This window comes from Phalacrocorax carbo, chromosome 2, assembly GCF_963921805.1.
Source record: "Phalacrocorax carbo chromosome 2, bPhaCar2.1, whole genome shotgun sequence".
Lineage (NCBI taxonomy): Eukaryota > Metazoa > Chordata > Aves > Suliformes > Phalacrocoracidae > Phalacrocorax > Phalacrocorax carbo.
Window position 1 is genome coordinate 138,365,084 of NC_087514.1, and position 72,089 is coordinate 138,437,172.

Below are 72,089 nucleotides of genomic sequence, written 5' to 3' on the forward strand. Positions count from 1 at the left end.
AGAAAATATCCCACTCTGAGAAAGGAAAAACACCCTAAAACCCCTCTTTAAAAGGTAGAATATTTACATATGTTCTTCCAAAGACCGTTATTATCATTGTTCAGTCTGTTTTTGTTTTAACCTGGCAGATTTTCTAAAGAAAAGGAAGAGGACAAAATAAAAGTTGAGATTCACAACTGATTTTTCTTCCTTCCTAAAATCTGATGTAATGTGACCGTTACATGCAGTTTGTGTTAAAGGAAGATTCTATACGTGTGCCAAAATAAATGGTTATATCCGTTGAAAACACAGATTATAGAATGAGGGGAGGAACAGCTTTTCTGGTTAATTTAAAGGCAAAATCTAATTTCTACAGATACGTAGTACAGGCCAACATGGTTTAAACAAGCACAGCTGTATACACACAGCAATCAAATGCAGCTATGGGGACAATGCCTTATTGACAGCTAAAATTGACTATAGAAAGAACAGATAAAGCATGGATAGATCAATATTGAAATAAATAGTAAAAGGTCATCATTTTCCTTCATCACTACCTAGAACCAGTGCAACAATGTCTTGAAAGAGAATAACCAAATGCAATCTCTCTCCTTTTTATTTTTCCAATATTGATTTCAGTCATAAAGAAGGCAGGAGAAGAAGAATAATCTATTTTTCTATAAGATATCAAAAGCTGCCTGTAAGTAAATACTGGCACTTGGCAGATGTGTCAGTTTATTGCAAAACACTTTTCCTTTTTAATCACTGTAATTCTATAAATCTTCATCTGACATATTGGTGTGAGCTTTTTAGACCAGATGTTCTGCATTTCAGTGCAAGAAAACAAAACAGAAGCGAACCCAAATCTCTCAAAGACTGCTGTAGAAACCCCATTATTTTTAAAATGAAATATCACCATGTTATGCTGTGTAACTTAATAGGTGACAATTATCATTATCCTTGAACTGTAGTAACACACAGCCCCTCCTTTCCACCTTGATCACTGTTGCCTTTTAATTGAATCTGAATATTTTATGAGTAAGAGATAGTAGGAGCATAGCTTTTTGGCCTTGTTAGGTCTTCCTGTAGAAAACATCTTATGTGATCCTTACAGGAGCATAATTTAAAACTAAGGGATAATTTCAGAGCTCTTAGGAAAACTGTGGTTACTAAAAACCCCAAATGCACACTGTAAGAGCATGATATAACACAGTGGAAACGAGCAAGCTGTCTCTCAAATGAGATTCAAAATGCCACTCCAGCAGATCCAGAACTAGTGAGTTCCAACAAAGTTCAAAGGTAAGGAACTACCTAACAATGCGAAAATGAATTAAAAGACACAAGACCAAAATTAAGAAATCAATAGGAAATCATGTCACTCAGTGTCCAAATTCTCCTGTTACATCACACTTAAAACATCACTGTCAAGAAAGCAACCCTAAGTGGCATAAGTGGCATATTCTCTAATTATTTCAACGGGGGGTAACCATTTCTTTTAGAGTATGTGTTGGTTTTCTAGAGATTAGGAACTTGAGAAAACCACAGTGTATATTTTTGTGCATATAAGCTTGACATTTCATCCCAAATCTAGCCATTCCTGAACAGCAAGGGAATATCACTGTTTAAATGTAACTTTATAATCTATTTGACATTTCTGAGAAGGAAGTTATATATCAGGCTATGGACTGGGTGGAGCAAAGTAATACGGAGAGAGATTAATAGCCTCTAGAAGAGAGATAGGAATTAGTGCTCAGTGAGGCAATAGATATCATTCAGAATAGGATTAAAAGATGAAAAAGACTGAAGATAATCTTTTGACATTCAGCTCGCAACCTGATTCTTAGTTTACAAGTAGAAGGAAGGTAATTGCTAGATGATGAACAGGTCAGTATCTGTTCTCTAGGGTGTCTGAAGGGTATTCTAATTAATGGTTGTGTAACATCACCTCTAAATTGCTTTCTAAACAGAAACGTCTGTCTCTTCAGCTTCAGGGAAACAGCTTCAGGATTTCGGAGAGCTCATCCTCCTGCCAGCTCCTGCAGTTCTCCAATGGCACAGCAGTCTGTGGGAGGTGACAGCTAGCTGAGTGGGTACAGCGCCAAAGACACCTCAGAACCACAAGAAGTCATGTTTGTTTCCTTTAATCATTGTATACGAAGGGTTTGTGGTTATGAGGCATTAATAATGGAACCTAAAGCACATAAAACCTCAGAGATGTAGCTCCGTATTTGTGGTAATATTTATTTTTCCTGTCTAAACTCCAAAAGATAATTTTCTCTTAGTCAAGATGCAGAGATCTGAATTTACAATTAAGCATAAGCTGTGTTCCCAGTAAACCAGTGTTCCTAAGAATGGTTGAACAAACTGTGATTAAAACTTACTTATTTATTCTGGTTTTACATTGTTAGGTCAAGTAACTTGCTATATCAGTGCAATCTGGAGATGAAATAAAATCTGTGACAGAAGCAAGATGCCATTAACAAACATTAAAATAACTTTTTAAAAATTCTGCATTTAATTTTCTACCTTCAGGATAGGGGCTGACTGGTTGGAATGGATGCAGGAGGTTTAAAACATTGCCTGAGAAAGGCAATGAGAAACCTTGCCTTGATTGCGCCATGCACAGCAAGCATGGTTGCTATTCTATGTGTGCCTTTACGTACACAAACACTGACAAGATCAGACTGAGCCAGAACACTCAGAATATTTTCTGATTGCATCCAAAGTGTGTATTGACGTTCACTGTCAACTGACCTTCTTGCTGTCTTCTTCCAAATAATGCTTTGAATAACCTGTGGGAGGCTCTGCTTCCTTGCTGCTCCATTTCAAATTGCAGGATATTTCACAAGAAAAATAGAAATGAGGGAAAAGAAAAAAGAAAAAACCCTTCACTTTTCAGCATCAATAAGGAATGATTCCTTTTGTGCGAAAAGAAATTATGTTTCTTTGTTTGGGTTGTTTTCCCTGTTCAGTTCCCTCAGAAAAGATCAGCTAACAGGATTAAAACCAAAGATGGTAAAGACTTATGTGAACATCTTGATGCATGATTCCTGTCAAAGTATTTAAATGTCTTAGGCCATATAGATTTTATTTATTCCCAGGACCAGAGCAGAAAGACAACATCAAAAGGATACTTTTCATCAGATAACACTGATTTTTCAGAATTTCACTGCAGCTATTCCTACACATTTACACTTCAGGGTACAATTTCTGGTCAAAAGTAACATTGGAAGCCTGCTGCAGAACAGATCACTGATTATGAATGGTTATACTTTGTTATTCATAGTTATACTGAGGCTGGGACAATTTTTTTTCTGTTGCAACTGTAGTGCCCTTTGTACCTAATGGCATGTTGTTTTAGTGAAAGAACAAGCCAGCTCCATTGACTTGATGAGATAGTTATGGGTCTTGCTCTAAATTAGTCTTGCTCTAAATAAAGCAGTATTGTAACATAATCCGGTGTACGTCTTGTCTGTTGGAAAAGGTATAAATACTACACTCCTGCCATACATGGAAAATGAAGTTCTGCTCTTTTACCTCATTCCTTTCCTTCAGTACTCTGAAAATCAAGATCAGCTTAGGAATTTTTCACAAAATTGAAAAATACATTAAAGATTGAAAGCCCTATGAGTTTCATTGCTAAATACTCTACAGGCGCACTACATGATTTGCCATATATTTTCAAATGTTTACATAGGTGGCAAAATTGCCAGACTCAATAAAAGAGCAAGAAGGCACAGATCTGTTTGCATCAAGGGAATTATGTTTGCATAGGCTACATGTACTGTTCGGTTGCTCAAAAATGAGCTCATTTTCTACTCCTCCCATAACTATTTAAAAAATATTTGCTTAACTTATTTATAAATGGATTGTTGTAATGACCTCATTCTGTGCCAGAGAAAAGTGTATTTGTCCTTGTTGATGTCAGTGAAGTCAATGGAAGTGAAGGTGTCTTTGTACCTTATTAGCTACTGAGCCATGTCTGACCATTTAACATGTATCTTCACCAAAAGAATGTCGTGGCACAGATGAAATATCTTATAAATTCTGTGCAACCCTGTGCCAACTTGTCAAACTCAATATAAAAAATGCCATGTGTACTAACAAGTTTACTAATAAGCCATACTTATTGTCAGACAAGCCTGTGTTTTGCCACTGAAAACAAAACTTGAAGAACAGAATCTTTTGCTTTTTTAAACTTGTTATTTTTCTTATATAGAATACTGAATTAAGCACATTTGTATGCTTGTCAAGAAAAGAAGAAATAGCACATTATCAAGAAAAATCAACAGTAGAATAGCTACTTTTGCAAAACTGGCATGGGGTAGGAAGCATTGAAGGTTTTTCTAAAAGCTGAATTTAACAATGTTTTAAGTAGATTGGCACATGGCTTTCCAGAGTCCCATGGTATATAATAATGATGTTTTCTGCAGTAGGATTTTTACCAAATCTGTATAAGCTCTGAATGTTTGAATGAAGCACAGCAGCAGTGGGGAAACACAACAGGAGGCATATGAAGTCAACAAATAGACCCTGCCTTTGCAGAAATGAACTACACTTTTTTTCCCAGTCTGGTGCTGAAGGCGGGCAGCTCTGACACAAGCTATGTGAAAGAGTTCTTCCTGGTCAGCTGAGTTAGCTTCTTTCTGCTCCATAGCTCCTCTTGTAAATGCAAGTGCCACTCTGTTTGCCGCTCCTTTCAGATTATTCAGGGTAGTGTTAGCTGTTTTTGTGTGTTTGCTGTTCTTTCTACATATTCTTCCTAGCTTTGTCTTTGCTTTTATCCAGACCTTCTTCATTATCTAACCATTCTGCACCACTTCTGTTGTAAACTCTGCATATCTCTAATGTTGCTACATTTGTCCTTTCAATACAGCAGACTTACTCCCCAAAACAAATAAGCAAATAGGCTGCCGCCCCCACCTTTTCAAACATTCATGCAATTAAAGCACGTAGCAAACCAGCATGTAAAGTGCCACTAAAGATACATCAAGGTGACTCTTGCCCAGGTTTCTCCTTCTGTCTTGCCAAACAAACATCTGGTCTTAAATTTCCATATTAAGTGTCTGACTCAGCTGAATTCATGTGATAAGTTTTGGTTTCTTTTGTCCTTGCTGGTATAAACAACAATAATTAACTAATATAGCAGCAAAACTTTAAAGCCCTAAACTGAAACATTTCAATTGCATGGGATGAGTTCTGAGAAGGCACTTAGGTGAGAAGCTGGCTGTCTGGGTTTGTCACCCAGGTGCCTCCCTCATTTCTTACAGTCTCTATATGGAGAAATGCCTCTGGGTCCCTGTTTCAGGGCTGTTTGGATTGACTCCTATAATGGTACATGTTGGGCTGGTCGCGCTAAGACAGCAAGTCATACTTGTCCTGGATAATAATAAATTACTCTGGGTAATTTATTCCATTCTCCCTGTATTTCTTGTCTCTTCTCCAGCTTTGCTTTAAAAGGACATACTTCCTCTCTGACACTCAAACTGAGAGGCTGAAGAGGTAGAAACTGATTTGTTCAGAAGTAATCTTTGATGACTTCTGATCTGCCTGCACTGGCACAAACCATGTCCCCAGTTAATTACCTTAACTTCTGAGAACTGTCCATCAGAGAACCCAGGCTCAGGCAGAGCTGGGTGAACACAGCTGAACTAGCTCTTACTGAGCTGGATCAAGAACTAGAAATAACCCAGCTTGGTATAGTGCTACACTATGCTTCTCAGTTAGTACAGCCATATTGCCCCTGGAACTGGAAGTGCTGCTCCACAGTGCTATGCCATTTAGGCACACCAGATTACCTAGGTTTTCTACTAACTTTGTAAAATTAGGGTTCAGTTCATAACTTCAGGAAGAAAATCTAGCTCTACCTTCCCTGATCTTTTGAATTTTCTTTTCTTATTTTTATAAATGGCTGTTCAGTGATGTGAACAAATGCACAGTTTCAAGGCAAATGTAACCACCTTTCTTAATTCATTTTAGCAGTCTTTGCCAATCTGGGTTCTAAATCTGACCCACAAAGACTCTTGTAAACTGTACTGTAAACCATTACAATAAAGGATATCCATAAAATATTTACAAGAAAATTATTGAAGAAGCTCTTGAGAGCTTAGGCTTCCATTCTTCTTGGTTTATTGATTTCCAAGTAAAATTGTAGTTCTGAATTTTGACAAGGTGGTGACAGAAAGAGTCAAAATATTGGACATTTGAACTTTCTTCTTGACACTTATTCATGCCTAAAAGATGCGATTACTTGCTTTTACTTGCTAAATATTCAGGGTTTTTTATATATAAAGTATTAGAAGAATAATATGAGTAAAGTCAAATTTCTAGTAAGAGAAAGTAAAGAATGAACATCAGGAAAAAAAACCATATAGGAATCTGTGAATAAAACACTGGATAATGTGGTTTTTTTCTGGACTCCCCCATTATACAGCATATCACCTTGTGCAACTTATTTTTCTTTATCAGCTTTGCAACTGTTTTCTGTTCTATGGCCTTCCTGCAAATCTCTTCACAAAAGATAAACAAAATATGGGTTTACTGTGGCCTCTGAAGTGCAATAAGAGTTTTACTATTGACAAAGTCCATAGTCCTGTACTAGATAAATTTCAATTCACAAGAAAATATCAAAAATCAAAGGCAAGAAGTTAATTTGAACAATTTTGTTTTTATAACTTCCACATTTAGCCGTTTTATGGTATCACATTAACAAAATTAATTCTGTTATCCTTTGAGATTATGTAAAACTGATTCAGCATTTTCTCTTAAATTTGAAAGACCAAACATTAACAGATTAATTGGACCAGCTGCTGGAAATGAGCAGTAATATAACCGTAAAAGTTTTTCAGATTGCTATCTTTGATTTTATCGTGCTTTGTAGCTTGTTAGTTTTACAACTGCATATGAGCTAGAAGTACTTATTAAAATAAATTATTGTATGCTATTTATGACAACTGAACTGTTAGTAAAATTGCGTGAACACACATATTTCATACTTGGTAGTTATCCCTTACTTTTGAAGATATGTTTCTGCATAAAAATACTGTTAATAATTTGGGTGCTGTGTCTCAATTATAGGGGTTTTTAAGAGGAAGAGTAGTCATGGATGTCCCTGAATGGGTTTCTGATCATTAGATTACTGAGATTTCATCAGTTGAAGGGTTTTCTCTAGCAAGGAAAAAGAACTATGGCTGGAGTATAAAACATTTTCCAGACATAGAGGCAATTTTCAGTGACTAATTATAGCTAGAGGTAGCTAGCAAAAAACATCAGTGTAAAAAAACTCCATGAGTGAATTTAATTTGGAGCTGGTAGAAGTACAGTTTGAAAAGTGTTTGGCGAATGATCATAAACTTACTCGTTCCTCAAACAATCTCAGTGTAACTATCTGTAATAACAGTGGCTTGATTATGGATAAGATAAAAGGCACATTTTGCAAGGGTACTTTTTGCGTAGGTGTGTATCAAGGATGAGTGAACCAAATTTGTTCGGGGATGCTATAAGAAACTATTAACTATCAGAACTGTCAGGTCTGATGCTCAAAACATAATGTTGTAAATATATTCCTCCTAAGAAAAGTTTGGGTTTTTAATCTTCAAGTTTTTAAAATGAGGTTTGGCAAGGCAGGAGAACAAAATTAATTCTGTGGTAAAATATTTCGAATTGATGAATACTTTTGGATAATGGAGACCTCAGTTCAATTTCTTACTCCAAAGTTAGTGCAGGTCTCTTGGATTTGCAATGGAATACAAGTATTCCAACAACTATTTTTCTTCTGTCTCCTGAAACTCATTAATGAAAGGATTTAGTAGTCGCAGTATGTTTTCCTACATTTGTCTTTGAAATATGCAGTTCAGAGAGTAGAATTAACATTCTGCACCCCACTGTAAGGCTATGCAAATTAACCATTCCAAAATGAGAGTCATGGCTGCACATGGATGACCTGAAGGACACAATAGGGAAGAAATAGATTTATTTCAAATGCCACATCTTCCAGGCAAAAAAATGCCCAGTTTACCTGGAAAGTGGCCTTGATCTATGCTTGGGATGTACTGTCCTCACCTTTTTCTTGAACATTTCTATCAAAGGATGAAAAGGTTTCTAATTTCTGTTAAAAGATTGCTTCCTCTGCCCTTTCCACTTTGCACTTTGGAGGAGATTTTATTTCAGTATCTTCATCTGTTTAAGGCACTCCTACAACCCTCTTGTGAAAAGAGTTATCTTATTCAGCAAAGACTGGGTAAGAAAGGAAAAAACAGTCTTTAACAGAAGACTGTTGCATTAAAAAAGTTAAAAAGAAAAATATTCCTTGGCCCTCTGCTAAATAAGAACATCATCTACTGATTGAAACCTTCACTAAGGAACAAGGACAGTTCTTTTTCATCTCTGCCTTTCAAATGGGAGACCGAACCAATTGGCTGGAGAGTTAATATTTAATTCTTTGTGAAAACTGGTTATTTGAACAGATAGACATAGGAATATCAGGCTGCATCCAGAGCACTCAGTCCGGTTCTAGTCCCCACAGTTCAAAAAAGACATGGGCAGTCTGAAAAGGGTCCAAAGAAGGGTTACAAAGATGATCAAAGGGCACAGAACCTGCCCTATGAGGAAAGACTGAATGAGTTAGGTCATTTTACCCTGGAGAAGAGAAAGCTCAGGGGGGACTTCATCACAGTGTTCCAGTACTTCCAGTCCAGTCACAGAGAGAGGACAAGGGGCAACAGATACAAGTTGCACCAGGAGAGGTTTCATCTTGATATAAGAAAGAGATTTTTTTGCAGTGAGAACAATCAATCACTGTGACAGCCTTCCCCACAGATGTGGTAGAGTCCCTGTTGCTGGAGGTTTTCAAGACATGACTGGACAGGGTGTTAGATAATCTCATCTGGCCCCCTTTCCCAGAAAAGGTTGGACCAGACCACCTTCTGAGGTTCCTTCCAACCTGCGCTGTTCTGTTCTATGCCTTTAAACTCCAAAATATGTTATAATGATGCTTGATGAGGACAGATATCAGGGATGAAGAGCAGTATGTTTTAAATATCCCAAAGAAAAGGAAGTTAGCTGAGGACTTTCCTATCTTAAGTGAATACTTGAACAGCAGGATTATTGTGCAAAACATGCTCTGCTGCCTTCTCCTTTCTTCAGCATTGCCTTTTAGAACTGGGTTTGATCCTCAGCAAGTGGCTGCTGGTGTGAAACTTCATGTCAGACACATGCCCAAACACTACCCAGTAGCATATTGAAGACAGAGAGCAAGGCATCTCTAGAGGACACTCAGAGTTTTCCTTCAGGTACAGAGATGCAAATTTTTCTCTGTTGTCTGTAAGGAAACTAGGCATTTCTCTTACAATCTGTAAATGTAGACTCAGAGTGTTTAAAGACAAATATAGTCAAAATTATAAGCTTTTGAAAAGTGTAATTTATGATAGGCCAAACAAGGACAACCAACAGACATATGAGTTAAGGCCTGAAACACTGCAGGGAGAATGCCTTTTCGCCAAAGTGTTCACAACCCTATAGGAGGAATATGGTTGCCTAAGAATTTCTCATAGGTAAAGCAATCTTCCTTCAAGAATATTGCTGCTATAGTACTACTAAGATTATAAAATTTTTGGTCCACAATCTTTGTTAGAGAAAAGAGGAATAATTGTGATAAAACCTCGATTTTTATTCTCATTCACAACTAAGTACAGCAGGTTTTAATAACTGGATATTTGAGAAGCATTTCAAAGCTAGGTGCAAAATTTAAAATTACATTTGTATGTATCATACATTTCATACAGAAAGGGGTTTATATATTTTACACTCTGTCCTGTAATTCCTATTAAGTGTAATGAAAGTTATAAACAAAAGTGTGCATTATAATCACCATATACCCCAGAAATCTGACTTTTTAAACCTGTGTTCTTTTACATTTTTAAATAAAATTCATAAATCAACAGACTACAAAAGAAATGAAGCAGTACAAACACAGGGATCAGACTAAGAAGTTAAATAAGGCTACTACAGGAATATTAGTCTGTTTTCACTCTCATACTGTGAGTGTAATGCACTGGAATTATAACTGTATGACTATCTTCTCTACTTGCTTTTCTCATTTTCTATGGTCAACATTATATTGAAATTATTGTAAGGGCAAACACCATTGTACTGTTACAAGTACTTTCAATAGGTAAAGTATACAGTATAAAGTCTCTACTGTTGCTAAGTAAATGTCATCTTTCCCAAAACCCACCAGCAAATATTGATCAAGAATCTCAAGCTTTTCAATGAGCTCTTAAGACAGAGTGAATTAGTTTATGCAGTTTCAGAACACTTATAGCTCAGGTTACAACATCACTATACATTGTTAGGTTAACTAAGGATGCAGAATGGTTTTTATAATTTTCAAGAGTGTAGAAGGTCGTTACCTGACAGTCTGCATGAACAAGTTACTGTAAGGTAAGGTGGTTTGCATGTCCTTCATGGAAAAACATGAACAAAGCTAATTCATGAATACTGAGGGAGCTGGCTGAGGTAAATTTGTGGTTGCTCTCAATAATCTTTAAACAGTTGTGGTGACTAGCATAGGTGCCTCAGGACTGGAAGAAAGCAAATGTCACTCCTAGCTTTAAAAAGGGCAAGAAGGAAGACCTAGTGAACTATGAGCTGGTCAGCCTCACCTCAGTCCCTTGGAAGATGGTGGAACAACTAATCCTGGAAACCATTTCCAGGCACATGAAAGACAAGAAGGTGAATGGGAGTAGTCAACATGAATTCAAGGGGAAGTCATGTTTGACCAACCTGATAACCTTCTATGATTATATTATTCTCTGGATATCATAGGTTCACGTGTTAGGAGGTATTGTTAATAATTTTGAGACTTGACCAGTTACATAGCTCACATGATTACTTTCATGATTATTTCTCCATCTTTTCACTCTCTTTCCCTTTGCTTTCTAGCTGTTTTTAGTCCTGATGAACAGATATGGCCAAGAATGTCCCAGCTTTCATTGTTGCAATCACAGTCTTTCAAGATGTTTCTTTTGTGGGTCAATAGATGATTGGCCTACATATCACTTTGTGCAGTAAGCCAAACTGTTGGAGATTCCTCCACTAATTTTCTATAATCAGAATGATTACACTGCGAAAAAAGAAGACTCTGAGGAAATAACCTAGTATTCCTCTCTTCACTTTACTGATCTATGTCAAAATCTGTGATAACAGAGGGCAAATATCAGGAGCACAGTGAAGGGGTTGTTGGATGTATTAGCACTCCAGTTCTAAGTCATTACCTGTCCATCTGATCTGTCACGAGCTATAATGTACTTTGCACTAATGGCAAAAATTGAGTTCTTGCTGTGTAGGTGCCACATGACTGAAGATCAACCTTGTAAGGTTCCTAAAAGCTATCATTCTCTACCTAAAAGTCCTGTACCTCAAAGGTTTATCTAGTCAAGAATTATGTCTCCAAGAGGGACTAAGAAAGAGTATTTTAGAAAAGGTGTACAAACAGGGTAAGCATGCTTTATCATGAAACTCTCCTAGCCTCCACAACTTTGCTGATGTTTTGGGGTTATTTTTATAATTTTTTAGTGTCCCTTAGTAGATTTTTTATTGCATGAATTTAGTTGTTTTCTGAACACTCTGCTCACTTTAACATTCATATTGTTCTGTAGCAAGAGATTTCAAAGCCTCATTATGAAGTTGTGAAAAGCTTTTCTTCTGTGAAAAGCTTCCTTCTTTTTGTTTTGAACGTACCACCTGCCATTTTATGCTATCTAGTTCTTGAAATATTGAACAATCAATTCTTCTTTCCCCTTCCTATAACTGCTGTGATTTTACAGACTTCTATAATAGCATTCAGCATTCATTTTTTTTCCTTTCAGGAAGGTGGTAGCCTGCTTTACTCTTCTGCACCAAGCTGTCCCAGCCCAGGGATAGACTCAAAGCCAGAACGCCTCAGCTAAACTAGACATCTCCTTGTCAAAACTTTTCTCTCCTGTACCATCTAAGCTGTGGACTTAAAGACAACTAGGGTATGCCCTGGTACACCATACATAAGCGCATCATTACAGCTGGTAGATTATGATCCATATCAAGTTGTAAGATGAAGTTCCAATGTATCCTTTCCTCTTTACACACAGAATCACAGAGACTTGTATAGGTTGGATAAGACCTTTAAGATCATCAAGTCCAACCATAAACCTAACCCTGCCAGTTCACCACTAAACCATGTCCCTAAGCACCACATCCAGGTCTTTTAAATACCGCCAGGGATGGTGACTCAACCACTTCCCTGGGCAGCCTGTTCCAATCCCTGACAAACCTTTTAGTGAAGTAATATTTCCTAATATCCAATCTAAACCTTCCCTGGCACAGCTTAAGGCCATTTCCTCTTGTCTTACTACTTGTTACTTGGGAAAAAAAGAGACCAAAACCCACCTCACTACAATGTCCTTTCAGGTGGTTGAAGAGAGTGATAAGGTCTCTCCTCAGGCTCTTTTTCACCAGGCTAAACAACCCCAGTTCCCTCATCCACTCCTCTTAAGACATTGTGGCCCAAGTGCTGGACCTGACACTTATCCTTGTTGAACCCCATACAGCTGGCCTTGGCCCATCGATCCAGCCTGTCCAGAACCCTCTGTAGACCCTTCTTATGCTCAAGGACACCAACACTCCTGCTCCACTTGTCATCTGCAAACTTACTGAGGGTGCACTTGATCCCCTTGTCTAGATTGATAAAGATATTAAACAGAACCAGCCCGAACACTGAGCCTTGGACAACACTGCTTGTGACCATCCACCAACTAGATTTAACTCCATTCACCACAACTCTTTGGGCCTGTCCATCCAGCCAGTTTTTTACCCAACCAACAAAAAGTACACCTGTCCAAGCCACAAGCAGCCAGTTTTTCCAGGAGAATGCTGTGGGAAATGGTGTCAGAGGCTTTACTAAACTCTAGGTAGACAACCACCACAGGCTTTCCCTCATCTACTAAGTGGGTCACCTTGTCATAGAAGGAGATCAGGTTAGTTAAGCAGGACCTGCCTTTCCTAAATCCATGCTGACTGGGCCTTTAGAAAATAAGTAGCCAATGGTATCTCAAAGATCAGATCTCTGTGGAAATTATAGTGCAGAGGCTATGCCCTAAGACCATGGGAGGTGTGTCAACAAGCTTAACTAATGATTGCAGTGATCGCCGTAAAAGTTGTTCAAATAACTGTGAGAGCAAAAGCTCAGACTGATAGAGAAGGCATGCACAGCAATGTCATCAAACACTGCTTCTGAGATAACAGCCAGGATGAAGGTAATAATTCCTGACAGAAACCGGGGGATGAATTCAGTCCAAGGGGCATTCATTCATAATGCAAAACACTTCTGAGCAGAAAAAAAAAGTTCCAGAAGTAATGAGCAAGGTGAAACTTTATGAATTCTCATATCAAGTGCAATTTTTGAATGTGGACAGAGCCAGCCAATAGAAAAATCGTATTTTCTGTAATGAAGAAAACGTATGCATGGTACTGTGCCTATATTTAATCCTTCAAAGGTGTCAAGACTTCTTGCTGATTATCGTGAACTTCAGAAGCTGTGAAAGAACTTGGTTTGGTTAAACATTGGGATTTTAGAGATACATTTGGCTGAAAAAATATTTGGGGTTTCTCTTAGTCTTCTTAGATACGTTAATGTGTCTGATAGAGTGCCTACAGAGATGAAGGTCTCACTGTGCAAGGAAATGTGCAAAATGTATTGTGGAAGAAAGTACCAGCTATAAATTTCTTACAGTTTAAGTAGAAAAGATGGACAGAGAATAGAATAAGAAAGCGAAAAATCAAGTAATAAGACAAACTTTACATAATTGTCAGGTTCAATAGGCAGTCTACGTAGAAACAGCGCCAGAATCTGCACTGCCTTATTCTAAAGTTAATAACTTGCCACTTGCATCACTTTACATTGCATATGACTTTGTCTTCCTAAATAAACTGGATGCTGTCATGTCAATAACTTTTTTTTTTTGGCTCATTTTACATGAATTTTCACAGCTAGGCTTGTAGGACTAGAATTTCATTGTGTGAAAATATTTCTGGAAATTTGATTGTAAGTTGCTGTTTGTGTTCACTGAAATCTTTTATACTTTCAGCATCTCAGGGAAGCTTAGCTGTATAACATTTGTCTTCTTCAAATAACTGCAAGTAACACAGTAGTGCCTAGGCAAATGTACAGGTCAAACTACTGAACCAAAGTATTTATACATATTATTTAAAAAAAAAACAACCAACTCTTAATAAAAAAAACCTCTCAAATAAAAACTCTTGATGAATGAAAGCAAAATCAGTGGTTTCATACCTGTCTGGGAGCTGAAATTCTTCTCCAGCTTAAACGGAAGATTTGCACCTGCAGCTTGAAACACGATTGTGTCTGATAAGATGTTTCTGCGTATATCTGGGACACTCAGGTGGGAAGCTTTTGGCAATAAGACATGTCAAAAGTGGGAGAGAGAATTGTATGTATGAATTTGGAGTGAAAAAAAGGTTGTAAAAATATTTGTTTTAACTACCAGAGCAGTGACAGTTTTCTGTAATATCAGCCTTTGCCTCCTTCTTTGTGAGCAGTGAAGGAATTAATGATTGATATCTTGTCAAAATTACAATTATATCAAGATAGTTCGGGTCAGTGAGGAATGTTATCTTTTTACTGAAAAAAAGTATGGTCAAAATGGGTTGTATTTTGCTTGAAAATAAAGTGCTATGATGGTGAAACTGAATGTGAGTTCCATTATTTTTAATGCTGACTGTGTGGGATACAAAATAAAAATCCATTCCCAGCTAATCCAGAACAGGTATGAGCATGTGATCTCATTTCTGTTAAATTAGCCAGAATACAGAAAACAATATTTATGTAAGCTCTGTGTTTATGAGAAGACAGATAATATCTGTTTTGGCATAAGTCTGTAGTGACTGGATCATATCTGATCCAAAGCAGAGTCTGCTAGAACCTCCATACATTTTTCCCTGAGTGACTATGCAGTGGTAGACAGTTGAAATATGTCAGTGCTGTATGTCATATGCTCACAGCACACACCATTCAGAGGCCCTAAATCCAGATTGCCTGTCTTGTGGAAGTGTGATATTAATTGAATTGTCTTAAAAGGTTAGTATCTAGGGGCACTCTGAGATGCGCTAAGGTATCTAAAACAGCTGTGTGCACCTAGTAGATATGTACAGTCAGACCTGGCATGCAATTAGCCTTCTGAATGGGAGCTAGAAACTAAGAACAATATGTCAGGGAGGCTGAAGTTTCACTGGGCATCTACGTCTCAGCAACTGAGTTCAGCCCTTAGAACTGGAGGCAGCTCTTGTAAATTCTCTGATACTGAACTCAGACAAAGTATCAGTGAGAGTATGACTGGAGCTGAGCTGAGCTGAGCTGAGAGTCAACACTATCATATGTCCTGTGGTATGCTGTTCAATATTCTAGTGTAAACCTTTCAGTAATAATACCATGTTGATTACAAAAACATTTTTATAATGGACTTGTAAAAATGAGAGTGATAAAGAAAGCATATGAATGTACGGTGTCAAGTATTAATCAAATTATCCCCAGTAAGTACACTACAATAGCCATATATTAGAAGCAAATCAGTACACCAGTGGCTGCACAGACCCCTATCTAACTGCAGTTTGGGGAAAAAAAGTTTAATTTGTACTTTTTCTTGATTTGCTGGACCACGATCCAGGTTTGAAGCTACTCAAATGGCCCATCACTTTTTACACCTTTGCACCTCTTCTATGGTTTGGGGAGCATTTGGTGTACATTTGGTAGAAATTCAAACCTGAACTTCCAGTTAAGTTTCCACCAACAGAAACTTCCTTTGTGCTCACTAAAACCACTTACCAAGCAAAAGCCTAAACAGTAGACATGCTAAGGGTATTTCCTTCCAAAATGTACCACTGCTTTCAAATAAGATGTATCTATACACAGATGTATCTATAAGTATGTCATAAACCGACCACTCAATTAATCCACAAAGACACAGGAAATATACAGGTTTTTGTCTTTTTTTATACATATTTTTAGTAATTTTCTTCTGTTATGCTATAAGCAAAACAATGAATTATCAGAAGTTAGAATAAGAGCTGCCATTAATATTTTCTCCTGTATGTCTTAAGCATTTGGTATTGTTGTGGACAGGATGCAGAACTAATTTTGCACTCCTTTTCTTGTGATTCTTTGGACACTTGTGATTCTTTGGACACTTGTGGTTCTTTGGATACTGGGGACAGGTAAAGGAATTCTGGAGTTTTCTTCGTATGAACTTACCAGGATGAATGCTGTATGGGGAATGCACACAACAATGCAATAGCTGCAACAACCATTTCCCTAGATAAAGCAATTTTACCTTATCTGCCACTGTTTTAATGCCAGATACATAACAATTACTATTATTACCACCATCATCATCATGATATTAAGCTTTCTACTGCAGAAATAAAAACCCTGGAAGTCCTGAGAATGGTGCAGGTGGAGAAAGGTAGGAGGTGGGGAGTCCAAAAAGCATAAAATTGCTTTAGTCAAAGCTTGAGCATCTCTGGAAATACCACTAGGCAATACCTTTGGTCCAAAGACTAAAGTGAAATAGAAAAAACCTGGAAATACATTTTTACTACATCACAACAGCAGACTATTTCTATTTTCTGTTTCATAGGTCAAGCAAATATTATATAAGCGTTTTTTAATCTGGAGGGGAATACATGTTGGATTAATTTTGAACACTGGTTCTTCTACTACACATGCAGAAATGTACTGGAAAAAAAAAAAAGGTGTGCTCATAGCAGCAGTTCTGGCAATACCCTAAAGAACAGGTTTTTATCATTACATATCACTTATTTTTAAGAACTGCCTGAATGAGTTACTTCAAAAGCCTCTTTCCCAGAATCTCATCTTTAGTCATGGCCAATAGGGGATGATAAGGAAGTAGGATAGTGGTAGAGAAGGATCCTTCCACAGAAGGTATGGTATGTAGTTTAACAACTTCCTGGGCCATTAGTTGCACCCAGGTCATTGTGTTTAATAGCTACTGATACCACATAACCTGCATGAATTTCTCTAATTTGCCTTTAAAATTTTGGCCTCTAGAACAGCCTGTAATGATAAGTTCCACAATTTCATTAGGTGTCAGGTGAAAAAGGTGTTTTTATTTATCCTTTTCAAATTGTTGTTAGTTCCACTGTGTGCTCTCTGTTCCTTTATTGTAATAGTGAATAAACATTGTTTATTCACGTCAACTATGCTGCTTATGTGCTCATAGATTTCTGTACAGTTGCCTACTTCATTTTTTCCTGAATCATTTACAGATGTGTGTATGGTAAGTTTTTACTTCTAGTAAAGGAGGTAAACAGTCTTTTCCTTCACTGTGTATGTGGATATGGATTTGCCACTAAGAAAAGCCATATTCTGTGAAACATCAAGCCGCATTTTCTCTCAAAAGTATGAGAAACCACAACATTCAGAGCTTTTGCCATTGTTTCCATTTGTAATATGCAGTCCAGAAGCAGCTGTTTTTGAAGATTACACAAAAATGAATCAGGCAAGTGGACCCTGGGAATGAGTGAATCCTACCAATTTGCAGTGTCCCATTTGTCTGTAGAACCACAGTTTCATGATATAGTTTAACTGCTGGTCTAAACTACTGCTAGCCTAAAAAATTAACATAAAGTAGCAATATCACATTAGCAGCACAATAACAGCACAGTCAAGTTCTGTAATACGCTACACCTTTAACCAAAAATTTTTCCAAGGGCAAAAAATGGCTTCAGATATTCATTGGACTAAAACATTAAAATAAATATAGCAAATGAATTCTTAAAAACCTATATAACCCTATTTTCTTTTACCTATCAAATGGAAAATATTACTTTTTTATATACATAATTTCTTTTATTGTCCTATTCCACTTATTTCCTCTGTGATGTTGAGTACCCCACAGAACAGTAAGTCTTTTCATCTTGATGTTTCCCAGATAGCTAACACTTCAGAGGAATCCAGTTTGGAAACACTTTACTATCTGCATATAAAGTACAATTTACATCTAAAAATATAAAATGTGGTTTTTTCTGAAATGTAGAAGATATGAGGTTTCTATTTTTTTGGCCCAATGAGGTAGTGTTAAGTAGGTTTTGGCTAGTATGGTAGTTTCCTAAAACTCTATGGCTGGATGATACAAGGTAAAACCTGGAACTTGTTGTATTGAGCATCCACACCCCTCAAATATAGATGTCTAGTTTGGCTAAAATTAGTCCTCTGGGCAGGCCTGGCCTTGTGCTCTTTGCTGGACTTTCTGTACATTTCACATTCAAACTCACTGCAGAAAAAGAAGAAACAGGCCCAGTGAGAGGCACCATAAATTTAGGCCCCCTGCTGTCAACCTGCTAACAGGCTGCTCCAGCAGCAGGATGGAGCAATGGTCCCTCATGCCCACAGCCCACCTAGCCCTGAGCAGCTGGCTGCTTTGTGGTTCAGCTTGAGGAGGAGCGTGGGCCATTCCTTCCCTCACTCTTCATTCACTGCCACTTGGGACCATGCCTATTGGGGGTGTTGCATTACGCCAATGTGGAGTCCATCCTGCTCTACAGCCATTACAAAATCCTTGTCTACCATGTGAGATGAGAGATCTCTTTTCCTCTAGCTACAAATATCTCTTTCAAGCCCTTTAGGCAGATTTTTCCATAAATATGGGGAGATTTGGGCAGGAGTCATAAGGATAGCTGCCCAAATTCAACATTTTCAGAGCATGCACAAGAAAACATATTTAAAGGAGCATGAGAATTTTCAAGATATGACTGAAGCCCAATGAATTTACACAACTCAGAGCTGAACAGGTCTGGAAAGCAGACAGACTGGAAAAGCCATCTGTGACACCACCAGGTTTTGGTGCCCAGCTTGCAGCTGAAGTGGGGCTTAGGTAGACTAAACCCCATAGGGAAGTTAATTTATACAATGTCACACTCTTCCAACACAGCCACAAAACAGAGCTGTAGAATAAGAATTCAATGTCAAATGATTTAAGTAGCACTGTAAATTTAACAAGACAACTGCATTTGTTGACTACTGCAATCCTCTATCTAGAAAATTAATGGTTATACCACCAATACAATTAAAGATACAAATTATTTGCATTAAAATTTAGTATCAAGACAAGTTTTTAACAATTTTTTAAATAGTTGCTGCTCTTGGGTCATTATTGGTATTAGATATACTAGAAGAGTTAATGCAGGCAAAATATTAAGAGATCAGTTGTTCTACTAGAAAACATTAGTAATGTGTGGAGAATGTCCTGTCTCAGATGCTTTGCTTCTGAAATAGAGGTAATGTGCCTTTGAAAGAGGTTTTAAACTTCTGCAGTAGTGGATTATCATGTGTGCTTGGGCCAACACAATAACATTCATCTTTAAAGCATGAGGCTTTGGAGACTTGGTAAAATAGATACAAGACATTTTAATAACAGACATATAATAGAAGTAGAATACAGTTTTGTTCTTCCCTTTGGATAAAATTTGTGTCATTGAAGTAATGTAAGTAAATTTTTGAGAATAAAAAATAGTATTAATAAATGTATCTCTTCACACATTAAATTCTTTAATATATATAAAATTTTTTTTTCTGTATTTTGAATACTTCCAGTTCAAAAGCTAGTTTAAAAATTAACTTATTATAGAAAAATAAAATTCATTCCTCAGTGTGTTTTTTTCATATTTAATAAACACTGATAAAGGTACAATAAAGAAGAGTTTTATCAGAAGCCTGCATTGAGGAAGACACATTCTCCTAAAATGCGCTCATAAAAGCACAGTTCAACCTAAAAGTAGCTTCTGTTAATCAAGTGTGTAATATGAGGTCAATATTCTTTATTCAGGCAGCAATATATATTTACAGTGTTTACTTCCCGATGATGTTATAGAATAAGTAAAAAAAGGCCAGACATTCAATACTATATCTGAATTGAAACTCAGCCCAGATTTATTTCTGCTTTAAATTTGAAGGCCTGAAACTCATTTTAATCTAAGTGATATTTGCTGTTGTCACTAAACAAATCAGATTTGATCTTCTTGTTACAAATACAAACTTATCTCTCTCGCAAGGTTGTCTGTAAATTAAAGAACGAAGATATGTTTAAAGCCCTTGGGCCAAACTGGAGGAATTTTAAACAGGCAAAGGCAAACTACCTTGTGAATCTTCTGGGTTGCTTCTTTATGTTTTCAACATTTTTAAATAAGAATTTGAACTTGTCACTGTTCATTCTGTAAATAAGGGAATAACATTCCTTATAGTTTTTTAGAGAAAAAAACATAATTCATATGCAATCAGTTAAGAGAGATTCCACTAACTTATTCAAGATGTCATGTATAATGTTCTTAAATTGCCAACACAAACTTTTTTCTATTAAAATAAACCTCTGGGAATTTAGGTTGATGAAACTTTCTGTATTATGATTAGTAATGCCTTGTCTAGAAAGTGTACACAATTTAACTTTGAGTTTATTTAATTTCCAAAGTGTCTCCAGGAAAGAGTTTCTTCCAATTATCTAAGAGACAAAAATGGCAAGTAAAGTACTGAGGGAGATGTTTCACTGAGAAGGGGTTGGCTTTGAATCATCTCTGCACTTCATTATCCTCCAATCAAGCAATCAAATTTCTTCACCTCTGGAATTCACATTCTGCTGATTATCATTTATGTGCTTTAATTGGTTACACTGTAATTTCTGGCTAGACCCTTATGAACAAAAGGACTGTTACTGATGGCTCATTCACAGCTTTAGTCCCCTTTTTGTAGTTGGCTAACAGATTCCCTCCAGATTTCTCTATCATCACCTACACAGCTCTCCCACTGGCTATAAAATACTGCAGCAGCTTGTAGGTAATTGATCAGACAAGTGAACTGTAAAATATTCATTTTCTACTTCAACAGCTAGATAAATCTCTTGGGAAGTGGATGAAAATATTGCTTATGCACATCAGGGTCGATGTAGTAATAGCAAGGTTGCTGATAAGCAGGGGTCTGCTACAGAGTTAATGCTTAATTCTGTTCCACGCCAGAGATGGGAAAGCATGCGGTCTCCCTTTGCCTGCAGCTAGGAGTCTCATTATATACTGAACCTGAGGCATCAACACCAATGCACTAGTCATGGTGCTTCAGGGATGGTGCTTCCTGTTTTGATTAATCAGGTTCATCTTGGTGTAACATGCCAAAGAACAAATTAACACTTAGTTACTGTAACCAACATGCTAAGTACCAAAATATTAATGAATAAGAGCGCAGCAGTGAAAAGTGACTGACAGAAGAGGAAAAGGAGAGCTAAACCTGCTTTTTTTTTTTTCTTTTCATCAGCAGTTATCTTCACGATCTCACTTCCTGAGGTTTTTTTGCACCAAGTTTTCAAATACCTGTCAAGGTGCTTTAATTGAAAGCATTTAAAGGCAAACTGCATACAGACTTGTAGAGCAACAGCAGAAGATAGTGAATTCTTTTCATCTTTATCTTGCTGGGTTGCCATAGCAAGAGAATCTGAAGGGAATTAGCAATAGCTTTGTTTCTGACTCATGTTAAATGTGTATTAGGCAACCTTACTCGTGCCCAAAGTATACTAATCAGAAAATACATGCAATCCCTCCACCTGCTTTTTTCTCACACAAAAAAGAAAAAGTGAAGCTTAAAGTACTGGAATATTAACAGCAATTTTTTTCTGAGGTGAAGCAGCAGAGAACATGCAATCGTTTCCCATGTCCTTGGAGTGTGGCGTCAGCCAGCTTAAGACCAGGCATTTGAAATAAGAAATAGTAGATACTATGTATGCCACAGTAGTTGTGACCACCTGGGGAAGACAAATGGAACACTACAATTTTGCAGTGGAAAACCAAGTGTATTAGAGGTGCTGCAGCATCTACTGTAGAGATACTGACAAGTAAATCAGTCTTTCTTAGATGAGAATTGTCATTTGCTTTAAGAACAGAAGATAGGTCCACGTTTCTTTCCATATCAGCTAACTTCTGATAATTTAAACTTAGTGCCAGAGAAAACAATGGTAATAAATTGGTCAATCAGAAAATTTGGACAGCTTGCTAACACCAGACTGCATCAGCCAAAAATACTTTTTTCTTCCCATTACACTAGTAAATAGACTTGTTCACACATAATCATGGTTTTGAGGTGAAACCCCCAGACTGGGATCACCTCCATTACAAATGCATGCCATGGCATTCAAGACTCTCTCAGGTATTGTCTAGTCACTTGTCAATCCAAATATTCTGAAATGTGTTCCATCACTCCCACAGGCAAGGCAGGCTGTGCATCTTCTGCAGACAGTGAGACTCGGCTTTTTTGGTTTTATGCTTTCTATATTTTTTTTTAATGCAATTAAAGCAAAGCACTTTAATAAACATTCTGAAAACCATATTCTGGGTTTCTAGAATCCCAGGTGCAGTGTTGTACTTCATAATTTTTCTGAAAATGACTGGTGAAGATGGAAGTACCTATTTATAATGAGAAAACTATTCAAAACAAAGAAATATTAGAAAGCACTACAAAGCAAAGAAACACTAATGAAAACAAATACTGGAAATAGTACACAGTTCCCCTTTGTTGTCCTTGATATAATAAATCCTGCTATTTTAGCACTTCCTAAATTTTCACACAGTTAAAATTTAATTAAAAACAAAAATAAAGTCCTGTTAGTAATGAGGTGATAATGAAGTTCACCATGCAAATCAAGTGTCTGTTTAATAACTGTGTGTAACCTTTGCTCTTTGAATGCCATTTGTGGTGAGGGTAATGTGTTTAAAAGGAAATAGATGGATAAGGAACTCTCTTTTCTACCTAGGCTTTAAATTTTATTATTTTCTCTAATATATATTTAGAGTAAAAAAACCGAACCCTTTCCTTTCCTTCCCTTTCCTCAAAAATAGCTTCTTTTCTTTATTTAGATAACAGGTGTTAAAGAAAAGCCTTCACCTTTTTTTTTCTCTGAAAATATTTTTATATCCATTTCTGTCCTTGCTTTTGCCTCCAAATTTCTATTCATACTTCACTGAGCTGTACAAATTTTGTTTGGCAACTTCCTATATAACTCTTTACTATGAGCCACTCATCTCTGAAAATAGGAATGCCTTTGTTTTCAGAGGCTCTCTTTACATTATTCCATAATTTCCTTTTTAAATCCAGCTAGATATTGAAATCAGGAGCAGCTTAGTTAAGCGTGTACTGTGTTTTACAGATTTGTTTCAGTATTAAAGTCATCTGCCTTCCATGAAGTTTTGAGAAGGATCAACTCCCCTTTATGGGTCAACGCTGCTTAGAAACATTTAAGCACTACTGAGCCTTAATCACCTTGGGTACTTTTCAATCACCTTTATGTCAAGCTCATATCTCTTTTTCTATCTATCCACAGAAAATGTATTTAGTCTTCGAGCTGATTTTTTTTTAATAAATAATGTATTGCTGAGAAGCACGAGGGGGACACTCGGCTATGCTACTGTGGAGAAGGTGCAGGAGGGGAGATGCCCAAATGTGTGTTGCTGCCCCTCAAGCTTAAATCATTTTGCAGAGCACTGTTGGTAGGTTGGCAAAGAGTTGAATGTGAAGAAAAAGACAAATTTTGTAGAGGTTCTAACATAAACAGGAATACCAGCAGAAAAAAGCAGAAGGGAGATCAGAGCTAGAGTTAAAGAGGAGAGGAGAGAGGGGAGAAAGTCTGTAAGAATAAGGGGAAACAAACAAAAGCAAAGACATATATAAAGCAATGCACTTCTCTTTCCTCTTTCTTTTGCCTTTTAATTGCAGGTTTCATTGATGGTTTTCTTCCACTTAACTAGGGTGAATTTGTTACTGTAATGCTTATAGTTAAAAAAGAAATATTTTTAACACAAATTCACCAGACTAAAATCACACTCTTGATACCATAAAAGCCAGTTAAAGGAACATTCTAAGACTCAATTTTGGAGTTTTAGCAAGCAGGCATTCTTCTATTACAGCACCAGATGCATGCAGGATAATTCCTCCTAGTGTGCATACCTACTGGACGTTTTTACATGAAAGTTAGCACACCACAGCTATCTAATACATAATCACTGACCTGACTAAGCATCCTCTTCTTGCATTGGTCTGTATCTTCTTTGCTTAAATTTAAAGCTATAGTGTGATTTTAATTCACTGGGCAAGCTCAAGAGGAGTCGGGGGGCAGTGCTTTCATCCCTCAGCTGAGTCAGTGGTCACAATCTCCCCCGGCTAGAACTACCTTTCCTGTAGTTTCCATGCTTCAGCGCCTTCTGGGCCAAGATGGTCCTTTCTATCACTGCTGACAGATTTGTGGCCTTCCCTTATCTTCAGGATCTTCACTGTTAGTCCTTGAAGTTCTACTGAGTAGTATTCTTTTAGGAGGTTCTTGACAATGAGGCTTTCATTGCTGATACTCTCTTGTATGGCCTAAGCATTATTTATTATTTTGTTAAATTTCTCAGGTGTTAGTCTCTACTCCTAACTATGATTCTTTCTTAATGACTGATAAGTACTGCTCTATTCCATTTCATCCAAGAAGAATAAATATTCTCTTGGCAACAATTCTGGTTCATTGGCCAGGTATAAATTAAGCACATCCTGTCTGCCACAAAAGGCACAGTGGAACCTTCTATCTTTTAGCTTTTGTTCAAGGTATCACTGTGGTTGCCTGCTTTGAAGTCACTGTCCTATCCTAGCTGCTTCAGCCTCTTTTACTAAAAAAATTCTTCATGCATCCATGAATCTGCTCCAAAATGCTATTGTCCTAGTCCAAGCACCTTGGTACTTAGAGTAGCATAAGCTCAAAAAAGTTCTAGAAAGTAGACATAGTCCCTGGAGAAGTTATTTTAACAATGTATTGGGTTTACATGGCAAGGTTTTGTTAGCAGGGAGAGCTGCAAGGGTGGCTTCTGTGAGAAGATAACAGGAGCTGCCCCCATGCCAGACAGAACCAGTTCCAGCTGGCTCCAAGACAAACCTGCAGCTGGCCAAAGCTGAGCCAATGAGCAATGTTGGTAATGCCTCTGAGATAACATATTTAAGAAAGGGTAAAAACCACTGTGCAGCACCTCTGTGAGAGGAGTGAGAACATACAGGAGAAACAACTATGTAGGCACCAAAGTCAGTGAAGAAGGAGGGGGAGGAGGTACTCCAGGCACCAGAGCAGTTTCCCCTGCAGCTCATAGTGGAGATCACAGCGATGCAGGTTGTTCTCCTACAGCCCTGGAAGACGACGATAGAGCAGATGCCCACCATGCAGCCCATGGAGGATCCCATGCTGGAGCAGGTTTTTGTGGTTTAGCCCCAGTCAGCAGCTAAGCACCACACAGCTGCTTGCTTGCTCCTTCCACCCCCGTGGGATGGGGAGAGAATGGGAAGAGCAAAAGTAAGAAAACTCAAGGGTTGAGATAAGAACAGTTTAATAATTAAAACAAAACAGTAGTAGTAGTAATAATAACAACAATATAATAAAAAGGAAAAGAGAGAAAAAGAATCTGGGGGGAGCAGGGATGAAAAAACCAACCAACCAACCAAATAAGTGCTGCAACTGCTCACCACCCACTGACTGACACTGCCTGCCCTGAACCACAATCACTCCTTCCCTAGCCAACTCCCTCCCAGTTCATATAGTGGGTATGACATCATGTGGTATGGAATATCCCACTGGTCAGCTTGGATCAGCTGTCCCAGCTGTGCTCCCTCCCCTTCTGGCCTCCCATGCCTGGGCAGAGCGAGGGAAGCTGGAAAAAGTCCTGGACCAGTATAAGCACTACCTAGCAACACTTAGCATCTACTTAGCACCTACTTATTAACAATTAAAATATCATTGTGCCTTCAACACCATTCCCACACTAAATCCAAAACACACCACACCAGCTACAGTGAAGAAAACTAATTCCATCCCAGCAAATCCATGACAAGGTGGATGTGTCCTCTAACCCTGCTGAAAGTCTGCACTGGAGCAGGCTCCTGGCAGGACTGTGACCCTGTGGAGAGCAGCCTATGCTGGAGCAGGTTTGCTGGCAGGATCCTCTGGGGGACCCATGCTGAGGCAGTCTGTTCCTGATGGGCTGCACCCCATGGAATGGACCCATGTTGCAGCAGCAGAAATGCAGCCCATGGGAAGGACCTATGTTGGAGAATTTCATGAAGGACTGTATCCTGTGGGTGGGACCCCAGACAAGAGCAGGGGAAGAGCATGAGGAATAAGGAGTAGCAGAGACAAAGCTTTATGAACTGGTCGCAACTCCCATTCCCTGTCCCCCTGTGCCACTCAAGGGAGGAGGTAGAGAAATCAGAAGTGGAGTTGAACCTGGCAAGAAGGGAGGGATGAGGGGGAGGTGGTTTTTTTTTTTATTCTTATTTCTCACTTTCCTATTCTATTGCAATTTAATTGGCAATAAATTAAATTATTTTCCTCAAGTCAAGCCTGTTTTGCCCATGATGGTAACTGGTAAGTGATCTCTCTGTCCTTATCTCAACCCATGACCTTTTTACCTCTTTATCACATCTTCTCCCCCTCTCCTGCTGAGAAGGGAAAGTGATAAGAGTGGCTTGTTGGGAACCTGGTGACCAGCTAAGGTCAGTCTATCACAAACAGGCAGCCAGGGATGATGTTTGTTCCACGGTTTGAGGTGTAAGAAAATACAGATTGATTTTATTCTTTTTAAAAGAAGGAAGATAAAATGGTAATAATTCTACATAAATCAATCATCAGAAAAGAGGCTTGTTTCCATATAACCCTTCTGTTCTGGGGAATACAGATGCAGACCTGTCACTTCCTAGGAAATGCCCTAGTTCACAAAGTCATATTGTCTACTGGCTGGAGTGGGAGGAACAGCCCCGATGGAAGGCTGCACTGCAGTGCTTAGGGCTTGCAAATGGGAGGGTTGGGTATTCTGATCCTTGCCTCTAAGACTGTGTTTTGTATCCTACATTTAATAGTGGCTGGAGAGAAGTCTGTAATCTCATGAATAGAGAAGCTTGTGTGCCATAGGGATATTGCCCCAGAGGAAGAAAAGCTGTATCTCCTGCACAATGGGTAAGTGCTCTAAGCTATAGGCCATTATAGAAGATGATCTGCAAGTCCCAGATCCCACATGTTAAAGGAAACACAGAAATAGAAGTTACATTTCCTTTCTCTGAGTATTATGCTTTTCTGTGTGCAAATAATGGCGAGTTTAACACCATTTTCTGTAGGAAATTATATATAGCAAGAGTCTAAATATTTGTGCAATATTTCAACTGGAAATAATACAAAAAGCTCACAAACAATACATCAAAACCTTAGTATACCTCATATACATCTACAACAAGAAAAAAGAGAGTTGTCTTATTGTTTGAACACCCTTCTACTGCTTTTCATTTTCTCTGAATGCTTTATCTGGCTGAACTTGGCCGTTTTTAGGTTCTTTATGCTATGACTATTTTTCCTTTAACCACTGTAGTTTTTGCAGGCATTAACAATAGTTGTTCTATAATTCATTTAAATGCTGATAAACCTTTTCCTTTCATTGTAGAAATTTGATGTGTCAGTTTTCCCCTCAGTGCTGAAATACAGGACTCTATGCAAGATAGTTCTTTTGTTCAGTTAATCATCTACCTGCCTTTCCATAAAGGACTCTACCCCACTTTCAACATCAACATTTCAAAAGCCCTTTTCACCATTTTACTTTTTTTCCAATTCTCGTTGGTTATCAGTGGTTTTACTGAATAGCTATAGTCAATGTCTTTGCAGTAAAAAAGTTCAATTACTGTAGTCACTGCCATGAATCTAGATAATTTACAAAGATCCCACTTCCCAGTTCATTCACTTCCTTTTCAGCAGAACTCTCCCAAGGACTGTATACATATATCAGCTACGATTTGCATGAACACCACATTTCCAGCAGGTTTTGGGAAAAAGAAGTATATATGACAGTATATATGACCCTGATTGAAATACTTCCAGTATTTCTGATTTATTACACATTCCTTATTTATGTCGTTTCATCTGTGCCAACTCAGTTCAAAAAAGTTGAAATAACAATATTTTTTTATTTTCACCATGCCGTTTTTCTTACTCCAGCCTTTGCATGGTTATACAGAAAGGAACAACTGGGCTATGGTCCCTTATTCAGAGATTTTTTCAGGAAGCTGGGACAATTCATTCCTTAATTTCCAGTAGAAATGGGGTAGTTGGAGACCAAAAGGAGACATGTTTTGACAAGAAATAACTTGGAGTATAAAAGAGAAAAAAGAAGAGCATTCCACAGAAAATGGGAAATAACTTACTCCGTCCTGTGGACAAGAGAAAACAATGAAAAGAAACCTCAAACAACCATGAGTCATAAGAATGTTGGGCTCATACTTTCTTCTAGAGATATTCCTCAGGGGTACAGCTAACTTTAAGACTATACCTGACTTTGCAAAGTTGCCAGGGGAAAGTGTTGTAAAGCACTTCCTGCACTAATCATCATCATTTTATTCAGTTAAGTATTTCAGTAGAAGACTTATTTAATCCACTCTGACTTTTACGTGTTCATCTCCTAACCCTTTCTTTCCTCTTGAAAATGTTTATGGACTTTGCTCTGGAGGTTGGCAGAAACATCTACCAATAAATCAGAATTAATTTACTGGTTTGCATGCAGATACTTAGGAATCATATGGCCAAATGTTCGTGTTTGGAATGTGTCACACACCATCCAATGTCTAATTGCGCAATCTAATGTCTTGAATCCGTGCCCAAAGCTCTGTTTTCACAGTCATAAAATAACAACTGTGATATAGCATCACTCAGCTGGTGTTTTAGGAAAGTAGATCTACACTAACAACTCTCAGGAATCCAGATTCAATATAAAGTTGTTAAACACTAATTCAAAAGTGATTTAGAAGTAGCTTAAGGGGCATTTGAAATTCAGTGTATCTGAGAATGAAGCATAGTCCAAAGAAACCTATAGAAAACATAGCAAACATTTTAAATGTGTTCATAAATTAACACTTTCATTGTTGTTCTACCCTGTACATTTATAACATATATTTTGAAAAAGAAATACCATATTTGAAAAGCTGGAATAATGAAACTAGAACATGAAATCAATGCTTTTATTACTGATAGAAATTAAAAACCCAAGAATGGCTAAATAGATTAAGAAAAAAAGCATAACTTTTTAGCCTGTAATGACAGGCTAAAGAAGCAAGAATCTAATTTTCAGTGGCCATTTCATAATAGTCTTAAGAGTGAACAGATATTTCAAAAGAACATTTTTCTATTTGTCATATATTTCTCCTTTTAGAATTATTATTACAGTTATATTACTATTTAAATTTTTTTTTATCAATTCTTGTTTGCTTGTGTTACAATAAAAACTAAGGATTTTCATGTATAAAAAGAACAGAGACTCTCCAGATATATACTTACCCAGTAAACATTTTTCAAAGCCATCTATTTAAAGTGCAAGACTTATCAGATCTTTTGCTATTCAACCAGAATTAATTGATCTGTTCAGGGCACAATTAACTGTCTTTCCAGATCTGTTGCTCCCTTTTGTACCAACTGTTCCGCAGAAGGCAGCTTATGCACAATATAAGGATAAGGAGAAGAGCATGTGAAAAGAGCCAACAGCAACTTGCAATACAATGAGGCATTGAGAAGAGGCTTGTTGATGTTGCTCAGTGAAAAAGGAGAATAGAGTCATGTGAAGTAAAAGATTTCAGAGAGCCTAGAGGAATGGTAAGAATGATCTAATATGTATTATAGAGTTCCTCTTAAATGGAAACCAACATAAATTATTCCCTTTTCTTTTTTTTCCACTGCAGGAAGAGGGTGGAAAATTTTGGCTTTGGGTGAAAAATGTTTGTATCTGGGGCTCAATAACCATAGGAAAATTCCTAAGAATGAGCATATACCTTCCTTCCAAGTGAGATTAACAACTTTCTTTAGAAAATTTTTTACAGGATTTATGCTGACAAAGTTTTATAGCAGCCCCAGTACATTCACCAAGGTGTTATGGATTTATACCATTAGAAACAGAGGATTTTAGGTCTTGTTGCCCTGGGAGGGAAGAAGTGTAAATTACTTCTTTATGTCATTTTAGACATGTTTCTTTGTTATTTTAGACATGACTGTCTAAAAACAGACCTTTCACCCATTAAAAAAAATTTCTTTCATATGTAAGCATTGTGCAAATCTACCTGGAATGCCTGTTCTAATAATAATTCAGTTTGCTCAGCCCTGAGAATAAATGCTAATGATGAATGATGAATTTTTCTTAATTTAACCAGTCCATTTGTGTAGTTAAATTTCTCTTTTTATTTCAGAGTAGGAATGAAGTATGACAACATATCTACAGTCAGTAAATTGGAAGTGGTGCCTGATAAGAGTTAAAAACCCCCAAACACTCTGGTAAGAAAATATCTTCTTGTTTATAGACAAAAGGGAAAAGAGCATGTTTGTAGAGGAATTACCAGAATATCCAGAACAAATATTTTTTTATTATTAAATAATAACAATCTTATGTTAATTTTGGTTTTGGTTAGTAAATGTGCTCTTCTTAGCACATGCCACTGCTAGCATAAGCATCCATTTGAACTGGCTGTCAATACTGTGAAGAAACCATGTTTACCAGCATCCTTCAGCCTAGTCTTCTGCAGGCTTGCTGGATCATATATGGAAATAATAGTGAGGTAGCGTAGGATAATGCAAATCCTTCTTTTGGTTTTGAATGAAGAGAGAAAATGAAAATCCTAGAAGGTAATATCCAGAATGGCCTCCTGACCTCACCTTGGCAGTTACAAATCTAGTTCTTGCCTTGTAAACTCAGGACAATCCATTTTCTGAAGGATATTTTTGTTGTTGTTCTTTTTTTTTTGAGGGGTTGTTGGGGTGGTTGATTTTTGTGTGGCATAGCTATTTTGGTTGGTTTTGTTGCTTTCCTTTAATAGGTATGGTCACTGTACTATTCACTAATACATTCAGAAAGTAGACAGACCACAGCTAGGACAATATGGAAATATAGATAGGCAGCATAATAATTCACTGAGACTTGCTACAGCTGATTCCTCCTTGTACCCCCTTATGGATGGAACAGAATTCTCTGATGCTGAGTCTTTTAATGCCAGTGTTTAGATAAGGTACCATTAATAGCAGTCTTTCAATATTTTTCATTTTGTCTGCTTCTAATTTTTGGGTGCAGAGATTCCTATGTTTCTGTCCTTGTTTTCCTTAGTTTCTCAGAAATGCTTTCTGGACACTCATGACCTCACCTCAGTAAAATATTCTTCCTCCTGGTTCAGAAATCCAGTGTTTGCTTCAGCTCTTGATTCCTGCACCTTCATGGAGGTATTTTGAAACTGCAGCCTTATTAGCACGTGCTGTTTATTTGTTGAAGTGCCAAAAGGCCTTAAAAAATGTGGGCCCCAGTGTGCTGGACACTGCCTATAGTGAATGACAGCTCCAGCCTCAAAGATGCTGTTCCTCTGAGACAGAGGGGAAAAAAGTGATAAACCAAACAATCTAGAATAAGAAGGAATAACATACAGGCAATGAAGACTCATATTCCTTCTGTCCTGCTCCAGGTACTGTTATTGGTAATTGGAATCCCATTTTATTCTTTATAATTGATCTAAACAGATTCTTTGGTGTAATGGAGGGAAGTGAAGACTCCTGGCTAAGATGACTTAATTAAAAACACCATGCGGGAGACATTAAAAAATGTCTCTAGAAGATTTGTGGTTTCTGAGATGGACAAGATAGTACGGTTAGTTCACCACATCCTAGAATGCTAATATATTCTAGCAAGCACCAAAAATAAGACTTGAAAAAAATTAACATGCTACTTCTTTTTAAATAGACGCTCAGAAGATATTATATTACTCTGCAATTGATGCAGCAGGAGGTTCTGTTTTTATAATGAATAATTAGGCTACGCAGTAAGTTATGTTTATATTAGGCAAAATAAGTGAAATCAGATTCAGGCTTTAGGTATCGAAGTAGAAACCTCAGGCATCCAAATAGAAATATAATGCTGGCAATCATGGAAAAAATTGCATTGTCTCTGAACCTTATACAACACCACTAGTGCCAGGGAAGTCAGTGGCCTTATTCACTGTTTTTGGAGTTACACACGTGCATAACAATGCATAAAATTAAGCATTTGCAAACCTTTTTGAATGATAATAATTTTATCTGCAGTATGAAAATTTCTTAGTTTAGTAACATTATGCAAAGTAAATATGTTTTTATATGCTCCCACTAACTCTTTCAAAGGAAAACTACTATTAGCTGTTAATTTGCACTTCGTAGCTAATAAATTATGAATTTCCTTCCCTGACAACATTCATTTTTTCAGTGAAATACATACCCTTTGGGATTCAGACACTTTTCTGGTAATGAGCAGCTTTCTCCCTGCAACATTTCAACCTTCTCATTGTAAAATCTGACTCCTATTAGAACCAGCGTTTTCAGCTCTGCAGATTCTTCTTCTCCAATTAAAGCTTCCTGTCGAGTAGACCAGATTCCTTCAGGAGGGAAATGTTAAAAGTCAGTGGATTATGGAACATCATAAAGCACACAAAAGCCTAAAAATTGTTCCTAAAGGCTAATAAATTAAAATACTTTCTTGTATAATAATTGGTTGTGATTTTAGTTGAATACCCTGTAAAGCAATACCACAATATAGTCCTCCTGATCATTGTGAAAGGTTTTGAGCAGCAATGAAGTAAGAAAAATTCCAAGAGAATTTAGAGTAGGACAAAAAAAAGAATATAAAACTTAGCTTGGATAAATTCAGTGTAATACATCCATGGGAAGACAATCTAAACATATAGATAGTCTATAAGGGAGAGATTTCTAGTAGGCAGGTGTGCTGGAAGAGATTTAGAGATTGGATGGATCACAGATTAGATATAAGATTGTAATGTAGTATGAAAAAATAATATTATTTTTTTTTGTCTGTAAAGGCACTGGACAGTGCAACGCCAAAATAATCTGCTGCTTGGCTTGACCTTGTCGCACCTCGGTCTTGCTGCTGTTTTCTGTGAGAGGAGGATCAACTTGTCTAAGGGTCTAATCCACACAAAATTCTTTGAAAACAGTAAAAGCCCATACAATGGTGTCCGAGATCTGTGAATGACTTTTTACACTGTTATGAGCTACTTGTTAGCAGAAAGACATGACATGCTGCACATAAGTTGAGGAAAAACTCCCATGCGGAATTACAGTAGCACTAAGAATGGATGTATATAGTATGATTACATAAATATAGCTGTTTAGTAACAGAGAAAAAACAATTAAGAGAAAAAATCTGATTATAAGGAGGAAAAATAGAATGAAATTCTGACTGTAAAGTACATTCAGTGGTGGAATAATCTCTTTGCAAGGAGAGTTTGAGACCCACGCACAGTGAAAGTTTGATTTTGCAAAACAGAAAACTCTTTAGGGGAGATGAGTGTAAACTGGCAGGAAGGTGGTGAAGTCACAGTTTCACCATCAGTATGTACAATGTTCTGAAGTTCCTTCTTCCTTGTGCCAGCAATGTTTTTAGGTATTGTCCCATTGGCAAGCATGGATTCACATGTGGCTATCAAGTGCAAATACATTCTTATGTGACTACTGAAACTGCACCTGCCACAATCTACTGAAGCTGCAAATTGCAGCTCCTGGTGCAAATTTGCAATGGCCATAAGTAAGTGGAGCCACAGCAGGAAATCATTAGTGAGCTGTTGCTTCTAAACAACGGAGTGAAATACCTGAAGGAAAAGCTTTTAGCATTGTTTATTTTTCCCCTTTAAAGAGAATTGTGTGCTAACTGGAGATGTTTCCCAGCCTTACCCAGCCTTTGGTAAAAAGGGCCCTACACAGAGTGAGAAGGTAGCCAGTGAAAAAAACACTGTTTCACGAAGACAAACGTATTTTGTTAATATTTACCTCCTCAAAACAGCTGTGAGGACCTGAATTCCTTTTCCTTTTTGCTGACATATCTAAATAACACTGTCCCATGCAAAGTCAGATTTAGAAACTTCAGAGTATTAGTAGCTTGGGCTAGGTTCAAACTTCTGACCTGAAGGAATAAGCTGCTTATTAACAGAAGTTTTGTGGTTTTTTAGGATAATACACCAGACTCTGCATCAGGAGACATGGGAGATATTTCTATCTGAGCAACTGATTTGCTGTGTGACTTTGGGAGTTGCAGAGTAATGGTGAGAAATGCACACACTTAACAACAAGCTTGCTTCTTTCCGCAGTTCAAATGGTAAACATCTTTTAGCAAGAGAAGAAACCCCAGTCTTTAGACCATCTTTCTTACACTCTTCAAACATATATCTACTTGAAATGTCTTAACCTATAATTTAAATTCAAACACTCAACATATCTGTTAAAACTTAATATTTTAAAATTATTTTTAAAGACTTTAATTTGAAGTTTTTCATATGATTTAAAATTAATTTGGTCTCCTGATTACTGTTTTGTGACTAAGTGGTCTATATGATCTGTGCATAGCTGGGCTGACAAGCTACACTCTCACCTTGATGTGAAGGCGACTACCCCAGCCCAGTGGAGCTTAGATCAGATCAGCCTGTTGTGGGTAGGAAGGCAAATTAAGACTCTCAAGAGGCCAAGGCAGCAGCGAGGTGGGCAACATCGTTTGGCAAGAGCAAGTCCTCCTTGTTGGGGGATGCCAGTTGATTTGGGCCCCTCTGCTCTTCCATTAAGCAGAATTTTACCAGAAAACCTTTTACAGCAGAGTCAGTCCAACTTTTGAAATAGAAACAGAAGCCTTGTTTCCTAGTGAACAGTGAGGAACAACTTGGGTTTTTTAAAACCCCCTGTACAATTGCTCTCACCAATTGGTAGTCTTATTATGAAGTCAAACTACAGGCTTAGTCAAGCTAGATAAACATTTCAGGAAAGCACAAGAATACCAAATCTTTTAAAGACAGTCGTAAAGCCTTTCTGGAAGTTTTTTTCTTTTTACATTCAGGATAATGAAAGTGATAATGATTTTTCACTTTATAGACAAAATTAAATGCTTAATAAGCTGAACAAGTTTCAGCTAAATTTCTCTTAATTGCCAACTTCAGTTTATTTTTTATTTGCTAGCCTCCCTGTGGAAAATAGTACAGAGCATTTCTAAAATTGCAATAAAACACTGGAAAAATTTCTTCCCTGTACTGTTTTTCATGGACTTACTAGTAACAGCTTCGCATTTTGTAGTGACTATGAAATATATATTCTAGAAAAGTAAAATCAAAAATATAGAGATTATTTGTCAGGTACATGATCCCCAATATGCTGGCACTCTTCACATAGAGCTTAACATCATCATCATTAAGCACCTTTTGAATGGCAATTTTTCTTAAGTAAATCTCAAGTGCTCAGCATAAGAAATCAATATGCTTGCCCTCATTTTGCAGCTAGGGGAGCAGAGAACATGAATTAAAGGCTTTCAGAAAGCCAATATCAGATCTGGGAACCATGGTTAGAGTCATGGTCTATCTGAATCCTATTCATTAACACACATATAATTTTGCAGAGAGATTCCATGCTTAAGTTTCTTATTTGGTGGCATCCTGTGCCAGGAAGATAATAACGAAAACAAGCAAACAAGCGAAATGAATAAAAACATCTGGGAAAGTAAGGGCTTTGAAATGCAGTACAGTATTTGCAAAAGCATTGTGAAATTCACAGCATAAAACATGGGAATACTCCGTGTGGCTTATATCTCCGAGGACAAATAGAAAGGTATTCCAGACTGTCAGAAAAGTGTGCAGTATCTACAGGACTAGGCCCATCAAATATGGATTTTTATAAATGTCAAGAGTTAACTTGGGCAGGATCTACATCAGAAGGATCAGGATCTTATGTTTTCTGGTAAAAAGTTTCTATTCTAATCTGAAAAGAAATGCAACGTGCACTTCAAATGCAGGGAGGAATTTAAAACCATTCTTTCCAAAATACCTATTTTGGAAGGAAAAATAAAGGAATAACTCAAAGAAACAGCAATATACTGTCTTTCAACGGCCATTTCAGGTATACATTGAATAGGCAAGACCTCTACTAGTATATTTACACAAAGCTTTAACTGAGAAAATATTCCACTCAAAGACTGACTGATCTAGCTACTAATAAGAATCTGATGATTCTTGGTTACTTTGATCCCAGTTATTATGGCAATAAAATGGGTTAACCACAATCTAAAATAAGACAGTACTGTGTAAATTATTTTAAAGAAATAACCTGACAGAGATACAATAGAAAATCATGACTGAGAAATACTGAATGATAACTTTAAAATCTAGAAAGTAAGGGAAAAATTCATGATACTAATTAAAGTTCTCATTAGATTCCCAGTATAAGAAAGAAGAGAAAAAGCCTCTTTATTTCTCCAGAGACAGTTTTAGCAACATGAAATGAAAAAAAAAAGGCTTAGTACCAAATCATTTGCGTTTCTCTCCCTTACAAGCACATACACAATGAATTGGATTGCATTTTGTATGGTAAAAGGACTTGAGCTAAATCACAGCAAATACTTAACCATTCATAGTTCCCTCTTAACAACAAAACAGAGGTCTGATGGGTGTAAGCCCATACATTTCTGTGCTAGTGGAGAAGACTCTAATCTTCTGAACACTAAATAGAATGTTTATATTAAAACCTGAAAGTGAGGATTAGATATAAACGTTCAGATTATACGTTTAACAGCTTCTGTGTCCAGTTCTTTAGGTAAGAAACCATAGATCTGCTTCACAGCACTATATGTGATTTACAGACCCAGATAAAGAAGCCTTTTTTGCCCTCCATGCTTGAGAAATTCCTTAAGTGATGACAGCAGCACTTTTGCTTCAATATTTAGAAAATGTGTTGTGCAGGGAGAGCAATGGTGCTTTTTGAGCCAAAATAAAATGTCTGAAATAAGCTCTTGAACAGACTTGTATTTCCTATTTCATCACACATATTTTGTTTGTACACCTACAGTGTACAAACTGTAGGTGTAGAAACTGTAAGTAGTTCCTTACTTGTTGCATTAATAGGTGAAGAAATTTGGCAGAAACTAAACTCCCTTGAGGTCAGCTGGTGCTCAGATGTCAGGGCATGAGGGCAGCTGGGTTCAGATTCTGAGTGATACCCAATTCAGCACTTTTATTCCGCGAGGGATTCACTAACAGTATGATCATTATTAGTCTAGTCGTGCCCAATTCACTAATAGTGCAGTTTACTGAAGCAACAGAAATACAGGTTCTTATCAGATTGCCAGTGACAAATGCACTGCCTGCAAAGCACATGCAAGTATAAAGCACTAAAACACAACACACAAAATAACAAGCTTGTTCTCTAAATTTCCCAGGGAATCACTTGGTATAACCAAGTGTTCGAGTCTTACCCAATAGACGTCCCTATAGGGAAGAAGAGAAGTTCAGCCGGTCGACTGATCCCAGTAGTCTATGATGGTATCTTCCCTAACGTCCCTCTCTCTTGGGATCATTTTTACACTATTTTATGTTTAGGTGGAGTTCGAGTTACCCTAGTCATACATACTTTTGTCATTGATTGGTGTGGAAACTCCTTGCTTCAATTTAAAGGTATAAACTAAGAGAAATTCAGAGCACATGCTTGGTGAGGGTTGGTCATACCTTGGAGGCAGGCAACTTTGGGATGGAGGTGTGTGTTTTAGTATTATAATGAGGTTATAATAAGCAAAGTTCAACCACAGGGCACAGTGTTACTGTGCTGGTTGGGCATGGTTCCATGGTTCTATCCAGCCCCTAGATCTGCAGTGATTTATGGATGAGTTTGGCCTTGAAGCCTTCGCTTCACTCCCTCCTCCAGTTAGCTCTCTTAGATTAGTACACCGAGCCCCCCCAGTGTTCCTAACATCTAAGAGTGCAGGTGGTGTTGCTTGGGGAACAATCACTGAACCAATATCCAGCACGCCAACTGCATTCTACTCTGGAAGCTAACTTCTGTGAAATGTGGATATAACTTTAGCCTCAATAATTTCAACCTCAGTAATCACACCCAGTAATCATTCCACACTCACTACATACACATACCTCAGTAAGACTGACCTGAATTATTACCAAAACTTAGATTAATCATTAGCGAAACAGAAAAAAAAAATCTAAATTAATTCAGCTTAGCATTTTGAAGAAAAAACTGCTACATACTTACAGTTAAGTCTTACAACTCGCAGATCTGCAGAGGGTTTTATTTTTAATTAAATATCAACTAAATAAATTGATTTTTTTTTTCCTTATGAACATGACAAGCTTCAGCTCTATGCTCATACTTTGTAACACCTCAAGTCCTCTGTTCTTCATGACAAAAGACCTTAACTTTCTTGCTGCTCTGTAAAAGAGGAACTAGCTTTCCTTCAGTAAAATGAAAGATCCTACTGTTCAATACAAATATATTTCTGCTGTAATTTCTATCTCCTGTTTCTGATTTTTTATCAGTTTTTATTTATATGCTACAATGAAACACCAGAATGTAGGAACAATCATGAAAGGTCATAAACATCTCTGAATGTGGCTGGCTCAAGATACTTCAGAGAAACTTAAAATAGCTCTGAGGTAGACTAATCTGAAGAAGCCTCCTATTTTTATTAATCTCTAAGAATTACAGTCCAAGTTAAAACATGAAGGAAATAAGAAATACCCCTTTAAAAATTGCTAACTACATTAAGTAGTCTTGAATAGCACATATTTCCTATTGTTTTTTGGGTGAGTTATTGATTTTTTTTTTTTGGTAAAGCATTTTATGGTTTTGTTTATAGTAAAAAAAGACGTGTTTACTCTTTCAAATTCAAGTTCTTTCACTTAGAAACTGAGTGCCTTTTTATTCTTGGATTATATCAGAAAAAATACAGATTTTCGATTTAACATTACTATTTATGACATAGGCATCTAAACCTATTTGTTATTTTATGTTGATACTTTCTACTATTCATCTTATTTTGAATGCAACTCTTCCAATCTTTCCAATCTTTAGAACTGATTTTTTATTTTGTTTTCATCGTGCTTGTTACATCCTCGTTTAAAATATACTTTTGTTATGGATAGTATCCTGGGAAATGCTACAGATTTAAATAAAGGTGTTATATTGTCCATTCCATCATCATTGAAGTTGTAACATTTTGCAGTGTAACATGTTACTTTTTATGATTGCAGCAGCACATTGACAATGACCTCTGCTAAGAAACCTGTAGGACGGTTAGTGTTCCATTGGTTAATTTAGATATGGTTAATTTAGAAAGCTGCATTGTGCACTGAATTTTTCAGGTAGTCCGCTCCAGCATGGTCAGCATTGATAAATTTTGCTGTCATGCTACTCATTCATCTAGTTCATTTTCTTCCTCTGAAATTCTTCATGGTTCTCCTTCTAGCTGAGTAACAGATTTTTTTTCTTTCACTTTTCAGATTTCAGTTTCATTGCCCTCCCTTCCAGTTCACTAATAAGAATAAGAGAAGCTATAATGAGGATATTCAGTCAATCATTTTATATATTTTTCCAAAATGAAGGTTGCCTGTATTATCCTAAACTCTTTTGTTCTATTAAGTGCTTTTTGATCCTGCCTTGTCCCATACCTATAAGAAACTATTTGGTTTCCTTTCCTGAGGAATCAGAACTTCTACAAGTCTAAAGAAATTATGTTGGTTTACTCTTTAAATTTTATTAACCACTTTAGCATGTGCAAAGAATCCTGGCTTATGAAGCTTTTTTTCACCCCCTTTTAAAATATAACAGTCTGGGAACTTTTAGAGTGTGAAATTTCTCACTTCTTGTTGTGTTTTTAATGATGCACTTCGGACAAGCTTCTAAAAATAGGTAAAAAACTTAATAATTTCCAGTGTCATTTCTTTAAATATATGAAACACTGCTTTTTTCTCCTATGTTTCTATGGAATAGTGAATACTTAGAGGGAAAAATATGGGAGTTTGCAGTTTTGAGGTTTCATACATCTTGTTTGTTATGCATGAAATTACAGGAAACTTTTTGTAGCATGTAGGGTTTAGTAGTATCACATTGCTATATATCAGAAAACAGTAGCTTTCATAGTAATCTTCCCAAAATTTCTGAGTGAAAATTAATGCAAAAAAAGTAATTTAACTTCTCAGCAGTGTTCTTATCTTCCCTCATTCCTTTGTGGGGATTTAGAACATCTGTTGGTTCTATTGCAGTCGTCTTCTTCCAAATGTATTTTCATGGCTTCTGGGTATTGGTTTTAAAACTCTTTAATTTTTTTTCTTAGAAATCCATTTTTACCCTTCTAATTTCCCTCTTACTTCATTGCAGTTATGTCCTTGATTATCGGCTTTGCTAAGGTCAGTCTTCTTATATTCAGAGGATTTGCATGGTTGAACCAACCTCTTTCAAACTAGTCTCTTTCTCTAGACTTCAGTGTATCCCATTCTGGTTTTCTGCCTACCCTTGGGGTGTTAATTGACAAAATTCTCAGAAGACCCCACACACTAAGAGTCAATCAAAGAAATGAAAAGTTTAAAGTATTTATGTCAGTATGGATGATCTTTGTCTCGACAAAACTCAGATTAATTTCATACTATGCTGCATAATGTTCCACTATTCTTATGCCCATCTGATTCAATGTGACTTTTACCATCCACAACAACTTATTGTTCTAAGCAAAGTTCAGCCAACTAAATGACTAATTCCTTCAAATAGCTAATATGTTTGAAAAAATGCAGCTGGTGTTTGAAAGTATTTACTTAGATGCTAACTCTAAAAGATCGTTAGCATTTCAGGAAACTTTGTCTAGAGTAGAATAGAATATTTAAGTTGGAAGGGACCTACAACAATTAACTAGTCCAACTGCCAGACAAATTCAGGGCTGACCAAAACTTAAAGCATGTTAATAAGGGCATTGTCCAAATGTCTCTTAAACATTGACAGGCTCAGGGCATCTGCCACCACTCTAGGAAGCTTGTTCCAGTGTTTGACTACCCTCTCAGTAAAGAAATGCTTCCTAATATCTGGTCTAAACCTCCCGTGGTGCAGCTTTGAACCATTTCACACATCCTATCACTGGATACCAGGTAGAAGAGATCAACACCTCTCTCTCTACTTCCCCTCCTTAGGAACCCTTAGAGAGTGATGCGGTTCTCCTTCAGTCTCATTTTCTCCAGACTAGGAGAAACTTGTCTCCAGACAAGCTAAAGTCCTTAGCCACTCCTCATAGGACATTCTTCCAGCCTTTTCACCAGCTTTGTTGCCCTATTCTGGACATGTTCAGTACCTTAACATCCTTCTTAAATTGTGGGACCCAGAAGAGCACACAGTACTCAAGGTGAGGCTGCACCAACGCTGAATACGGCGGGATGATCACCTCTTTTGACTGGCTGGTCATGCTGTGTTTGATGCCACCCCAGGATGCCATTTGCCCTCTCGGCTGCCAGGGCACACTGCTGACTCATATTGAGCTGCTGCCGACCAGCACCCCCAGATCCCTTTCTGCAGGGCTGCTTTTCAGCTGCTCCTCTCCCAGTTTATACTTGTGCCTGGCATTACTCCATCCTAGGTGCAGAATCTGGCATTTGGACTTGTTAAATTTCATCCCATTAATCATTGCCCAGTGCTCCAACCTATTTAGATCCCTCTGCAAGGCACCTTGTCCCTCAAGAAAGTCAGCAGTACCTCCCAGTCTGGTAGCATCAGCAAACTTGCTAATGGTGCATTCAATTCCTGCATCCAGATCATTGATAAATATATTGAATAAGAAATGGTCCTGGAATTGAATCCTGAGGAATGCTGCTGGTCACCATCTGGCTAGCCAGACGTAGCCCCATTCGCTACAAACCTTTGAGCTCTGCCCTTCAGCCAGTTCTTCACCCAGCGCACTGTGAACCCGCTCATCCCACAGTTGGACGACTTGTCCAGAAAGATGATGTGAGGGACAGCACCAAAAGCCTTACTAAAATCCGGAAAAACTACATCCATCACCTTCCCTTCATCCACTAGGCAGGTGGCCTTATCAAAGAAGGATATCAAATAAGCTACACAAGACTTTCCCTTTCTGAACCCATGTTGACTGTTCCTGATTGCATTATTCCTGAAATGCCTTTCAATAGTACGCAATATAATCTTCTCCATAATTTTTCCAGCATCTGAGGTTAGACTAGCAGTTTTGTAGTTTCCTGGGTCTTCCCTCGCTCCCTTTTTGTAGTTTGGAATAACATTGGCTGGCTTCCAGTCAGCAGGGTCCTCCCTAGACTCCCAAGACCTTTTGTAGATGGTCAAGAGGGGTCCTGCCACAACATCTGCTAGCTCCTTCGGTAATCTGGAGTGAATCCCATCAGACACCATGAACTTGTGAACGTTCAGCTGAATCAGCTGGTCCTTTAGAATTTCATTGTCCACAAATGGAAAGTCACTGTTCGCTCACTCATGGTTGTGCAACTCAGAACTGGGCAGCCCAAGGTCTGTCAGTATCATTAAAGACTGAGGCAAAAAAAAGCACTGAATGCCTCTGTTTTTATTTCATCCCTATTAGTCAGATGACCGTCTTCAACAAGTATCAGTCCAATGTTTACATTAGACATTCTTGCTACAAAATTGCTTCTTTTAGGTTAACCATTTCATTTCTTATGAGATATTTCCCTACACATTATAATTATCTATTGTCTTTAGTAATTTTAAATGTCAGTCCTTTAATTTTTTTAAAGGCAGAAGATAAACTTAATTTTTTAAGGTTGTATTACATGCAACAGTATCTATCACTCTTCAGTTCACAAGCAATAAATAATGAGCAGAACAAATTAGCATAAAAGGTGTATATGGTTCCTCAGCTACAGACAATTGAGAGAATTAGGATCCTAACTAATAAAATTAGGATCCTAACTAATAAAAGAAAAATCTTCCATACATATAGTTTTCTGAAAAATCACCAACACAGGGATAAAAATTTATTTTTCAGAAGTTAAAACTCACACTTCCATTTTCAATTAATACAGCTGTTTAGTTTCATTCTCTATGTCTCTCTACAATTCACATATATAATACATTATTTGTAAAATTTCTACTTCTAAACCAGCTATCCTAATGGATAGTCTGAGACCAGTAAGTTATTGAGATTTTTATACTGAAAAGTGGCCATTTTATGAACTTATTTTCTCTCAAAATTTCAGAACAACTTTTTGTGCTCAAGTTGGCATGTACTGTGAACTCACCATAGAAGACCTTGAAAGAAATGTCTAGATACTGCAAGAATGAGTTATACTTATTCCTTGAGAACAATCACAGATTATCACACTTTTCAGTTTTATGAGGTCTTGAAACCACACTTAATCTGAATTTTTTCTGGTGTCCAATATCAAAGTAAAAGGAACTAAGTAAATCAGATAATGTATCAAGGATTGAGCCAAAATCATATGGTCCCAAACTAGTAAACTATATATGCCTTTTGAAACTGTTCAAATTAGAAACCACACTTCTAACACCCTTGGTCTAACAAGAAGGCTAAACTTACACTTATTAAAAGTTCTGCAGCACTTTTGGTAACAATTTTGGATCTTAAGTTTACATCACTGGACTTGTTTTCAGGTTCTTCATCTTTTTTCTCTGCTATTGCATTCTGTGTAAAACCGTAAATTAATTCTTGATGCCCTCATTTCAGCACGTGGAAAAGTAGCCATTTGATATGAAGCACTACTTTACTACATAAGCTTCTCTGACCTTAGCTATAACCTGCTAATTTGCATCCAGTGAAGGGCTGCCTATTTACAGAGACCTCAGACAGCATGCCTTGGAAAGTATGGAGAAAAAATAACTAGATTTTTTAAAGGGTGCAGCTGTGAACTATGACAATCCTGGACATTTTATAATGGCTTCCCTAATGAGCACTTTCCTTTTGTTGTTGAGGGTTCTTAACTCTTTTGTTTGTTTATCTCTCAGTTTTTAAGTGTTAGCAATCATCGCCTTAAGAGCTTGTTCATCAGACTGAAATCTCTAGAAATTCCTATATAAATATCAGTCTTATTTCTCCTTTCTGGTGTTAAGAGGGCTGCAAAGGAGTGGTCTTAGTGCCTTAGTATTTTGCTTGTTGTTATGCAAAACCAACAGGTGAAAGAATAAATTATAGAGAAATATATTTTAAAATCATTTAAGCAGTGATGACTGAAAAAACCAGATTCAGTTTAAGTTTAAAATAAATTTTTCTTTATCCAAATTAGTTGCTATGTACTCAGGTATTCTGGATCTTCTGAGCACTCTTAAAAGAGATTGTTTACAACCCGATAAAATAATAAACAAAAGCACCTAAGAAATAATAAGTAACAACTCTTGGAATTCCAGCCTGGGCATGGCCAGTCCCTCTCTACTCCATAACTGCCTACTCTTTACAAGGTTCCTGTAATAAGTTCCCATACATGCTTTTATTTAATCAGAGCCTTTTTTAATGTCCAGTGTACCCTTCCTCTGAAGGAAACCTGTACCACTTTTCCCATGACTTCACCTGCCAGCTGCCTACTACTTTGAGGAAAACTTGCATCTCCTAGTGCAAGTAATGCAGTCGGTGTGCATGTCATTGCAATTAACTTGTCAAGTTATCAGAATACTTTAATTTTGGGAAGAAAAGGATCCTGCCTTCATTGAGATGATAGAACTTTTTTTTTTCCCCTATCAACTGTTCTCATCCAGGATGGTATTTAGCCGCCTTCTTTGGCATGTTTGTTCAGGCAGCTACATTTCTTTCTGTAGTTTCAATAAAAAGTATACAAATACAATTAGAAAAGGGTTATATGTCATTAACTGAGAGGCTGTAAAATGTGGCTGAATATGACAGACACTGTTCACCACGTTCAGGGGCTCTGTGTTCAGACCTATGCAATGGCAAAGACACATCTTCTCATCTATTAATGTAAACTGAAATTCATATTGTATATTTACATTATTTAGTAGAGGTGACTTAGAGTGAAAAAGTGGGAAAGAAGTAATGGAAGGAGAGGAATTAAGAAAAATTATTATAGTCACTGTTGACCAGAGACACAACATTAAAAAAGACAATTTTAAATGTTGCTTTTCCGATTTTGTCATCTAACAGCTAAGTGTGAGCCTCCTCCTACAACCTTTCTGTAGGTAAATTTGGTGCTCTGACTGAAGTTTGAGCCAAAATTTTAGAGTTTCAGCTTAGTATCATGTAAAAAATGTGTGGGATACTCACAGTAATTTTATGTCTTTCTCAGGTGTCTTTGACTGAAATATCCCTAAAGTGTTTTGCAAATGTAGCGAGTTACATTTTAGCAACTAACTCCTGTGATCAGTTATAGAGCTGAAACAGAGATGCAAAGACTGCATAGCCATAGAACGATTCAGTGTCATGATTAGGAAGAGAACCAGAAATCCTGGGCTTAAAATGCAGATTTAATATGAATCCTGGTTGCCTCACTTTAGAAAACCATAGCCAGACTGTTTTAACAGCAGGCATGCCTGGCTTTATTTTCTTTTACGCTCCTGTCACACATACACAACTATCCAGGTTGCCAATTCATCAAGAAGTGGCCATTACCTAGGGAAAAAAGAAATCTCATTTTCACTATGTACTCATAAATATAAATACTTCTATGAGAGGGCTAAAGTATTAAGCTGTGACTTTCTTTGATGCTGAAAATATTGAGCAGCAAGATTTGATGGTGAATCTGAAGGGTACTTGGACTGGATGTCTGTGGCATTTTGCAAGGGAAGGTTTTAGAAATCAGTTTTAAATCGATGAGTTGTTACTACATGGGAATAACAACTGTGATAGCCATAACTGAGTCCTTATAATCTTCCAAATGCTGACAATGTTAACCTGTGTAATATTCATATGGGGTAGACCATATCCTTCTTTTACACAAAGAAACTGTTGCAGGAGCTCAGAAAGCTGAATGTCCACTGACTTCAGAAATGTTGCTCACAGTGCACATTTCTAAATGCCTGGTTCCTGATTTTGTAGTACTAATGGCCTGTAACTCAGATCAAAGTCAGTGGGAAGTCAGTTACAATGTGTGAAAATGAGGTCACAGGAATATAAAGCTGAGCACAGAAAGGCTCCTGGATGGCAGGAAACTAGGCAATCAGATCTTAAAATGACATAACCAAAACAAAAAGGGAGATTCAGAGACATATAAAAGATTCAAGAACTGAGGATCTCCAGTTCGTAGCCTTTAGCTATTAGAGTACACTGCTCTATTACTAATTCTAAAACTAGACAACATTATACAATGAATCTCTGGCAGCCCTGTATGGTGTCTTTTAGTTGTGGGGCCTTTTCATTATCCTGGGCTTGCAGGAAATTGAAATTAATGGAAGTGTGAAAATGTTCAGAGCTATTTGCCAGAGATATCTGCATGCTTGTATGACATAACTGGTAAATCAAGTTCCCTGCTTACTGGTTAGCAAACATAATAGCAAATGCTGGTGAAGGCAGATGTAAATACATATAAGACTAGGTAAATCTGGTAATGTCCATCATTATATTTTATTTATTTTTTAGTAATACAATAGCAATCATCCCTGACCAACCTGATAGCTTTCTGTGATGGTGTGACTGGCTGGGTAGATGAAGGGAGAGCAGTGGATGTTTTTTACCTCAACTTTAGTAAGGCATTCGACACTGTCTCCCATAACATCCTCAAAGACAAGCTAGGGAAGTGTGGGTGAGATGAATGAGCAGTGAGGTGGATTGAGAACTGGCTGAACAGCAGAGCTCAGAGCGTCATGATCAACGGGGCAGAGTCTGCTTGGAGGCCTGTAACTAGTGGTGTTCCCCAGGGGGCAAGTTTGCTGACGATACCAAGCTGGGAGGAGTGGCTGATACACCAGAAGGCTGTGCTGCCATCCAACGAGACCTGGACAGGCTGGAGAGCTGGGCTGAGGGGAACCTCATGAAATTCAACAAAAGCAAGTGCCAGGTCCTGCACCTGGGGAAGAACAACCCCATGCACCAGTACAGGTTGGGGGTTGACCTGCTGGAAAGCAGCTCTCTTGAGAAGGACCTGGGAATGCTGGTGGACAGCAAGCTGACCATGAGCCAGCGCTATGCCCTTGTGGCCAAGAAAGCTAGTGGTATCCTGGCCTGCATTAAAAGGAGTGTGGCCAGCAGGTCGAGAGAGGTTATCCTCCCCCTCTACTCCACCCTAGTGACAACACAGCTGGAGTACTGTGTCCAGTTTTGGGCTCCCCAGTCCAAGAAAACAGGGAACTGCTTGAGCAAGTCCAGCGGAGAGTGACCAAGATGATCAGGGGACTGGAGCATCTCCCTTATGAGGAAAGGCTGAGAGACCTGGGTTTGTTCAGCCTGGAGAAGAGAAGACTGAGGGATGATCTTGTCAATACTTAGAAATATCTGAAGGGCAGCTGTCAAGAGGATGGGGCCAGACTCTTTTCAGAGGTGTCAAATGACAGGACAAGGGGCAATGGGCACAAGTTGGAACACAGGAAGTTCCAGCTAAACATGAGAAAAAACTTCTTTACTGTGAGGGTGCCAGAGCAGTGGAACAGGCTGCCCAGAAATGTTGTGGAGTCTCCTTCCCTGGTGACATTCAAAACCTGCCTGGACGCAGTCCTGTGCCCCCTGCTCTAGGTGTCCCTGCTCAAGCAGGGGGGTTGGACAAGATGATCTCCAGAGGTCCCTTCCGACACCTACCATTCTGTGATTCTGTGATTCTGTCTGTAACTTTCACAAATATGTACGTTAAATGGCAAAGGAAGCCCAAAGCACTCCTCTAAAATAACCTGTACATTATAATTCCAGTTAAGGAAGTTATTCCTGTCTGTAATGCATACAGGAAGAAACGCAGTGGTTAATATAATGGGCTTGCTAATAACAGCAGGCAGCTAGCATTCACAGGAACTATACCATACCTGCTGGGGAATTTGCTTGGTTTAATTTATAGTGAAAAAAACATCCTCTGTTTCAAGCAGAGAAATACCAAATGAACTGCCTAAAATTAAGAATGGCAGCGAACAAGGTTGCTCACTGATTTGAGGAAAGGACTGCCTGCTGCATAGAAAATTTTAAACCATGAGGCATTTGTAGTAGGACTGGAAGAGACAATTAGAAATCTGTGACAGACTTGCAGAGAGTAAAGAATGAAACTAGGAGGCATTTTTGATCCTAGGTATCTGAATTGGGTACTGAAATCTTTCATTGAAATATATGACCCAAACTAAGTGAAAATTTAGGCTGCTGCTTTTATAGAAAGTCCTGGCTCCTGAGGCCATGGAACAACAGGATTTGTGCACTATGGCACTTCTAAAAGCTTAAGCATGAGCCAGAGCTCAGGTCAACTTCAGATAGAGAAGCAGAGGTATTTGTTTAAAGTTCTTATGCTTGGAAATTACAAGTGTTTCCCACAGGATTATCTGCTGTTAGTTTTCTCTCCCTATTTGACATGAAGAACAATGGAATCCCATTACATCCATTGACTGATTTATCTCTAGTTATCATTGTGTTTGAATATTCTCAAAAGTCGAATACAAAACTAACAGATTTTCAAAAGCAGAGCCAATGTATAGGCAAAGGATCAGGTTTCCTTTCCTGCCTTACATCATATTTATGAGGGTGTAACCTGGCTGGCTTCAGTGCAGTGTCTCCGATTTATAACAGTGTCTCTTGGATCAGGATTGCACCCCCAATCTCCATGTTGTAAAGACAGAATAAAGTCTGCTAAGTGTTTTAGTGGCAAAAGAGGTCACTGAGATTGTAATTATCTTTAATTGACACTTACACAAGCTGTAACATTCTTTATGTGCTGCTGAGTGGCAGAAGGGTGTGAATGTCTTTTCTATCAAGCAGTGCAGGGGAAAAAACCCAAAGAACATATTTTAATTCTTGTCCTTTGAACTGATCATTCACACTGCTCAGTGCAAATGGGAACAAGTGTACCAACACCTATGGGAAATGACACTTAGAAAGTAATTTTTTATCCATATAAGTGATCACTCTATTATATTCCACTCTAACATAAAAAGCTCTCTAGCTACCACCACACCCCAACAGACTCTCTTTTAATAAATAAATTCATGTTCTGCCATCTTTCTGCAATGAACTATCAAGTGACAAATGATGCAGCATCTCCCTGACAGTACAAGAAAGGCTATGTCAACATTTACATAAAAGAGGTGTTTCTCTATAAAAAGCATCCTTTTTCTCTATAAAAATCATCCTTTTCAGATGGTTCTTCCAAAGGTGTTAAAAGGTTATGTTAAAAGGCTTTTACTGTCCCATTGGCACCTGAAGGGTTCAGGATCTTCATGTAATGTTTAGTGCCTCTGTTGAGAAATCAGAAAATTTTATTTTCATTTAATCAGTCATAGATTTGATGTATCTCTAGCTAGAAAATATTTGCTATTGTGTTTACTCTGAATATGCTATCCAGTGGAAAAAACATTCTGTAAGTACTTTCTAGTGAAGAAAAATCTCAGTTATATGTAGAAGATTAATTGTTGACTCAATATGACTACCAAAGGCTGTTTTCTCAAATGTTTATGATAAACATTCAGAATACTAAGGCTCAGTTCTTCAAAAGGAGATACTTGCTTCCCATTAAATGGAAGGAGATCTCCATTTCACGAGAGTAGCATATATCACGGCTCAGATGGCAAACCCTATCAGCCATTATTTCAGAAATAAGCATTCTACTGTTTAAATAATATCATTGCAAGAGTGTGATTTGGAAAAGAAATCATCTTTCTAATTTTCTGAGTAACACACAGGTTAAATAAAGTATTTATTGTCTTTATATAGGCAGCAAAGAATCAATTATACCAATAAAAGAATGTAGAAAATGTCATGGAACATCTTACCAGTACACTTGATCTCTGATTTTGGGAAGAAAAAATGTTCAATATATATAACCATGCTTAACTCTTTCAAAGACAGTTTAAAAGACACTCAGTGAAATGGATGGGGTATTTGTTGTATTGCTAAACTGGATTTTTTTCTAGATTCCTGGTTTTGGCATATATTTTTACTAACAACAGATATCTGTTATTAATCTGGATTAAGTTTTTCCAAAACATCTTAATGATTTTGACTGCCACTGAGTTTTATCTTCTGGTTGGCAAATTCTCAAGTGATTTTAACTGTTGTTTAGGTACCCTTGAAATATTTAGTCTTAAGTTTTTAGTTTCTTCAGAAAAGCACACTTTTCTGTACAATTATTTTAGTTTTGACTGTGACACTTAAAGCCAAAGGTAATAACACAAGTTTACGATGAAAATCAGCCTTCCTAGATGACATAATGGTGAGGCACTTAATCGTTCAGTAAATTTGCAGGGCAAACAGACAGTAACACGTACTGTTCAGAAGCTTTCGTTAACATTTCTTAAGGTGCTGCTAGTACTGACAAGGAAGTGAAGCCATAAACAACAGGATGTCAAGCAGGAAGAGGACTGTGTGCCAGTGTGTGGAGCCTGACACATTTGTGGCTTATCTCATATGTTGTCTTGTATGAGGTGGAAGAATAACTCTATAATACCCCTTCTCAGGTATCATTTTCAAGAACTTAAGGCATTCATAACGTTAGTATTCTACATATTTTCTCACATTTGTTATTGAAAATTTTTTATAATTTGGGCTAATTTTTTTAACATTTAAAATGTGCTAACACTGAGATTTACTTCATGAATACATTCATTGAAACAAACATTCAGTTAAAACAGTAAGAAAATGGTCACATTTTCTGAATCACAAAAGGAGAATTTATGAGAATTTTTGCACTTTTAAAAATATCATTGAAATTATTTTCTTTCGGAAAAGATTTTACAAATTTTTGTGCAATATAATTATTTACATCATACAAAATAATAAGAAAAGCAATATTATATTAAAGACCTGAAATTAAGTTATTAAAGGTTGGATTTTCTGTATACTTTATTGGTCTTTCACTTTGTATTTTTGTCAGATAATGCAATATATGTGATTCTTGGCAGTTTAAGACTGGGGTGCTGTACAATATGTATAAACTCATCCTTGTTCCGTGTAATATAAATGGCAGAATTCTCAATCTGCCTAGACTTCATCATAAATCTCAGGCCACATAGCAAGCAGTCCCTGCCTTGTAGTTGACAACCTCAATGCATGTTGGATGCGAGTGTATTAGAAGAAGAACAGCACATTCTTACTGGCGGTTTTGATTATGCTTCTAGCCAAAAAATCAGCATGAAGAAAACAGAGACTGCATTTCACCTTTCCCCTGCAGAAAACATGTTGAGTTGGTATGCGTTAATGATGATAGATTTAAATCTATAGGCAAATTCGAGTTCCTCAGCAGCCTGTTGTCTCACAACAATGCAGCTGGAAATGAAGTTGCACAGACAATAAGGAAAGTTACTTCTGATTTAGAAAGACTGAAATAATGCCCTTGAAAAGAAAAAGGCAGTAGTCCTGAAGGCTCAGCTATACCAGTTTAGGTACTTGATGTGCATACAGGACCTCAGATTGCCTCAAAACAGTTTTATTTCTAGTTAACATATAGTTACTGGGAAATGTCAGAAAAACAAGGGGAAGGTAAATCTTCTCTTATATACTATTAATTCCACAATTAGATATTATAGGCAAGACTGTCTGCAGTGGCAAGAAAATCTAGTGATGCCTTTAAAGTGATGGATAAGACTGAACTGACAAAACACAAAATAAAAGATGGCCAGAGGACAGTAAGAATAATGAAATTAGAAAGTGATATCTCAGATTTCTACATTAACAAAAACCTAATCAACTGATCAGTGCAATGCCAATGGTACCAGAGGCAATAAGAGGCCAAAAGAAGAAGGAAGATCTCTGGAAAGAGTAGAAACCAAGTTCTGATTTGTTGCTGCTACATGACTTGAGAAACCGGACTAGAACCGGGCACATAAAAGAAATGGGACTAATTTCTCACTAAGAATTATTCTGCATAGGTTCAAGAGAAGATGATGACAGAGGAGATATTTCTCAATTAAAAATATGTATGTGTCTGTCTCATATCTATCCATATACATGAAATATGCATATACAGAAAGAGTATAAAACCTGTATATATTTACTCCTGACACAGTTGGTTAAGTATGAATTAACCTTATTCCAGAGACCTATGCCAAGAATTCAGAGCATTGCATAAAAGAAACAGTATTTAAAAAAATGTAATGCCAGCTGGTACCCTGGCATGTGTTTAAACAGGTCCTTAGAAAGCAAGACATAATTGTTTCAAAGAAGCTATTTGTCTATTAAGTTGTTTTAAATTTCTCTAAATATGTATAAAAATTAAAATAATCATAAATATGCAGCAGATCATAACTGTTCCAAAGATTATGTCATGGAACGTAACTGTTCCATGGTTAAGTATGGATTATTTTCCATACTCTTCTGTGGGTATTATAAAATCACTATATATGCCTAACAGCTCATTAACTTGCCATTATTTTAAATGACAGAAACCAACAGTCTTGTGGAAATGGAAATTCAAAGTCCTGCCTTTTACTGTATCTTTAAAGACATAGGTACATCACTCAGCCCAGTGGTACCAGTGTCCATCACTTACCATCCAATACACTCAAACCTAATTATCCAGGATAATGATGGGATGGAACAAAACACAGTAATACAAAACAACTTTATTGAAGAGGACAGTTGATTAGAGGGGTCTGTTAGTCCTGGCCAGTGATGGACTAAGTGCCCCATAAATGCAGATGTACTGCATCCAAATGACTTGCACAGGGACAGCTTGGGATTGCGTGAGGTGGGTGGTGGTGGTGTGTTCTCAGCTAATTTGATTGTTAAACTGTATGCCCTTTCTATGAAAAATCAAGAACTGAATAGGTAAAGTAAGTGAAAGAGAAGGAACTGCATAAGCCATAGGAAGGAAGAACAAGTCCCACAGATGTCCTGGAGACCTCTCAGAGACAAAGCTGTTACCTTTCACTTTACAAGATAATATGGAGATGTCATGTTGCTGAAGTCCAAGTAAGGGCAAGGAAGACCTGAATTCCAGTCTCTCCTTCAAAACATGAATTGCATAAAATACTTCAATACCCTTTGAAGCAATATTTGAAACCTAAGTTTTCTTACATCCCAGCTGAGTGTGCTGTTAGTCTGTATATTCTTTCTTTTGTTCAGTGGGTAGTGAGTTATTCTGTGCAAAACAGATCAGTGATTCCATGCAGATGTTTAGAAATTTCCTTTCTAGAACAACGTTACTCAACAATTAAGACATTTTTCTGGGAACTGAGGAATTATAGTTCAAATTACTGCAGGTAGAAGAGGACTATTTGAGGTGTGGTCTTTCACATTGTGCCTAAGCATTGTATGTAACAAGGGAATTAATGAACAGAAAGAGGAGGCCAGTAGTTACTCTTTTTCTGCTGTTTTGTATGGATGGCCATAGCCTTACGGGTGTGCTGACTGGCCTGTGGTGTGTGCATAGGCTCGAAGCTTTCATAGCCTAGCAGCATCTCTCCAGGTTTATAGCAGAGACTGTCAGTTAAGGACATGCTGGACAGCCAGGACCAGCAAGCAAAATGTATAAGCATTCACATCGCTGGCTTGAGGGCTGGAGAAAAGGTTGCAGAGTAGATGTGCATTCTACAGGACCCAAACTTAACTTTCTGCTGCCTGCCATCTCCTGGATGCAGGCGTATGGGAGGAGGAGATACATCTGTGGGTCAGATCACAGGGAAGATTGCTGGGGTGTGAAGTCTGTATCTGACCATAGGATTAGTGCGCATCTGGCCACATGAGAGAGCCTACACATTTACGAGCCTAAGCCCTGCACTTCAATACTCCTCTACCTTGCATATAACTCTGAACTCAAAAAGGTGTATGGCCATGTAGCAGGTAAGAAACTGAGACTCAATGCATTAGGCATTCCAATACCAGATGTTTTTATGGGCTCTAAAAATATGAGTAAGGAAGAGCAGCAGGGAAAGGAAAAGAAAGATTTCTATTTTATAAGTTAAAAGCACATCTGAAATACTTGATCCTAAGTGGCTGAAAAGTAGCTGTAGATAACTTCACACTAGGAATTAGAAGGCTTTGAACCTTGAAAGATACTTTTTTTTCAATTTATCCTTATATTTAGTGGGGACCAGGAGACTTCCTAAAGCTCTTTCTATTAATGTGTTACTGTAAACACCTTAGTGGTGTATTGAAATGAATACAAAAGGAGCAGTTTACTTTTCAAATATTTATCTCAGCCTTTATATATTGAAATAATCACTCAGAAAAAACTGTACAATTTTATATGGTCTAGCCCTTACAGGATCTAGTCAAAAAAAGAAAGAAGAATAAATGACCCTCATTAATACCGATAGTCCATTATGTCATCAGATGTTACAGCTGCACTGCTACTGCTATGTAGGCATCATGTATGGTTCTGTAAACATATTTGGGGTTTAGTTATTGCCTACAAATATTGAGTTTGACATGAATATTTTTAATAAATAATAAAGCCAAACTTGCACTTTCTATACTTAATTACAAGTAGGTTCTATGTTCTGGAAGTTAAAACAGTTTGCAGAAATACAGAGATCCTATAAACTCACTGAACTCAAAACCAGCTAAGTAGTAAGCTAGTTCTGGCAGAATTGAAGGGGGCACCACTGACTTATTCAGACTATATCCTGCAGGTGTTCTGGGAACTTTGAATTTGTAGAGAGCCTGGAAGAATGGGACCACCATCTCAGTGAAAACTGTAGAGTGAAAATGGCATACACATTTTAGAAAATTTAGAAAGTCAACTGGATAGGGTTTCTTTCTTTGTACCCTCTAGTAGTGAGGTCATCACTGGGGAAAAATACATGTATATATATTTGTTCTAGTAATAATAAAGAGCAAACTAAATGGGTTGCAAATGAAGTGAAAAGCTAGTGAAGAACAGTATCTATTGCAAAGCTGAGACTTCGCATTTTGTAAAGGATGGGAGGACTTAAACAAGACAGTATGATGAGAATACACATTATAAGCAGTGTTTTATTGTATTTGAATACAGCCGTATGTTACAGCATTACTGATGCTTAGGTAGTCAGTGCCAGTAATCACTCAAATACGTATTTTGTGCTAGGTAATTCTAAAATTAAGCTGGAAGTCTGAGTCCTTTCCCTGGTTGGGAGTCACAGGAGTTTTCTTCTCTTTTGCTGGAGCACATGAGATGGCAGTTTTTATCTCTAGTTAATATCCTTTCTTAATCTTCTTTCAGAGGGACTATCTGCCTCAGATTGAGGCCAGAGTGATTCAGAGTTAAAAGAATGTGTGTAATAGAGATGTGACATGTTTAAATCCACTCCTTAGGAACATAATACTCGATTAGGAGTATAGTCTGGCAGAGAGTGTAGAAAAAGGCTGTGAGGGAATTCACTTCTAGTAAATTACCCAGAACTTCAGCAAAATGCAAAGTGTAGTTTAACTGAAATATGGTATAAAAAACTTGTGAAGGGGAAGTTTATTTGGGGTAGAAGTTTTTTGCCTGCACATGGGAAGCTGACGTATTGTACAGAAGAGATAATACAAGAGTGGAAATAAGATTTAAAATATAACATGGTGAAAAATATCGGATATGTTACATGGCTTTTTCTCCCCCCAAATTTTCAAGTATTGAGAAGAAAATAAGAAAAACAGATTTGAGGAAAATATTTTTGGAAGCTGCAGCCTATTTAGTTTTAAATAAGCCTTTCCTTTTAAACAACTTTGATCTTAAATATTCCATTACAAATCAGAGATTTCTATAAAGACTAAAAAAATAGCTTTCAGTGAAAAATGTGTTGACAGAAAACGTTGTAGGTCTGGCCCATGAAAAGTGTTACAGCACTTTGTTCCACTACCTCATTCTTTTGTGAGGACCTCAAATCTTCCCTAACCTTTAGAAGCTAACAACAGCTTTAAAGCATTACAGTGCTTGTCAATAGTCAGAAAGCCATGGTGATGCTGAGAGCATAGTTTCCTTCCACCACTCCTTCCCCTGGCTGTCTGGTCCTGCTTAGGCTGACTGCATCACTCCTTACTTCAGGACTGGCAGTCTGTCTGTATTCCGTCCATACCTTCCCCTATAGTGAAGTGATTCTCCCACAGCTGGCTTCAATACCTCCCTGAAATGACATTGTGCACAGCATGGGTCCAGTAGCGGTTCACAGCATTTTCGCCAGGAGTGGAATGGGGCAGCTGGAGCATGGTCCTGCTTTTTGCATGTGCCTAAGAGCAGAGAAGGGAGAAGGAAGGCAGGAGGCAGGACAGGGGCTTGAAATGTAGCTGAGTGAAGTGTAGCTGCATGGAGACTTTTTTTTTACCATCTACACCTCATGTTTACTGTCTCCAGTGTCCTCATGAATGTATTTTCTGTGATTTTTTAGACAAACTAGATTAATTAGTTATTGGTATTTCTTATATTGAATTAAATCTTATGCAAAAAAAGATTCTGAAGTAGTGGTGATTTCAAAAACTTTTTCTCCAGTAGAAGAAAATAAGAATTCTAATGTGATTCTCTGAAGAAAGCTTCAAAAGTCAGGTAGGCTGAAGGAAAATTCAAAGAGAAGAGCCATTTCTACATTTGCCAATAGAAATTAAATTGTTGCCACACTGAAGATCTTTCTCAGTGGGCTTATTTTTTTTCTGCTCCTATTTTTTTTCATCATTTGTACTTTATCATGAAAGAATTTGTCCTGTTACTGTATGAATAGAAAAAATTACAAAGAGCCAAAACTCATATGGGACAACTAATATTTTAGGCAGCTGAGATGAACCCCATTTTTGGTAAAATAACAATTGTACTGAAATACATTTATTTAGGCTGGGGCAAACTACTGGTTAGCTGTATCAAAACCCAATAAATGCACCAAAATCCTTAGTATGCCTCTGGAAACAGGGCAATCCCTGTTATTCCAATGTACAAGGCTAGCGATCAGCATGCATGAGACACCCTGTGATAACTGTTTTAATTTAGGACAGTTTAAAGTTGTCTTAAAGCAAAAAGTGAAAACAGAGATACAGATTACGATCTTCACAGAAATGCAAAGCTACTTTTCTTAAGGTACATTGGATATGATTTAGAGTAGATTCTGCGTACTGCCTTCTTCGTAACTTTTGCATCTTGAACCTAATGAAGCATTTATGACTGGTCAAACTATAACCCTTATCTCAGTCACAGGTTTTGACAGTTGATACAGTACTAATTGAATTAAATTTTGTTGTTTGTGGGCAAGCAGAAGGGCATATTATTTAAGCAGATTACTCTTCTCTTAAATCTGGAGTTCTGTTATATAGCCAGTTGTTGAAAAGGATCCTAGTAGATCAAAACAAGACACATACAAATGTATGTATAAATATTTGTTTAATTACTAATATCTATTAGTTGCTTAGGGATCAAATGAAGGCACACAGGGAAGGAGGAAGGATTCCTTTTAACAGTGATAGAAGTCCATATGGTAGAGAGGTCTGCACCTGCCTTTCTGTAGACACACAGTCATAAACTCTCAGTGTGCCTCTGAAGCTTTAAATCTGGAAATGGGGCTTGGTTGTGTAAATCTTTTGGCACAAGGTTTCTGACCATTGGGAATTTTAAACTATAAATTCATTCTGGTAGCATTGCCCTCTGTTCCTAATTATCCTTGGTTTTGGGGAGACTTTTGAAATCCCATTAGACATCAGTCTTCATTTTTAAACATTAAAATACTCCTTAAGAATTTAAGCACTTACTAGAGTTGTAGTACCAAACGAATCAACACATATTTGCATTAAAAAAACAAACACGTGGCTCTTAATTTCATGTTTCTAAAATGGAATATTCTCTTATTCAGTGAAGTGTTGAAAACATAAATTCATGTTTATGAGAGACAGAGATATATTATTATCACTAGTTTTGAATAAGGAATTAAACATGAAACAACAGGTTGACTTCCTGAGAAAATAACCTGAAGTGAGAACTTCAAAGTCCCCACACTATTTGATTAAGCTAGTGTGTATGCAAAGAATCAAGAATTGCTAACATAAACATGACAGGACTCTAGAAAAGAACTGTAAAATTTCCATCCAATATAGTAGTTTAACTACTTAGAAGAATTACTGTTCTTTAATCCTGTAGAAATTAGAACATAATTTTTGCACTTTTTGTTTCTTCAAAACACCTATACCTGCTATGATTTAAAGAAGATTTTTCTTCTATGAATAAACTGCCTTTTCTTTCTGTTAGGACTCTTATCAGAGCGTCCCCAGAAGAGGATCCACCCCACTGCTCCCAAGCAGGGTAGGATGCATGAAAGGCAACTGAGAACCTGTGCCTGTGGTACCACTACTTGGCTGTTTGGCATTGAAGGAGTGTTCCAAAAAGGAGGAAGGCCATTTCAGATCAGGCATGAGAGATAACTGATGCAGGTTTTTCTCTCTCCACCTAGTATGTAGGTGTCCAGGATATGTGCAATGCTAGGAGGCAACAGTTTTTAAAAAGTGACCAGGAAAATGAAATGGTCTTAGCATTGTAATATTGGAAATCAAAATAACACATTCTCTGAAAGATTAGACACTGATAGAGTAAAGCAAATGTGCTCTGTGATAGGGGAAAATAAATATCTTTGGGGTTTTTTTTTTAGTAATAATACATTTTTTCCCTACCTTTGTCTTCTTTTCAACCAATCCAGAGCCTTCTAGTTATAACTGAGCACATCCGCCTGCATCACTGGCTTTCAAGTACACCCATACAATTTCCAGTAGTCTCTGCAAAGGTATGCAGCTGATGGCTATTGGCTGCTGTGGCTATGTTTTGGCTGGTCTGTTGGCCTGCACACTGAGGACATTTGCTCTCTAATAATATGAATTTAGAACCTGAGTTGCCAACTTTAGTTTTCCATCCACAGCAGGGAATAATACAGTAGAGTAAATACATGCTGGATCTCATGCTGCCACAGAGTTTGACTACTGTTCACACACTGCAAGCATTTAAATTCTTCCCACAGGTCAGTTAGAAACTGCCACAAGGACCGATTTCCATGGGTTATATGGACCTTTGAAGAGACATTTATATACCATAAATTGTACATCTGATTTGAAGAGCAGTGATATGCAGCTTCTTCCCATGTAGGCTTAGCCCATATTATTAACTACTTATACAATAAGCATGCATCACAATGTAACGGGCTTAAGTCTGACACAAGGCTTTCAATAACCTTGGCAAAACAGAGAGTATTGAAAACTGTACATACACATTCCTCAGCAAGAACTCAATACTGCAGTTTCCAACTAAGTAACTTTTGTGGTTAATAGCGGCAATAGACTATTTCAGAGCACTCTGTGCTCTGCAATGTGTGAAACAACTCTTTTCTGATATCGCTGCTGCTTGAATGTTATGTTAAATTACTGATATTTGGCTCCCAATACTTGCAGTCTGAGCCACCCAGTCCAGTCGTTTCCAGAATCAAGCCCAGCTGCCACATCTCCAGTCCCGGTCCAGCCATTCTTCTAGTGCTCAGGCAACAGACTACAACAATATCCTCTCTAGCTTATCCCTCTTAAGGACACTATACTAACCTAAAGTCATCCAATGTCAAGTCATCTTCTTTTCTTTGTTTTTGAAGTGCTGACAGCCTTCTGCAGTGAAACATTATCTAAAACACCTCAACCCTTTGTCTTGGAAATAACAGGACCCTTCCCAGTGAAAAAATGTCAGTCCACATAATCTTCTGATTGTTTTTTTTTATTTGCCCAGAAGTGTGAAATGAGGGAGGGACAGGGAAGGTCCCAGTAGAAGCTTCAAAGAGTGAGTCCAGGGAGAACATACATGGTGTTGAAATCTGGTTGCAGAGCTGATTAAATCTTTCCTGTGGAGTCAAACAAGGAGGTGGGCAGAAAAAGAAAGGGATCTGTACTATCCTACAGTGTTTTGTTAGTTATTGTACACATAAATAATAATTCAGACTTTCTATGCAGTTCTTTCTCAGTCAACTGATTGCTAGTATTCAAAATACTGGATTAGTAGTGGCAGGTTGGAACGGCCATATTTTCTTAAACAGTTCAATTTTCCACTGAGATTTATTTCTCCCAAAGAGTAAAATGAAACTAGATTGTGCTTTCAAATATTACTTTCCCTTTGTTACAAAACAAATCTTTAAAGCAAGCGGTATTTTCTAATGATTTTCTTGAAAATTAAAATAGGTGTCCATCTTCTTTTTCTGGATATATTTTGAAAATTAAAAAGAACTACATGCTAAGGAGCTATCAATGGCAAAATTTTAAGTTTTGTAAAAATAAAGGGAAAACAAATAGAGATGATTCTTGCTTCTCATGGAAGCATGCCGAGAATTTAATCCTGCTAGCTCTCAGGTCACATTTTATGGCGTTGGATGACAGCTAATGAAGTTCATGTTTTCTCAGGGAGAAAAGGCTGAAGAAAAATAGCACATTTCTTTTTCATTGATAAATCTTTATTTTGATTTTGAGTTTACATAACTTTTCTCTCTTCCATAGAAATTTATATTTCCTAGTGAGTTTCTCATTCTATGTGATATGGGAGAGAGAATGATTACTTTTAATAGAGATTGTCAAGTTTATTTTTCCATTGGAAATATAAAGTTTTCAGAGAAAAAAAACAACTCATGGAATTTTCAACAAAGCCCAAAGCATCTTCACTGAGTTCATACATGTTTTATATTGAATTTCCTCCAAAAGAGACATTTTTTTGTATCAAGGTTAAATTAGTCAAAGTTAATATTTTGTCTTGAAAAGCTTTTTAACCAGGTATTTTTATTTCATCTGTCCTATTATTTGCCTGCCCCACTTGGATAATCTAGCTGTCTCAAAACTAGATAGTACTTGTAATTTAGTTAATTTTGTATTCTCAAATCATAGCTTATTTGGATTCCACACAGATATTCTTATATCTAATTCAAAGCCATACATCCAAGACACATGAAAAATATCTTTGACAGGAAGCCCAATAAAATGTGTTTTAAATTGTAAAGATAGCAGTAGTTAGTACTTTTTTTTTCACCTGGAGCATCTGCTAGAAGCCAAATTTATAGCTTATTCCCATAGCGCACATCAAAGAAATACAATGGTCAAGCAGCAAGTTTTTAAGACTGAGTTTTCCAAAAGCTGTTGGTAGTTAGTATCTTTTATTATACTCTCAGATATCATGTTGCTGGATACCTATAGATGTCATGACAGAATCAGGGCAAGTTATGCTGATATTTTCAACAAGAAAATGGATAAGAACCACAACAGAATTGTCAGAAGAGAACTGCACGTTTTGTTATAGGAAGACAGAAAGATTAACACAGTAAACACAGGGATTCATTTGAACAGAAGCAATGGAATTACCAGGTCAAGCTCACTTCTTTTGTCTCCCCTAAATAAAATTACATGTAAGAGCATGTGAAGTGTTTTTGTCTTCTCCTAGGAACATGGTGTGAGCACAAACTTTTAATATTTGTGTGTTTTTCCTTATAAAAATCCATGAACAAAGGACTTCACCACTTTAAAGGTTACATAGAAATTCAACAATAGGTTTAGCTGATTTGAATAGCCTTTTGGCATGTTGATTTATGCTATAAGAGTGGCCAAGGTTTTTAACAGTTTAAACAGGATAATGGGGTAGAGAAAGCATGCTGAGCAAAATGCATTCAGATATTTAAGGACTTAAAATGTCTGAATTAAACTAAACTGACATGTATTCATTCTTAGCAAATTTGCTGTCATTATATCTGGAAATTCTGAAACAAGGCTGAGATCACCTGCCAACTGATCTGAGGGGATACTGGTTCCCATTATAGGAACTACATTTCAAGCTGTTGGCCACATACCTAGACATTAAGTAAATGGTGCAATATCTCAGTAAAAAAGTATTTCAAAACTAAGGCCATTTCAGCTTTGACCAATCTTTGCTGAAGATGGAGATATAAAAAAACCCTAATAATAAAAAAGCCCAAACAAAACCACCCTAAGTAATATAGAAATACGTTACTGAATTAATCTACAATCAGTACAATAAGATGGCCCCATCATACCCTGATCATGCTTGTTGGTATATGTTTCTATAAGGAAGTCAACCCCTTAAATATCTGAGGAAGTCTCAGAATTCTGAGAGAAGGATGATTTGTTTAATGCATAAATAGAAACAACTATAAAATCAATTAATTTGTATTTTAACAAGCATTTATTGCCCTCTGACCTAAACAATCTGTGAAGTTCAGTAAAGCTCAATTAAATCTGGGTCATCCAAAGACTATTTCTCTCATATAGTCTTTTATATAGTCCTCTTATAGTCTCATCCCAGGTCCTCTGTTAGCATTTTTCATCATTTCTGTTGTTTTTCTTTTCAGAGAAATTTGGTGATCTCCAGAATTTTTTTTCCTGCAGCATTGTTCAGCAAACAGCCTGTAAGGATTTCAGACCTGGTGTATCAAGATGTTTCACTACACTGTTCTGGTGCACTGGGACTCACTAACTTTAATAATCGAGGGGCTAACCCAAGATACTGTGAGCAAAACTTTTCAGAAAATGGGCTGGAATTTCTGAGGTTTCTCAATACGACCTATGTTTACATTTTTTTTCTTGTATATGTCTCACAGGTGGATCAAAGTTGGATGAGCTATATGATAATCTGTGACAGGCTACATACACATGGATTTTTTCTCTTGTCTCTACTCTTCTTCCTATGATCCCATGCTGTTGCAATGGAAGCAGAGATCCCTTGGCATATATGAGACTTGATTTATTCTTCTGTAATGTTTACAGTGCTACAGCTAAATTGCTCCAATTTTTGAGGTTGGGAACTGTAAATTGTTGAGAGTTTGCTTATGATGCAGGATTTAGCAGCAAAGGCATGGAAAAAGATACTTATGTTTGATATTTCCAATATTAGACACCTAAATCCTCAGTTAGACTCTCAAGTATATGGCCTTTTTTTTGAGCAGCTGCTGTTCTAGCTGACATCAACTGACACTATGGGTGAAAAAGAGCTTGAGATATTAGAATCTTTAAAAACAGAGGGACAAAAATAAGAGTAAATGAAGGTGTTTTTTAAGCTAGTGTAAGCCATTGTGGTTAGGACTAATAAAAAGAAAAGTCAACTTTTTTCATAAGAAGTTGGATTTTCAGTTTTACAGAGTTTTTTATAAGGATGCAACTCTCCTGACTTTATTCGCTAGGCAAGCCTAGCTGACAGGCCACATATATTAGGCTGACCTGCTATATGAAGAAAGACTTTGGTCCTGTGCCTCCAATAGGTGAGATAAAGTTTTATTATTGGGTAGTGAGATACAAATTCAAAATCCCCGCCATTTAGTTCATGAGCCTTGACAAAACTGGAAACAGATGAACCCTGAAATTTTAAACTATCGGTACAAATATATCTCTATGGAACCTCCTAGCAACTTCATTTTTCTGTTTTCACAGCACTTTTTTTTCTTTTCCTTTTTTTTTTTGGTGTGTGTGCATCTATCTCTAACATCCCTCACAGTGTCCAGAGCCTTACATTTAACACAGTTAATGGTTTCTTCTTAACCAGCAAGGAAACCATGATTGCTCCACTTGGAGCCTGCAGCGGGGTCTGAGTGCTGCCCTGTCAGGGATCCCAGCCCTCCCTTCCAGGAGAGCTGCATTTCCCAGAAGATATTCCAGCTAGTACTCAATCATGAGCGAGTACCCTCCAGACTTGGAAGGCTTTGGTCTATGGATGAAGTATTTTATTTATGCATGCATGCAGACTGACATTTTGGTTCAAGATGAACCTGGGTCACATATATCCGCTTGCTGCTAAAGCATCAGACCTGTTTCAAACACCTTTCCTTTGTACCTACTATTGGCCAGTGTCAGAGACTAGGTGGGCACATGGGAATAGATGGGATCAGTGTGGCTGCCCTTATGCTCTTGGCTGGTGAAGTGACCGAGGAGGAAGGCTTGTACAAATCCATTAGGGCATGCATGAGCATCTCTGCAGGAAAGAGCAAACCTGACGAGACCTTCCTGCAATCTCTGTTACAAGCTCATTTACATGGATGAGAAGCTGCAGTTTATATCATTGCCTCTTTGTCACATATTTAGGCAACTAACCTGATGGATTCAAGTCAGATTATAACAGCTCCCTTTAGAGATTTCAGAGTACTGCAAGTACTGCACCAGAGATATCCAGCAGAGCTGAACGGCCAATATGTTGCTATTCAGACTTGGAATGCAGCCCTAACCACACATTTTTTTTACCCCTAGTTCCTTTAGTATTAAATATATCTTCTAGCTCTATTGTTAAGATATCTTCTAATACCTTTAAAGTTAAGAAATGTATCTATATGTGTATCTGCATACCTAGTATTCTTTTTCCTTTTGCTATGACTGCATATGTCTTATTTAGAGAAATATTTTTTCTTGTTTTGTGCTTTACCAATTGTCACAAATACATACCATTCTTCTACTTTGTGTTTCTAAATAGCAAGCAGAGCTGGAAAGGGCTTCACACTGTGATACACTTTCAAAACAATTTAGCTACTTTGAATGTAAATTTGATAAGTGCAAGCAGCACTGACATAGCTGCTGTACAGCTCGCAAAGCCTTAAGCAGGTGCAAATGAATTCACTTTGTCCTGAGAACTTACACCTGGTGGAGAGCTCTTCTTACAGCCAGACTGCATGAGGTGGAGCCGCTTCCTTCCAAACTGAGACAAATGCTCATGCTGCATTATTAAGACAAAGTTCTACTGCAGGACCCACTTCACTCTGATGAGCAAATGCAGAAGCACTAATTGACGGTTTTGGGAAATCTAAGTCTGCTAAACACAAGTTCTGTAACTCTTGAAAATATTGTTTTCAGATCTCTTTTTCTGGATTATAGAAGTTAAATTATGTGTAGATCAGGGAAAAAAGTTAGTAACATGAGCAAATCCTGCAATTGGAAGTTATTTACGGTGAACTTTTTTTTAATTAAAAACCAGCTGTATGTCTTTTATATAAGTGTTAGAAATATCTATATTTTCATGATGTTGCTTGATTTGCTAATACTAAGAAATGTGAAAAAAATTGCTATGAGTACTTCATTCCAAATGGGGAAAATAAATAGCCTGAATTTTTAAAGTCCTTACTTTTAGATATGTGTGCCAAGTAACTCTAACTTAGTTTTAACCTTTTTTTAAAAAATGTCTTATTTCTTTTCTACTGACAGGTTCCAAACTCCCTTCCTATTTCTCCTCCTGTTTTCCATTTTCTTCATTCCTCTGCTATTTGCCAGTTTACTGTTTGTTTCCCTCTTATATTGCCTTTATTATTCTTTTTGGTGCCTATCTCTCATTCTCCCTCTCCTCTAGATGTGGGTTTCTTTATGCTTTCAAAGGAAAGGCAAAGAATAGCTGCCCCTCCCCTAACACACACATTCACACACTCAAATCCACCAGGTGCTAAGCTTGCTGCAGCTCCTCCACCACTGCTCTTCTTTGCCTAATAGAATATTGGCTTTTTTTTCCCCCTCCTACTCATCTCCCTGTACAGAAATCAATGTTCTGCTACACTGATGAGTGGAGTGACAGAAATGCAGCAGATGCCAGCCCAACAACCTGATGCACAATGAACTGTTCTCCAAAAATTCCTCTCTGGAAAAAACAAGTAGAATGAAGTCACACTTTATTTCCTCCATGCACAGAGTAGCAATTCCTTATTTTTATTGGCTCTTCTGCCTCCTCCTCCCACCCCCCACGCCCAAATTCAGAAGTGAACAGCTCAGGCTTACAGGATACTAGTTGAAAGAAAGGGCTTAAAAACTGTTCCTTCTTAACTGTGTCATAATCTGATACAGGAATCCAAAACATAAATGCTGTTGCTCTCTTAAAGGCAAAGAGGGAGTATTACTAGGGCCAGAGAAATCTTTTGGGGGATTAGTGTTTTTTTTTTCTCAGATTAGGAGACATTAAAAAAATTTCTTGAATCCTTGACTGTATTTCCCTGAGTTAATCTCCTCTGGTGGCTGTTGGGATTTGCAATGCCTACCAATGTCAGTCGTTGCTGGTTATGCCATGCAATAGGATATGTTGTGAAGCAACCCACACACTGACCATTCAGGACAGTAAAATTATGCTCCAGTGCTAGAAAAGGTGGATGACAATGGATTTCATTTTCAGCTGATGAGAGCAGAGAGATGAAGTACACAGGTTCAATCTGCTTCCAGTGAATTCAACATGCTACTCTTCACAAATTATCCGTCAGCAGCTCCTGATTTTATTCTGGGCTTTTTTGGTCTTTATTCAGCCTCTGATTTTTATTTGTGTGCCCTGTGTAATAAAAGTAAAATCACTGACTTCTGGCCTGGTTTTGTGGGCATTGTCGATACCAAAAATCTGAGGTTGTTTTGATTCATTTTTCATGCTGAAATACCATTGCTTTTGTTTCTTGACAGGTGAATGTAACTAGTGGGCTCAGACTCAGTGCTGGGGGTAGTAGTTGAAATTCCATTGAGGAGACCAGTCAGCAGCCTGTTTAGACAATCACGGCTTTTGACCTGCAGAATGTGGTTAATAAGAGCCTACTGGATTTTCAAACGTGTTTTGGTAAAAAATTGGCTAAATATTATGTGGAGATGGGTAAAGGGAGATTTTGTTTTCCTTGCTGAAGTGGTTCAACTAACCCTATACAAGACTACTGCTCCACACTTGGCTCTTCTCTCCCTGCTTTTCCACAAATATATTTGGATTGAGAAAATGAAAGGTAGAGGAAAACTAGATGCTGTTAGATGCTTACTGGCAAGTTATTTAAGACACAGGAAGGTTAGACAGCTGCCTGTGCTGCATCTTTGTTAATGTGACCCACTGAACTAGTTAAAAGTGTTATGTTCCATGGAAATTTGATCTGAAAATATTCACCAGTGTTTCACTTTTTTCTTGGCATTATACCTGCTGTTGTAGTACTTCACCGTGTACCAGAAAAGTATAAAAATGAAATATGACTTTAGTTGTTTTCAGCATTACTCTATCTTGCTTCTCAATGAGAACATGAGCTTGAATATTTGTTTTTTTTTTCCTTCCCCAATCTTTTTTTTCTTGTGTTTGAAAAACACTTATTGTAACAATGCTGAGCAATAAAGTGCTTTTCATTTTCAAAGCATTAAACAAGGAGTGACTAATTACATTAGCTGTTTGGCACAAGCGCAGTACAGCCTTGATCCTTCATTCAATTAGAGCTTGCTTTGAATTTGGTCAGGTCAGATTGCATCCCAGTTAGGTGTTATAACTCAGATCGTGTCCTACCCATATTTTCACAATTACTGAAGTAACACTAAGAGCTTTTGACAAATGAGGTACATTTCATTAGGTCTGTTTAGCGGACAGGGAAAGCAAGTCATGACAAAATGGAGTTAACTTAAAAGCAATTGGCAAAACCTTGGTCATTAGTCCCTGTGAAGCTTGAATTTGTAAGCCTTTTGCTATGGGAGGACCAAAAAAGGAAAGAAGGGATGTCAGATCCCTTGTTCAAGTACGTTCCTAGTCTTGCTGGAAGGGAGGAGGGACCACGAATTGATGTAGATGGCACAGGTGACATAAGCATGAGCCTGGACATTCCCACAGGTGCCCTTTCTTATTCTCTGCTCACAGACGCACACACAGACGTACATACTCGCCATATCCAAGGAGAAAAACTCCAGTGGGTAACACAAGGGACAGACACCCACATCTTAGCAGAGGACTAGCGAATTATTTAGTAATCCCAACTAAACAACTCTGAACATTCAGTTAGTAATGGACCTGCACGCAGGTGGCCCTGTGCCTAGTATTTCTGTCGGCTGCCACAGCGGGTGGAGCAGCGTGGAGTATTTGGAAATCCACAGGGATAAAATGAACTGAGCGACAACATCAGATCGCAACAACCTTCTGCGCTGAGGGTTATTAATCTGTAAACGGGATCTAGTTTTCATGCTTGGAGCAGCCGCCTGGTTTTAGTGCCCAAGGACCTATGGCATCAGTGTCAGCCCCGCCTGTTTCTGGGCACCGGGCGGGCGCGGGCGCGGTGCGGGGCCGCTGCGGGGGCCGCCGGCCGCGGGCGGGGGGCGGGGTGGCCGCCGGCCGCTCGCCCCTTCCCGCTCCCCTTCGTTATGTCCCCCTTTCCCCGCGCGATGGCAGCATTTCTGAGCAATCCCGCCGGCGCCGGTGGGGGAAGGAGGGCGGCGCGCCGGGGCTGGGAGCGGGGCCGGGGGCGGCGGGGGCCCCCGGGGACCCCCAGTGGCGGCGCTGGGGCGCCGCGCCCTGCCCCGCTGCCCCGGCCGGTGGGTCTGGGGGGAAGAGGAAAAGGCGAAGAGCGGCGGTAACGCGGGTCCTCGCTCAAGGACGAGAGGCTCGACCCTTCCCGGCTCCGCAGCCCGACCCGTGGCAGCCCCCCGGGGGGGCTGGTCACCTTCCGGGGTATTTCGGGCACGGGAAACGTAAACTGAGTGTACCCCGCCATCTCCCGAGAGCCATCTCCGTGCACGGTTTCCCTGCTGCAGTCCCCATCTGAAGCGTCTGCTGCCTGTGGAAAGGGCAGAGGGATGGGTTCAGCTTTTCTGAAACTGGCCTTTTCCCAAAAAGAACTTGTCAGTCTCTGTGCAAGATGGGAACTGGGGAGGGAAAGCGGGAGCGCAGCGTGTTGCAGGGTGGTGCCCTTTCCAGAACTGCTGTAGGACCTGCAAGGTAGACCTGGGAGATAAACATATATTTTTCTGACCTATTCAGCATCTCTAGGCTTATTCTTATCTAAGGACACTTTGAGTTCCAGTTATGAAGTGGGGAGCCCAAGAGTACATCTGTCAGTGATCACTTCCCAATTAGCCTGCAGCCTCTTTTGAAATAAAAAATGCACACATTTTTTTAAAAAAAGTAATTATCATTTTTTCAACTTTTTTCTCCCCAAGTTTGCAAGACCAAATGTATTTTTACCGGGTTGATGTACAGGGCTTTCGGAATGCTGAAATAATTTATGAAGATGGAACCGGACTAAAGCCTTTTATACCAGTCTTGAAGAGTGGGTTAACTGTCTTTTGCTGGAATACAGTTTTATGGTGTGCTATAAAATACTCTATAACCTATTTGATAGAGTGGAAAAATAAATTTTCTTCAGCATCACCCTTACGTTGCCACAATGTACCTTTTTGTATATTACCTGACTCCTTACGCTTCATGTTCAGTGAGGGACTACTCCTTTTGCATAGGTCTGCTATACTCATAAACAGCTATTTCCAGCATGGTTGGGACAACAGTTTGCAAATATTAAACTATTGTTGTTAATTATAAAGACTAAGCTTAGAAATAATCAGGGAAGCTAGATAACCTACACAAAGTCCCTTTGTTTGTCTGAATGTATTCTCCGTGAAGAAAAATTGATATCTGAAAGAAAATGTTGTTTTAGGGATGTGGATATAAGCTTTTGCCTAGAGTTTTGATCTGGAGACTCAAATTTTAAAATAAAGTCCAAAGCAGTAGAAACAAAGGCTTGACATAGGCAGCAGCTACACAATGGATTCAGATAACCCAAATCCTGTTTTTCACTGAAGCCCTGAAGTCAGGGTATTCGACTTCTCCTTAATGAGACTGAATACTGTGGAAGCATGTTAGGGGGAAGTAGTGAGTTGTTGCGCCTTTTGTCTCAGACCACGGTCTGTTTTTATATACATATTCACCAATGCAAAGGCTGGAACCGGGGCATGAGTACCAGAACCACCAATCTGTTGTCATTCTTTTCTTTTTATTTTAATAGGCCTGATGAATAATGGAGAGGCTTCTTCTAAATGAATAGCTCTGAGAAATTAAAAAATCTTCTTTCTACAGCCTCTTGATTTGGTTATTCTGTGCAGAAATATGCAATCCACATTCAAATCCATTTGGGAGGAGATTTGTATTTTGTTTCCTGACATCCCAAGAGAGACCCTAAGACATCAGACTATTGTTTAGAAGGAGGTCAGGACTCTCAACTCTTCTCTGACTTTTGGCCAAAACACAAACTTTTGCTTTTTCAGCTATTTACAGATTCAAAACTATTTTACAAAATTTTGAGGCGATCACACAATATGCAATACTCTACAGAAAATCACTGGCAGATTCAAGACTTTGGCCTACAGTTCCCCAATCTTAGTTTACAGGGCTTGCATGGCTAGTAGATAAAATCTGGAAGCTTGAGGTTTACTCCCAGCTGTGCCACTGGATTTACACAGTTCCTTTACCTCCTCTGTGCCTCAATTTTTCCCCTTGGAAAAGTGCACCTAATGATTTTGACTCCCTTTTTCATTGCTTTTGTCTTCTAATAAATGAAAAGAGTATTTATTTTTATAAGTTATCACTGATGGGTTATTTTAGCAGTTTCCAAAGTAAGGGTAGCTTCCACCAGAAAGAAGGCAAATTTCTCCTCTTTCCTTCAATGAATAGAAATATTGAGTATGACAGTGCCAGGAGATACAGAAATTAGTCTTGCCCTTTTTGCCCTACTATTATAAATCCAAAGACATTAATGACCTTGACCCAGCATGTCTTGTGAATTAGTGACTAGATGAAAACACTTTTCCAAAATGGACAGTGATTAATTCTCAGTAAAATTCACTAGGCATCAATCAATCTAGTGAAATCATTCAACAGTGTTGGGGAAGAATCTGAAAAGACATAATTTAAGAATCTGAAAGGTGTTTTAAAAGTAACAGACTTGTAAAAAGAATCTGTTGAGTAATATATAGTATTTATTTAGAAACTATTTAAATATGTATCTCAAGGGACATTATGATTATCAGCTTTCCTGTGTGTAATGAGAAATTAATATAGTATTACTTAATCTGAACTGTATGGAACATGGGACAAGTGCATCCGCGACTGCATAGCAAGCAATGGAGGAAAACAGTGAGCTTTTTGGTATTGCCTAGAGTGTAATCATGGAAAAACAGAAACTTTGTTTTACCTTTCTATGAATAAAAACACAACGCTTTCCTAAACAGTTTTCCATTTCTGTTCTAAATTGGCCTGGCCTGAAGTTGGCCTGCAGCTTAAAAGACAATGAAATGTTCTCTGTGGAGAAAACTTCATGCCACTAATAATCTTTGCAATCTGCTTGGGCTTCAAAATTAACAATAGTAAGTATATGGGTAGTACTAATCAAAATTCTGGTGAGGTATATGGTTTTGCTGATTACAGTTCATATGTTATATATGGACAAGTACACATGCATATATTACATGCGAGTTGCTCAGTCAATGATGCAGCATGCCCCTTGAAATAAAAACAGCCTTGATTATACTGGAAGAATAACATTTAATTCCAGGTATTACACCTTGTGGAAGGTTGTTGCCTAAAACTAGGAACATGACCAATATGGGGTCAAAAGCTCTTAGTAACAGGTACTTCTAAATTCTCCAGTATTAGATCTTTGTGGCCTTGAAGTGTTATGGACCATCATAGCAAATACTACATTTTGAAGTCCTTTATCATTCCAAGGATAGATAAGTAAAAGGAGAAGGTGAAGCATTAGAGTGTGTGGGTGGAGCATTGAATTCTTTTATAAAGTAAGCTATAAAAATTATGTCCCTCTAGTCTAAACACCTATTTGTCTTAAGGTTGGTCATACTCCCAGGCTTCATATATCACCTACAAAGGTCTCTGTTACAGGAAAATCTTTTAATTCTCTACTCTTCAAAGCAATCTATTAAAGCCTATCTTTTTAGCCTACCAAGCACTGCAAGGGGATATATGGATGTATGAATCGTGCTTCGTAGCAGCAGGACTGAGCTTTTAAAGGCAATGGGGTTTGACAAGCTGCAAAGGTGGCCTTAACAGGAGCTGTGCAAAGAACTACCATATGCCAGATTATTTAGAATTTATTATTTTGAATGTGTCCCAACTATACGTGTCTTGCTTCAGAGCAGAGCTGCAAGCTGGGGCTCATTTCAGTGACATCAGCTATTGCTCATGAGCTAAGGAGGATTCTGATCTAGGAAATGCCAGTCTTAAGGTGTAGTGTGCTGTCAAGGCCATCCAAAGTTTGAACTTGTTCAGTGTCACTTTGGTGTGCTGTGGAGTTGAAAGGCAGAACAGCATCTGCTGTTACATGAAGGAGCTTTAGTTTGCCAGTAAATCTTAAACGAATACCAATTTTAGTCCTTTGAGCAGCAGAATTCTTTTGAACTCCTGTTGGATACAGGGATCTCAGGGATCAATCAGACTACTGCAGGCAGGATGT